Source organism: Notamacropus eugenii, chromosome 1 (genome assembly GCF_028372415.1).
Source record: "Notamacropus eugenii isolate mMacEug1 chromosome 1, mMacEug1.pri_v2, whole genome shotgun sequence".
Classification (NCBI taxonomy): domain Eukaryota; kingdom Metazoa; phylum Chordata; class Mammalia; order Diprotodontia; family Macropodidae; genus Notamacropus; species Notamacropus eugenii.
The window spans coordinates 198027884-198099972 of NC_092872.1; the positions used below are offsets into that span (position 1 = coordinate 198027884).

Genomic DNA, 72089 nt, shown 5'->3' on the forward strand with positions numbered 1-72089 from the left:
GAGCATAAGTCATATGACTATCTCTTTTGGTCAAGGACCTTTTCAAATCTAAGTCTGAACCTGTGAAAAAGGGGATATCTCAACAGTAGAAATTAAGGGAATGAGGAAAATTTGTGGTAAGCTTCCCTGTATATCCCTTAGGGTCACAGATCTAGAGCTGAAAGAGACCTCAGAGGTTTTTTGTTGCAAACTCCTCATTTTATAGATGAGTAACCTGGAGCCCAAGGAAGATGACTGTATTTGGCCAAGGTCACACTGGTAATAACTCTCAGGGGCAGGATTTGAACCCAAATCCTCTGACTCTAGAAGGAATAACTGTATCTAGGTACATATGTTCACTTATTTTTGAGTCTCTGTTACTCTATTAGGGTATCTGCTTGGCAGAGATACTAGACTGTTTGCCATTTCCTTCTCCAGCTCATTTTATAAACAAGGAACTGAGGCAAACAGGGTTAAGTAACTTGCCCAGGGTCACACAACTAATAAGTGTCTGAGGCAGTATTTGAACTCAGGTTCTCCTGACTTCAGGCCCAGAACTCTAACCACTGTATCACACACTGCCTCAGATCACCTACACAGGCAACTGCCTTGTTACCATAAGTCTTTTCATCTGTAAAATGAAGAGTATGAACGAAACTATTTCCAAAAGCCCTTCCAATTTTAAGCATCTGCAGTTCTGTGATTTTAAGTTGGACCTTTAGCATGCCATTACAATAAGAAGTCAACAGAATGTAATATATACTTTTTTTTGAAAGCCTGGGGAAAAAAAGTCTGAAATTAAACTGTGTTAAATGGACGAGAAGTGACTACTCTGGAAACAGAATTCTGTTTATCTTTTTGCTTGTTTTTCTGTAAATACTTATTTCTGTACACACCGTATCTTTCCCCTTCTCCCCCTTCCCCCCCACAAGAAAATGAGCACTTTGAGGTAAGGATTACTTTTTGGTTGTCCTAGTAGCTCCAGGGGCCTAGCAGCATCCCTTAAACATAAGTGAGGAATAAACGCTTGTTGGATTATTATTGTTATTGTTATAAAGATTGAACAGGCTCCCAGGTCTGTACTGAAGCAGAGCGATTATGTCTAAATTAAATCTACAGAGGAATATCCCTGTAGCAGAAGTGTTGCAGCTCTTGCCTTTATTCTGCTGACCAAGATTTCTGAAAGTGACTGTTCCATACCAATGGGCTGATGGCCCTGGAGGAAATTGCAGCGGACATTTCCAGTGGTTGTCTTTTGCTCCTGATTGCAGACCACCAGGACAAAAAAGACACAATTTAGGAAGGAGTGATTCCTTTCAAAAAAATTAGACAAAATCTTGAAGATGTTTTATCTTTAGACCTAACGCATACTCTGAAACAATGGCTGCTGCTTTTCAGGGAGCTTGCTGAAAGGACTGAAGCTTCAATGGCATGTCCTGAAAAGATATGAACAGAACACAGGATTTTTTTTTTTTTAAAAATTACATTCTCAGGGAACCAGTTACTGCTGAATGCTGCTTGATAAAATTTCAAGATAAAACCCTCATGGATTCTACTCAACCATAAAGAGCCACTTAACAGACAATTTGCATAGTTCATGGACTGCTAAATTTCTTTTTTGACTGTTGTAAACTATCTCATCCAGCACCTATCTTTTCAACGAGGTGGTATTTTAAATGACAAATTTGTTGGGGGCTTTTTTGTTTTCTTGTTCTTGTGGTTGTTAGTGTTGCCAATGTTGTTCTTAATAGAGAGCTCGTGCTGGACTAGGGAGGTGACTGTCTCTCCCACAAATTCTGAAGCTTGGACTTTTTCTATAAAGTCTGATCTAGCTTCTCCAACCTTTTTGTTGAAGAGCCTGGCTACCAGGCTAGCCAAGGAATGCCTACATTGACTAACCAGTCACCTCTTTAAATGACTTAAACTACAGTATAAACTAAGACGTAAAACAGGATTTGACATTCTAGCTGCCTGAGTATGTCACTGTTGCTTGAACAAAGATTTGCTGCTTCAAAGAAAATTGTTTTTCTATAAAATTTGTTGCTTGAAAGATCACCTTCAACATTATTCCAGGGGAACCATAACTATAATTTTCAAACAAGCTGAATACAAACAGCTTCATGAGACAGGCTGGTTTTTAAGTAATCTCCTTTCCTCCCTCTTTCCCCTTTCACTTTGTCATACAATTTCTTGAATAACTGGGTCATCTCCCTTGCTTTTTCTTTACCTAAAATTAACCGGAAATTTCCTTACCTAAAATTAATGGAGCTGATTCTTAGTTTTAAGATCATAACTAGTCATTTAAAAAATGACAGAAACCATTCACCTTTTATCTGAAGTAGTTGGTTGCAAAGAGAAAACGCATAGCTTTGGGGGCTTTATCCAAAATAATGACTGAAAAGATAAAAAAGCATAACTTTGAGAGTTGAGGGATAGAATTTCGATACTCCTAGATCTTGAATAATGTTAGAGCTTGAAAGAAAGGACCTTTGGAATAATCTAGTCCTTAAATATCAAACCAAGGGAAACTCTCATGAGTATAGTCGGAACAAGATTAAAATATAATTGGGAAATATTCAACAAAATACATAAAAATATAATAGGACATAGATAATGTTAATGTATGGTTTTCAGTCAATGTGTAGCCCTCAGATTATGATTATTTACAATTGATTTATGATTTTTTAAAAATTTACAATTTAGTGGCCCTATATTTCTATTTTACACCACTGATCTAGTCCAATGGTCTTATTTTATAAATAAGGAAACTCAAGTCCAGAGAGGCTTGCAAAGGTCACACAGGTGTCAGGATTTAAACCAGATCACAGTATCATAGATTCAGAGATGAAAGGGACCTTCAGGATCATATTTTCTAGTTCATCCACCTTTATTTTATACTTGAGGAAACTGATGCTTAAGGAGACTAAATAATTTGCCCAAAGTTACAGAGGGAGTGAGTATCAGAGATAAGATTTGAACCCAGTTCCTATGACTCGGCTCTCTTTCTACTAAATCTCCATGCTGCTTGTCACCTTGTACACTGCCTACATCACTCTACCTCCTTCTATACGGTTTTAAGCTAGAATACTATTAAAAATTGCATTCACAAAATGGATTCTTCAAAAACTATTGCTTCAAGGATTTGATTTGATTTTGGTTCAGATTCAAGGCAGTAGCCCTTCTATAACTTGTGCTCTTAGGGAGTGGCCTGGGGCACTGAGAAGTGAGTAATTTGCCCATGGCGTCATACCAAGCCTTCCTAATTCTATCCACTGTTACCTTTCTTCCAGAAACACTTCATTGACATATTTGGGGAATAAATGGGGGACACTGAAGAATCTTTAGTTGAACATATCTTTAATTGTGATTAGCTTTTTTTTTTTTCCAGTTTTGAGTTTTATGGCAACATCCAAGGCAAATAATGCCATTAATATAAAGTGCTTGATATTTCCAGGGGTCAAATAAATTGAGACAGATTCAGCGATGGAAGAGACCATCAAAAATTACCTAGTCCAAAGCCTTTATTTTACACTTGAGGAAAATGAGATCCAACCAAGATTTACCTAAAGTTACACAGGTAGAGAAAACAGAGCTAAGGTTTGAATCCAGATCCTCTGTAAGTTAATTTCCCAGAAAGTGAATTTCAAAATTTGTCCAGAGACACATTGATTGATGATATGTTTATACTGGTGAATACCCAGTATGATATGGCATAAGTTAATTTATTTTCCAATGACATATTTTTTTATGTGGGATGTTCCAGCATTTTACTGACATGACTAAAATTGCTGCTAAAATTCAATTCTGATTATTTGGCTCCTAAGTTGTTTTTTTTTTACCTAAATTATTGGCTTCATTCAGAAAACTTCATTACACAATCCAACATCTTTCTATGAGATTTACCCCAAATTGTTCCAATCCAAATTCTGCTACTTACAGCCTATGTGACTTTAGGCAAGTCAGTTCCCCTTTTCTGAGGCTCCATTTTCTCATGTGCCAAATTAAATTTAACTAGATTACCTTTAGCCATGACCTGTCCAATCACCCTTTATTATAAAGAGGACTCTTCCCTTCTTCAAATTCTACCCCCTCCCCCGTAATTATGGGAAACCATGTATAACTGCAAAGTCATAGGGTTTTTAGATCCATTTGAATATAGGTTATGAACTGAATTCTTTTGTAAACCAAGGAATAAAACTACAGCAACCTAACAGGGAAGGTCTCTTGGGAGAGCTTAATTCAAATGTGGACCCCAAGTTCGGGTTACCTTCAAGCAAGGAGCACTAATGGTTGCCAACCGCCATCTAGTGGCTACAAATGAAACTCCCTGGAAAAGGGACTGGAAGCTCTTCTCCAGATTCGAATTTTAGAGGCTCGCCCCAAGGCGCTGCACATTTGGACATCCAGCCTTGCTGTCGGGCTAAGTGCGTGCGGCGGGATGCGTCAAAGAGCCCGCGCCCAAGCTAAGAAGCCTCCAAGACCGAGAGAGACAGCAGGCGGGTTTAGCTCGGGGTACAGACAGGTAGGATGAGGGAGAAATCCTTGCCTGCGCGCAGCATTTGTGGTCTAAAAGGGTAAGTAAGTAGCAGGCTGCGGGTTGCTCGCTTTCCCATCGGATCGTTCCCTGTGTGCGTCTAGACCGGCCCGACCCGCCCCTCCAGGCTCTGTCTTAACGGGGGACAGAAGGAACAGGGATCGCCGGGTCTTGGCTGCATTTGCGCCAGGGGAGTAGGCTGTCCTTGGAGGGGACCCACGTTTAGCCCACCTTTGTCGGGGAGGGAAATACACACAACCCCCATCCATCGGTGCGAGATATCTCAGTAAGGAACCCTTTGGGGTTAGGGGTGTGGGGAGAGGAAGGATTGATGGTATTTTACGCTTAGGACTGACTGATTTTTAACTTCCTCCTTTCTCGGTTGTCCGTCTTAATAAAAAGAAAATGAACAACAAATAAAAATGGAATGAAGTCATTCAAAGCCAGTAAGGAAAGTTACTTTCTTCCTTAAAAAAAATTCACAAGGAATTAAGTATTTTAGCTGGCCTGCATATACACAGTATAGCTTTTAACACTGTCAGGACAATTTGAAGGGAGGGAAATCATTTATTAGGGGACAAACTTTTTTTTAAAAATGTGCTTTATTTCTGTTTAAAATAATGGCCCGGTACAGTAGAACAAGTCATTAAATGCTCAACAGTTGAACAAAGTAAAATGAATCCAAATCAATTGCTTAGGAATGTAACAAACAGGAAAAATTAATTTCTCTGTCAGTTTCTTTCTGTCTCATTTCCTTTTTTCCTCATAATTTTATGTATTGTTGAAAATCATTGCTTTCATGGTTATTTTAAGACAATTCAAGACACTGCGTTAGGTTAGCATGTTAATAAATGACACAAAGGGTCTATTTCTCCTCTTACATAGACTTTAAAAAAAATTAAATCTGAGCTTTTGTCCCCAGAAAATGGCAAAGCTAAAAAGGCTTTTCCTGTTTTCCTTTGAACTAGTGTCAATCTGTCAACTGAGAGGCAGAAAGAATATTAGATCGAGTTCAAACACTTTCACTCCTATGGCCTTATCCTACAGTTGATTGCTTTCAGTGAAACCTTTACCAATTTAATGTGTTTCTAGAGTTGATTTCCTTTTTTTTTTTTTTTTTAAGAAGAGACTCTCAACAAGTATTGTCATAAAAACCCCAATTATTGTATATGTGAAATCACTTATTGGGGAAAACAACACAAACTTACAGCTGTAGTCACTGGAGCCTTCTCAATGGGTGCCCAAGGAGGCACATTGTCCAGAACCCAGGAACATAAACAGGCCAGCTGCTCTGTAACAAAGGAACCTGTTCTGTGAACATTTGGCATTGATGGTTGCCTAAGTATTTTAGTGTCTGCAGAAAGTCATCTTTCCAACCTTTCTGTTTTCCCTGATAAATAGTATTTTCAAAGTGGGTACACACTCCAAAATATTTACCTATTCAATGACAGTGCAGTTGAACCAGAAACCAGCTGAAGGTTTTGGAGGCAATGCGTGTTAGACCAAATACTCCCTGCCATGAAAACTGAAATAGGGAGGAATTTAAACTTTGCAGGTCTCATGCCTGAAACCTTTCACATGTATTTACTACCAATGAATGGTATTTGATAGCTGACTGGACTCTTGTCCCAGGTGGACAGAGGCACATCTCTTAAAACTTGGTGGGTAAATGTCACAGCTTGGATAAAGATTAGGACCCCCTAGCTATATTGCTGCTGTTGCCACATCTTTAGTTATACTGTGTGTATCTCTCTCTCTTTCTGTCCATATATATATGGGTGCATATATATATATGTGTGTATATATATATATATGTATATACATATACACACACATACATACACTCACACATACACATATATACACACATACATATGTGTGTATAGAGAGAATATATATCCTCTATATATAGCTACATATATATGATGTAATATATATGTGTATACATACATATACAGTGTGCACTATGCATGTGTATATATGTTGTACTTAGAGTCAAATTGAAGTTATATGACTGCTCAGTGGTTGCCATATAATTCTGATAAGCCACTAAACTTGGTGTTCCAGGCATCTCTTTAAGTTACAGATAAGTTGTTGATCTGGGTTCTACAAAGGAAGTTGTCCATACCATTGAAACTATAGGTCCAGATCACCCTCTTCCCCACCTCCTAAAAAATTAATAATATATATAATGTACCTATATATGTAGAAGCTAGTATATAGTAAAATTAAATTAAATATACTAATATCTCAGATTTTATCACATTTCACAGTTTACCAAGGTAATTCCTCACAAAAACCTTTATAGAATGCATTAGAAAAATTTTATCCACCATTTTATAGGTGGGGAAACAAGGTTAAAGAGATTAGGCAATGTTTCCAAGGCCACACAACCAGGAAACAGAATTAGGAATCCATCTTTTGAGTGTTCTTTCCTATGTACATGCACTTTCTCTTTTACTGTAACGTTGCTTGGTTCCTAGTAACTGAGAACTACAGTGTCTACACAATGTAGAATCACCACAATTCTCCATACACTAGCCAAATTTTATGATTGACATTCCTCACAGCTGCCTTTGCCTTACTCTGAATCTCATGTGCAGTTGGAGAGTCTGCTTAAAAATAGACTTTGTTGCCAAACTGAGAAAGTGAGGTACAGATTTTTCAGAGCCTTAACTAAAAATTCTGGTACTTGAGGCAAGCATCACAAAGTGAACCTGCAGCAAACAGCATGAAAAGTGTCTTCAAATCAACTATTTTAAGATAAATCCAGTTGGGGTAGAGGGTGAGAGAGACCTCAAACCTTGGAATCCAAAGTTCTATATTCAAAGACACCCCGGAACCTGTCCTGTGAAAAGGAGACAGAGGCCACAGGATGCTTGGGGAGGAGGGAAGGGACAGAAGAGGAAGGGGAAGAGGGGAAGTAGGTGTGACCAGGTCTACTCAAAGTTCATTTGGGCTGGGAGGGGGAGGAGGAAGGAAATGAAGGAAAATCATCTGAAAGTTTTCTGCCTTAGCTAACTATTCTTTTTAACTAAATGCTAAGTTCAATGATTCTGTCTACAGAAGGAATTCCAGTACTGTCAACATTCTTCATTTTTGTACTCTGGGATAAAGCCCCATTCTTCCCACCCTAGTTATAGCTCTGAAGAGTTTAAGAGCAATGTCAGTTACACATATTTTGATTACTTAGGTACCTGTTGAGTTATCTTCCATTTGAGCTTTTTTTTGGTTCATTTTCTCAAATAAGTCTTTAAATGCAATTTTTTTAAAAAATGTGTTTGATGACTTAGAGCTTTTTCTTTTCCACTGAACTGTTTCAGGAAGACTGCCTTGAATACTCTGGCCCCCGATGATCATTCCTATAGCATATATTGTCCAGACTGTACTATACTGGATAATTTTTCATGCATTTAGGTTGTGTGCTTCGCATCTTGTCCCTCCTACTAGATTGTAAGCTTCTGCAAGGCAGATTCCATGTATATATGTTTCTTTCCCAGTGTCCATCACCATTGCAGGGCTTTGAGTGTTAGATCTGAAAGGGATCTTTGGAGGTCATTTGATCCAACCAAGAATCCGAAGTCTAGGGAAAAGAAGTAACATATACAGGGCAATGAAGCTAATTGATTAGTGGTCAAGAAGATTAGCACACTCACCCCTCCCCCCATCTTCTGAATGTTAGTTGGGGAAGGGAATGAGCATTTATATAATGCATACTATGTGCCAAGAACTGGGCTTAGTGCTTTACAAATACCTCATTTGATCCCACATAACAATCCTGTGAGGTAGGTGCTGTTATTATCCCCGTTTTGCAGTTAAAGAAGCCAAGGCAGACAAAGGTTAAGTGACTTGTGCAGGGTCACGCAGCTACTAATGGACTGAGACTAGATTTGAATTCAGGTCTTCCCGACCCCACTCCCAAGACTTTATCCATTGCACTACCTAGCTGCCCTAACTAGTTCAGTTTATTTCAACTATACTACAAAAATATTTGATTAACTGGCTATGTATAGAGCCTGGAGTCAGGGAGACCTGAGTTCAAATTCAGTCTCAGATACTTGCTAGCTGTGTGATCCTGCACAAGTCACCTAACCCTTTTTGCTTCAGTTTCCTCATCTGTTAAATGAACTGGTGAAGGAAATGACAAACTGCCCCAGTATCTTTGCCAAGAAAACCCCAAATGGGATCAGGGACAGTTAGATAGGACTGAAACAACTGAACAATAACAATAACTTTCTAATAGTCTGGAGCCCTAGACTTAGAGTCAGGAAAATCTAAGTTCAAATCATGCTTCACACACTTACTAGCGGTGTAACACTGGGCAAGTCACTTACCTCTCTGAGCCTCAGTTTCTCCATCTATAAAATGGGGATCCCAATAGCATCCAACATAGATATGTTGTGAACATGAAATGAGATGTGTTGAGCTCTTTGCAATATTAAAAACATTGCATAGGTTTAATTTTAGTGTTGCTTTCAATTAGTATTGTATGTCAGCATTAGCTAACATGCAGGTTAGCTAAACCTACAACACTAAATAATATTATTGGGCATTTTTTAAAAAATGATTTGAAAAATAAAACATTCTCCATGACCAGTTTAAATCTATAAAATCTCTGGAATTCATTGGCAGAAGGCTCAGAAGAACATGCTTGTAAAAGCATTGATAGACATTGGTCACTTGAATAAATAGGAAATGCTACCCACAATGGGCAGCCTAGAGATTGCTGCTGACTGAACAGTCAGCATTGACTGCTGACCAGTCCAGAATATACTAGCTCATGCTGGATGGACTCAACCAGGAGGCATGCAGCATGTGAGTTCTATTTGTTAAGATCAGCTGTGTAGGATTTTTGTATGATAACAATCCTATGTTAAGAGAGCCCATGGGCGCCTTGCTGTTTGTCTTACAATCAGACAGTCTCACACTTCATTTTTGTTTTGTTTTGTTACCTGGGTGTTTGCCTCTCCCCTCTGGTAGAACATAGTTTCCTCACGTCATATTTGAGACTTAGTTAAGGGATAGTCAGTCCCCCTCTCCCTAATTTTAATGGAAGTTGAGTGTAGGGACCTTATCTTATTATGGCTTTGCACTCCACAACCTGTGCTTGGCATCATACTTAGCACAAGGTCAATGTCCTGTAATCAATAATGGTTAGTCATTTGTTCCTTCTGGCAAAGGAGAGAGAAGTTTCTGTCCTTCCACAGAAATCCAAACATAAATTGGAGAGATTTTGAGCATTCTCCTAGAGAGGGAAGTCAGACACACAGGTAGTAATGAATCAGGTGGAGATTTCCAACACCACGTTGTTATTTAGAACCTAACAACAAGATGCCCTGGAAAGCTTCCCTCCCCTCATTTGTCTCACATTCCGAGCAGTCTTGTGGTTTGGTGTCTATATTTGGGATATTTAAAGGGTTTGGAGTCTATAAATGGCACGTTAAATAGTACCTCATCGGCTGCAAATCAAGTGCTAATTAAAACTGCATTAACTCTAATGGATTGGAGAGAGGGACTCTAATTGGCCCAAGTTCTGTTGCCACCAGGCTGCCCAGAATAACCCAGGGCACCGGGCTCGCAGACACCCAGCCAAAGGTGACAGTTACAAGCTCAGCCCCATCGCCGGCTTCCAGCTCTCTCTGCACGGCTAAGGAAGCCCTTCTGAAGGGGAGGCTGGGCAGGAAGGAAAGAAGTTATGTAACTTCAAAATGTGTTTATTGTTGCGGCCAGCTTAATAATAAGAAAGCGCCAAAACGTGCTTGTACCAATCAGAGTCACAGGTGCTGATAATGGCTCACCTAATTGCTTCATTATTATTTGCCACTCGGCAGAGAGGGTTTGTATTTACAGTACTGTATATGGGGCTGTGGCTGCCGCTCATTGTGAAGATCGCAGTTATTCCGCACAGTCTCTGTGGGCCTGGACAAGTAGAATCTTGTTTTTCTTGATTTCCCTGGGGGAGGGGGCAATAGAGAAGAGGCATCCATCCAGAATGTAATGGCAGTCGCTCATCCGGGATGAGTGATAAATGATCAGTTATTTTTGAAAAGCAAAATTTTTCTTGGAAAAAAAAAATTAATTTCTTTCTCTTTAGCCACAGTCCAGGTTAGCAACGATGCGAATGGAGGGAGGCTGCTTCTGAGCTTGGGCGTCCCAGCGACTGCACCCACCTAGAAGCATCAGTGGACCACAGGCCGTCATGACTATGATGGGAGCGAAGTTGTAAGTAGCCCCCTGAGGCTTGTTGTCCTAATGAATACCAGACCACAAATTAATGAAGTGGGTTTGGAAAAACATTGTGATTTTTAGTCACTCAAGCGTCAGTAAATCTGCTAGGAGTCAGGATGGGCTGTTTATAGCTTGTTAAGATGTTGATTGTTTACAAACTAGATTTTTTTTTCCCCTTTGAAAAACTGTGCACCTATCTGCCGGCTGTTGTCATTCATCATAAGCTCAGGGTGCCATCCTCTGAAGGAGAGAGGCATCCTATTGTTAGGTGGTCTAATTGTCACAACATGCCAGTTTCTGGCTCCCTTCTTTGCCTCTCCCCCACCCCTCCACATACACTTTTAAAATAGATTTTCCACAACATTCCCTTTTGAATTAAAGGCACCCTGGATTCTCAGTAACTGCCACTTTCTATTTCTTGTCATCTGAAAGTAATGCAAAGAAGTAAACAGGGGCTAAAGGCCTTGTCTCTCTCCTTTCTTCGCCTCACCCCAAAAGAGGTAATAAGCCCCTGACTTTCAAGTTCATCTGTTCCAAGACAATTTACAAGATGAGGTGCTAAAGAGGAATCAAGAGCCCCGAAAAAATCCCTCCTCCAGAGGATGGCAAAATAGTTACTTTCATCATCCTGGACAGTGAAGAAAAGTGGCCAGCTCCAATTAGAAGGTACTTCCCTGAGTCTTACATTCCTGGTTTATGACAGTGATTCTGTAATGTTTCACAGCATCAGAGAGAACCACAGGTTACCTTTAAAACAATTCAGACACAATTCAGACACTAATGATTCTTTCCTGTATCCTGTATCCTTATATTTTAAGCTGTGACTCATTCATTCAGATATTTTTTTTTTCTCATTTAACATTTACTTAGTATCTATTAGGTACAAGGCACTGTTGCATGTGTGTGAGAGACACAAAGAAAAAGAATCATGGTCTCTGCCCTCAGGAAGCTTATGATCTAGTATGAGAGATGACATATACATATATATGTGTGTGTGTATACATATATACAGATATATCTATATATCTTAAATCACAAGGTATGATGGGAGACTGTAATGAGAGGTATAAACTGCTATCCAAGTTTAGACAAACAAGAGGGTATTTTCAGTCATGGGAAGGCATAAGAAAGCTTAACAGGAGAGTTAACATTTGAGTTGGTTTTGTAATAATTGGCTACACTTATGTTGGGAGCTGGGGAGAGGTGGGAGGAGGGTGGTCACTCTAGCCACAATAACAAATCAGCAAAAATAGACCTAGGAAGTCACTCTCTGGCCTCAGGACAGTGAGTGCTCTAGTTTAACTGGAACACAGAATTCCTGATTGGGAGTAATAGGAGCTAAAGGTAATTCTGGATCCAAATCATGGTCTTAAGTGGCAGGCGTTGAAGTTTAAACTTTAATCAGTGGGCAAGTGGGAGTCATTAAAGGTTTATGAGCAGGAGATGACATGAGCAAAATTCTGCCATAAGATTAATCAGCCTCTGTCCCCAGTTAGTTGGCGCCTCCGTGGGCAACATCAATTAAATCATGCTCCTTCAGAAATTCTGATATTCTCACTGGACATTCACATGTTGAATAACTTCATTATACCCATGCAGACTTGCCACTGAATGGAGAGTGCTGATTTTTGTCCTCTGTGCAGCATTGCTTCACTTTGTTCCTCTGAAGTATTTTATGATATTAAAAAATGTGGGCCTTTTCCACAAAGTTCAAGATAAGAGAAGAAGCTTTGTACTGAGAAGAAAGAAGACACTGCCCCACCTTCCATTTACTCCTCTCAAGCCCTGGTCTCATCTTCTTTAGAGTGAAGTGTGGGAAGTGTTTCCATAGAGTATGGTGGTGGTAATAGTGGCTAGAAATCCCACTCCTAGATTAGGATTTACCACTGTCCTGAGAAGTCACACATGATGGTATCATTAACCATATCCACAAGATTGCTTGTTATCCCACTTCTGTAAAACTCTCTTTAATGGAGTTAAAGAGACAATGCCCAAGTCAATGGAATTTGTTTGAACTTTAGTTCAAACAATGGGACACATGGCAGGTAGCTCACCTTAAACTACCTTCTTTAACATTTCATTACCATTTTCTGTGGACCTCAGATGTCTTTACCCATTCTTGATTCTAAAGGCATAGGAAGACTCTATAAAGCCCTACTTAACTGATGATTCTTAAGCAGAAACCACATCAGAAGTAAAGCTCACCAACTCAGCAGAAATTCAACTGGAAACACCATGGTCTGTTGAAGAGGCTTTTCACTTCCCTTTGGGGGACCAACAGATGCTCTCCATAGCTCTGTCTGTGAAGAAGATAGAGAGCAACCTTTGGCAAATTGGCTTTTCATACCCCTCTTGAGGCAAGAAATGAAACAGGGTCAAGTAGTTCTCCTGTTCTCTTACCATTCATCCAGAGATCAGACTGGTTCTTATGTAAGGAATATAGGGAATACATTTAAATATACCTCCACTAAGTATTTGGGGAAGACTGTTCTGAGACTGAGTGGTTTAAAAAAGTGTGATAAAAAGGATTGAGATCTATTTGAATTATTAGAACTGCAGAGGAATTTGGAAATTGTCTTGTCCAGTCTCAAATTACAGGTAAGAAAACCTAGACCCAGAAAGACAACTTGCCTACCAACATCACCAAGTTAATCAGAGGCAGAGTAGGTACTAATCTTAGAGGTGTCCTAACTACTATAGCGCTACCATGTTGTGATGGTAGAATTCAGGTAGTTTTGAGCCAGGAAAAATAATGCTCTGTTGCCTTCCTAAACCCATGGTCATACCATTGGTCCCAAGTAGAGATCAGGCAGGGGAATTCATTGTAGCTTGATGCAAACCTATTCTTACTACTAGACAAACAGCAAAGAGTATGCACTCCAGATAACATTCAGAGCATCATATTACTTAAATCATCCTTAGTTCATTTTGAGAACTTGTCCATCTATTGCTCCCGTACTAAATATGCCTGGTTAGCAGCCAAGGACTTTAGAAATCTGTTGCCACAGGTCCACATTATTAACTTAAAGTGGGAAGGTGAAAACTTGTCAGGGATAATTAAACAGACTGATGTCCAGCTTAGTGAGAACTGCCAAGTTGCTTCCAAGCAAACTCCTAGACAGGCCTTTGCTGAGATGAAAGTTGGGAGGAAGAAAGGTTTTTCCAAAGATTTGTCTTTTTGAGAAAACCTAGAAAAGAGGGATAAGTCAGCTTGGAAGTTAAGCAGTGACAGGAAAGGCTTTATAATTGAAATTATTTCTCAAAATGAGTTTTTTGCCCTTTTGAATATTCACATAGCTTTTTTTTCTTTCAAGGCATGTATTTTTCCTCTCTTTCAAAATTATTTAAAAAGCCAAGAGATGTATTTATTCCCTGAAGTTTCCTTGACCTTGATAGAGTTCCTATATAAATTTCTTTGTCTTCATTCTATCTTAGGAGACCATAAAAACATATATACTGTTAGATTTAGTGGGCAAAAGGTGTCACGCACAGCCTTAGCTATACAATGCCCATTAAAAACCATAAAAATCTCACATTAAGTGTTTACTGACTCCAGCTAAAACAGTCCTCTGTTTGCTAGAAGGCCTCTGGGCAGCCAAAGCACTTGGGTGTGCCTTCTGGGAAAGGAGGAGTTAATTAAATTACCTTATATTTAGTATTAATTTTTTCCTGGGCTTGTCAGGTAACCGACAACAAGTCGAGACTTGACTAGGAACTTCAGCTCTGCATCAACATTGTCTGGGGGGTAGTCATATCGTAATATTAATTGAGTTGACATCTCCGTTGAGATTAGTTACAAATGTGGTTCCAATGTTATTTCAACAGGTGTCAATTTGGGGGGCTGTGGTCAGAATCAAATCATCTGCTGCATTAAGATGACAGGCTCTCAGTTCAGCTGCTTCCGGAACTGATGTTCCTGTGTATTGTCAACTGTGCCTGACTGAGGACGTTAGGGCAATCCGTCTGGACACTTAGGAAGTGCAGAAGAAGATAGAACTTCAATCAGGAAAACCACTAAACTGTGACTCTTTTTTTCCCCTAAGAGCAGGAAATGGACTGAGAAAGACTGTAATTCTAGTGGCTTTTGTTTGTTTGTTTGCCCTCTTGTTCCAGGTTTTGGTTTTGGGTGGATGAATTTTCATTCACTGAAATTTCATCTTTTGGTTATTGGTTAAAAATTTCAGGTATCTCACTCATTACTAATGCAAAACAAAAGTGTTTCTTTTGGTGGGGGAGGGGGAGAGAAATGGGTTCTGATTTTCATTTAATTAAAATTCCCCCAAATGAGTGCTATGGACCAGGTCAACTAAACTGTGAATTCCTGAGTAAGGAAAATTCATGAATTCACCAAACATCTGTCATACTGCAGTCTTGGACTAAAATATTCTTATTTTGCCCTTTTCCCCCAAAGGCCCCACTTCCGTTAACCATTTTCCACCTCTGTACTTAGATGACTGTTTTTCAAAGTGGTTGGGGCTTCGGTGGGGGTGGGACTGGCAGAGGTGAAACTGTGCAGGAGCTAATGAGAGTCTTTATTAAATTAGGTGCTTGTTTGTGACTCTTGTGCTCATTCAGAGCTTTGCCTATTAAAACAGATCCTTTATCATCATGACAGACCAGGCAGCAAATATCCAGAGGGTCATCCAAGCCTCAGAAAGAATGTATGTTATTTAAAAGCATCCGTGAACCACGCGACATAATCCTTTTACTCTCCAAAGAAGAGAGAGAAGTGTATTCTCAAGGGCATCCATCCAAAAATCGCTTCTTGAGTTGGGCATAGAAAGGGGCTGGTCTGGTTTATGGTTGTCAGGTAGCAGTGTTTTGCCCAAACTAGGTTCTCAGAAAATGATGCTGTCTGTGGAATGACTGAAAAAATGAAGCCCACCAAGTCCATGTTCCAGGAAGACACAGAGGGAAGACCCTGCGCTTTCTGAATAAGGTTTGGGCCTGGCTTTCTCAGATGACCAGTTCACAGAGGGTTCAGTGCAGTCTCCCAAAAGTCCATTAACAAATCAAGAGCACACGCTGAGCAGCCCAGTCTGGCTGGCCTCAGGAATCAGCAGGACTCAGCTTCCACAAGTCCAGAGCAGCTGGCAGCAGGGGGTGGTTTGGGGCAGAGCGGGTGGAGGGGAGGGCAAGGAAGCCCCAAGAGTAAATCACTGTCAAATCGTAACAACGGATGTTTCAGCAATCAGGCCTGCCAATAAGCAAATAATTATGGTTGCACACCTGGTTTTTGTACCACTTTACATACCTGCCACAGGCACTCTGGACAAGCAGCCTCCCCAGAAACAACAGGGTGGAGAACCAGGCACAAAGTCATCTCTTCATTATAGAAGGACTGGGGGAAGGAGAGAGAAACTAAGTCCAGAACAATTGGAAACGCTAACTAGATCAAAATCTTCAGAAACAAAATGCTATTATGGAGGAGAGGCAGGGACGGTGGCAGGTGGCCCCATTAGGAAAGAATTCACAAAGCTTCATTTCTGATAATTACTTGGAGACTGAAATATAATGATCCCATTTATTCCATCAACTAGAGTTGTCACGGGTCTTACTGCATGAAATATAAGCCTCCGCCCTCTGGAAATTCAATGTGAACTTATCATTTTCACATACTGTATAGTATGGTTTCCACATGTTAATTATCCAAAAAGCAACTTCCTGAAAGTGCATTTTGTCATTTTTTCCCCCACGCACCCAGAAGCTGACAGTAGTCTCTGGACACATGTAAATAAAAGCTTACAGATTTGTACAAATCAAATAAATGTTATAATGCTAAACACTGACACCACAGAAAGCCTTGTTAAAGAAAAGTCTTGAAGCAATAATCTCTGTTTTTCTCTGAGCAACAAATATGGCAGACATTGTCGCAGACATTATTGCAAATATATTTCCCATCTCCCCTCCCCCTCCCTTTTGAAATTGTACCCATTTTTCAAGGACCAGTTCCAATGCAACATCCTTGATGAAGTTTGCTCTGATCCCACTAAATAAGATCTCTTCCTTCTTAGATCTCTCAGCACATGGCTTAAAGCATACACATACACACACACACACACACACACATACACACACACACGCACACACACCCATATACTTCTCATATTATATTCTGTAGTAATATTTGTGCATGTCAACAAAATATATTGGGGGGATACTGTGCTAAGAGAGTGGATGTCAGAGTTAAATCGCCAGCTTTTCCATTCATTTTCTAATTGACTGGGTAAGTAACTTCATCTTTTCTAGGCCTCAGTTTCTTCAGCTGTAAATAAAGGTAGAACTAAGTTCCCTTCTAGCTAAGATATTATTATGATATTCTATAATAAATGCCTTATAGACAAATACTTTATTTCATTCTGTTTCATATCCCACATTACTTTGCACATAATAAAAACAATCCAGGCTGAAAACTCTGCCTTACCTTGCATGTCCAATTGATTGCCTGGTCTTGTCAGTTTTACCCCTTACTAGTACAGAAGAGTGCTAATTACTTTTCCCCTAAAATTCACCCCTCTTTCAAACTTCTCTTTATGTCGAGTACCACCATCCTTCTGGGTACCCATAGCCTTGAAGTCATCTATGACTCTTCACTCTCTCTCACCCTGCCTGTCCAATCAAAAAGCCTCACCAATTCTACCTCCCAACATCTTTCACATTTGTTCCCTTATCTCCACTCATGTAGACACCAATATAGGTTCATTTGTTCACTGCCTCTTGCCTGAACCTATTATGAGAGTTCCTCCTCTCCCTTTAAGGAGGGCACCCAGTCCAGTATCTCTTCATTTCCCAACCCACTGCACTCCATCATACCCCAGAGCTGGACACCTTCCCCTTCCTTCCCATCTTTCAGTTTCCTATTAGATTGTAAGTTCCTTGAGATCAGGGACTATCTTCTTCATACTTGCATCTCCAAGCATTTAGAATTATGCCCAGCACGTAGTAGACACTTAAGAAATGTTTACTGACTGATTGGCTAATAACTTTTTAATTGCCTGCCATCCTCCACAGAACGACTAAAGTGATTTTCCTAAAGCACAGGTGTGAACATGTAAGCCCCTGATGACTTCCTGTTGCTACTAGAAGAAAGTACCAAGTCTGCCGTAATGAAAAGCTCTTCTCAATCTGGCTTTCACCTATCTTCCTAGAATTAGTATATGTTACTTCCCTTCTTATAGTACAGCCAAATTGGCCGTTTTAATGTTCCACACATGCAGCATTTGATCTTCTCTCTCTGAATCTTTATTAAAGACCATTCTCTCTACCTGAAATGTACTCTCTCCTCACCTCTATTTCCTAGGATCTCTAGCTGAATTCAAGTGCTCTCTGCCATGTGAAGTCTTTCTGGATTCCTCCAGCTGCTAGGACCTTTCAAAAAGGCACAGAATGGCTTTCTTGATGAAAAGTAAACTCTGTGCTCTGCCTCACAGACTGGACCCATGATTTCAGTGGAGAGGTATCTAGCTCTCAGTGAGGTACTCCCTCTACCACTGTACACTGGTACTTTCTCTGCAGTTTAGTCTAAAAGTGTTGCCTAAAGGAATGAGAGGTTAAACTTGCCCAGAGTCACACACCAAGTATATCTCAGAGGTAGGGCTTGAAGGCTTCCTGGCTCCAAGACCAGTTCTCTATCCACTGGGCATCAACACTTCTGCCTGGCTCATCATAGATGCCTTTTGATCGGTTGATTTTATTGAATTATAAACATGACATGCAAATAAGTTTAAAAAATACATTCCCTTCCTTTACATTTGAAGTTAGTCCCCCACCCCACCCCATAACTAGCAAGGAAAGCAAGAAACATGTTAGAAAATGGGGCTCAGGGTCAAGAAATAAAGGAAGCTTACAGAAGACCCAGATCTTTCACACTTATATGTCATGAATAATTCAAGAAAAAGAGAAGGCACTGGACATCACATTGCATAACAATATCACAAAAAGGGAATGATTATAGCTTAATGAACAGTTACACCATTAACTTGTTAGAGCAAAGAACAAGATCCATGACAAATTAAAGAAAGAATAAGGGTAAGAAAGAGAGAGATCATGTAATGGGTGCATAATAAATGCTTGTTGACTGAATTGAGCTTAATGAATTGAGCACACAACAGATGAACAAATGAAGAAGCACAAATTCTCTTCCTGTAAATTATGCAGTTAGATTTCTAAAATAACTTCCCACCTACACACACACACACACACACACACACACACACACATGTGTGTGTGTGTGTGTGTATGTGTGTTGGAAATGTCTCCTAGTCTGACGACTAGGAGCAGTGAGACACAATTAAAATAACTCCTACCCGACTCATATAAATGAGGTAATGGTGTTAAAAATGGGAAATTATCATCGTTTCCTATAGATTAACTAATGTAAAGCAATCAACATAGCAAGGAGGCCACTAGATTCTAGAATCACTTAAGCCAACAAACATTTGACTTCTTTGCCAAACAGAGAGGTATGGTGGACGAGGGCAACATTAGTGTAAAATAAAAACACTTTTGTAAAATCTTACAAAGGAGGATGATGGGACATAGTGAGCAATATCAGTTCACAAAGTAGCAAAAACTGGTGGAGAAAAGAGACTTTGAAAAAAAATTTACTGTGAGATTCATGCATGAAGAAACCAAAAAAAAAAAAATAGAAATCTATCAAGATTTCTCTCCATCAATAACATTTCTCTAACTAAATTTGAATTCTAACATCACAGTCCCCAGTGTGTGTCATAAGGAAGGATGAATAGTATCAAATAAAAAAGACACAATTTGCATCTGAAAGAAAAGGTGATGCCACACAATTAGAAAAAATAACAGAATTTCTGCCCCCAAAAGACAATGAAAAGGATATTTATAATTATTGATCCATATGTTTACTTTAGCATCTCTACCAAATCTTGAAAATAATCTATGTATAGGTCATCTTTTATGGATATCTGATAAAGTAATAGGCAAATTTTCACAGGTGAATATTCTGTTGTAGATTGCACATTTACACTCACACAAATGAAGGCTAGAAAAGGAAATGGAAGCCAATTTGTGAATGCCCTTATCTCCCAGACTGAGAAATTGGTACATAATTTCTAGAAGCAATAAGAAGGAACTTAAGATTTTTTTTTCATAAAGAATAACATGGTCAGCCTGTTACCCTAGAAATTATTTAGGCATCTATGTGACATATACGTTGATGAAGGAAGAGGCTAGGAACAGGAAGATCAAATCAGTAAACTGTTAGAATAGTTCAGGTGATAAATATCTGAGCTAATATAGGGTCTGTTTGAGAGGAAAGAAGACAATGGGTTCAAGAAATGTTGTTAAGACAATAATAACAACTGATACTCCTTTAACACCTTAAGATTTTCGGAGCATTTGACATATATTATTTCAATTGAATCTTCCAACAACTCTGGAAAGGAAATGCTTCAAGAATTATCATTCCCATTTTACAGATGAAAAAACTGGAACTTGGGGAAATGAATGCCCAGGGTCCAATGGCAAATAGTGTCTGATGCAGAGATTTAAACCCAAGTTTTCCTGACTTCCTGACTCCTGATGATCTACTATGCCACTTTGCCTTTAATGGATTTGGCAACTAATTGGATGTGATAACTGTGAGAGATAGCGGAATCAGGATGACTTATTCCTTTGGGTAAGTTAATTTCTCTAGAGTAAAATCTTTGCTTACCATCATACCATCTAGAACAAAGTCTACTATACATTCTCCACAGATGTGTAAAGCATCCTTTGCCATGTACATTTGTGATAAGTGGGTGTGTAATATTTATCCAAGAACAGGCTATGGCCCAGAGAAAACACTATTTGAAAAGAATTTAAATTTTATTCCCTGATGCTACTTGGCCAAATACTCTTAAAACTTTATAATACACAAAGGAAACCCAATTACTTATTCATTTGATATTTATTAGTTTGGCATATTTGTGGAGTCTGGTGTAAAGTACCTGGTGTACAATAAAGAGCTAATATTTGTTTTATTATGATACCTGTTTTATTGTACAATGGGGATATTTTTCTGGGGTTTTTTAAAGGGTCTTGTGGCTCTCTGGTTCATGTGAATTCTTAATGGAGCATTTCTCTGTGTTTTATGGTACAGTTACTATTTATTGGGTAATTTACTTCAACACTGATTTGAAATGATTTATTTAAATAATTTTTTGGCACTTTGGAAGCTCTCAGTGCAACTGACTATTTCTTAAAGATTTCTTCCTTCCCCTGCCACAGCCCTATGTTGTGGTGAGAGAAACCAGAGGAGTTAAGGGATGGATAGTGGAACATCTGTTGTAGCCTCAAACTATAAACAGGGAGTGCTGACTCAAGGAAGCCTTCCCTTCCCTTCCCTAATGATCCAGAATCAGAAAGTACTAATATGTACATGCACATGTACAGAATGTTATTGTGGTGGCTGACTGAGTGGTATAAGTATAGTAAGTCCTCCATGTAATAGCTGACACTTGTGTTGCCCTTTCCAGTTACAAAGCATTTTGTATGTTACCTTATTTGATCTCATAACAACAAGAACAGTCCTGGACTTAGAAGTTCAAGTATTATGGCTTTGACTCAGAACTGAGTTCCAGTCTCAATTTCACCACTTCATACTCAGTTTGACCTTAGTCAAATCATTTTATCTCTATGAATCTTGGCTTCCCCATGGGCAAGATGGGATACTTGCTTTAAAGTAGTATTTCATGCATGCACCAAAGTATGTACTGCAGAAGATAACTATGAAGAAAGTACTTTGTAGAGAACAAGGTACTATACTGATAACTGTGATCATATAGTACTCTCTCAGTTTTAGAGATGAGAACACAAACATGACAAGAGTCACTGAGTGATTTGTCCAAGATTGAATTGATTGATAAGTAATAGAAATAGAGCTTAGACCCAGATCTTTGGGACTGCTTTCCTTAAATATCAACCATACCACCCATTATTTCACTCTTGTGTCTTGAATTTAAGGATCATAGATCGTTTGACCACTAGCTACTATCCTGATCCAGTTTAAGAGGAAGGAACCTAGCTGAGCAGACCCACACTAACACTGCTAATTATTTTTATCTGCTGCACTGGTTGGAAATGCTGAAGAAGTCCCAAGCTCTCTATGGTTCTCAGAGAGTTAGTTATTCTTTCCAGCACTTTCACCTCTCTCTATAGGATAGCAAGTTATTATCTAGGGCTATGTGGATTATTAAAGTTGCCTAATCAATACAGCTGAATTCCCTACCAGTTGGCAGAGCCAGATTCCTCCTTCACTTGTATAAATTTGAGTCCTGATCAAATTATTTTGGCATAATGTATTCAATTCTCCATAGTAGCAAGTAGACATACTTAATAAGCAAATTAAACAGTCCATTTTAACAAGAAAACAATGGGAGAAAACAAAATGTCTACCTAGTAGCTGCATGTCAGCCACTCTCCTGAGTCCCCTGAGAAGTACCAAAGTTGGGAAGTCTCCTGAGAGTATAGAAGATGAATCAAACACAACAGTTCTAGAAAATGCACAGTATATTCCCCCTTTTGAGTATGCAAAGGAGTGTCAACAATACAACACAGTTCAAAACTGGAGATATATCTCACACGTCAAGTAGGGCAGGTCATCAAATGAGGACAGTCTATAGGAACTCTGATTATAGGACTTACGGCACAAAGAATGATTTTAGATTTAGAAGAAGACAGAACCTCCCATGACTAGCGCTTTTCTCAGTCTTAACCATCCTATTGTTGGCAGGAATCTCCAACGTCTGCTGGACAAAGCTAGCTTTGCTTGTGGAACAGGATGGTGGACCCAAAAGTCAGTCCTGGCCAGAAGTGTGATACTACTAGGCTGCCTTGGAGTTCCTTGTCTTTTAACCTTGACTGTAGCCTCTTATAACTTCTTGTTGGCACTTTCTACCATGTTAAAAAGATCAAAAGTTGTTAGGGATGGAAGACAGCCAAATGATGGCCTAATACATAACCTTGTTCAGTTCTCAGATTGAGAACTGAGGCCCAAAGAGGTAAAGTGATTTGATCATGGTAACACAACTAGCGTTTTGATCTCTGGTATTCCTTTTTTGAAAACCAAATCCCTCTGGGAAGAGTTAGACCACAAACTGTTATCAGCTGGTAACACCTTAACTGAGATTAGCTAACAGCCACTTGAGATCAAGAATGCAACACAGAATCCTGTTTAGGAGAGGAACTATAACCCTGGAGTCAAGCAATGAACACAGAACATGGGAGGAGCAAATGGATGATTTCCTGATGTCACAGTCTTATATGGACATCCTTACTTTGTCCCTCACATGAAAGACTAGAGAATGAGATAAAACTGTCAGAGAGCTACCAGAAGTTCCTGTCGCATCCTAGCACTTTCTCTTTGGATCTTCCCCTTTTCCTGCCTTGCCTTCCCCTGGTTATATCACAGGAAGTAGACACTAACTACAAATCTTTACCTGTTCATTATGCAAACGATAGAAAGGGTTGGTAGACTGGCAGTTCTACGATCTCTGACTTGTCAATATACTAATCTTATGGTCTTCTGTTTCCTCCAGATCTCCCCTCTTTTAGGAATTCCTTTTTCAATTCAATTCACCAAATATGTATTCAAGGCCAGCTATATGACAAGCACAAGGGATAGAGATAAGAAAAAATAGTTCTTGCCTTTTAGAAACTTACATTCTACTAGAAGGATAAAATATATAGACAAATAAATATAATACAAGGTGAACTGAAGCAAGAGTGAAGAGAATAGGGAAGGCTTCCTGGAGAATGTTTTGCCTGAGCTGAGCCTTGAAGATAAAGATTCTGAGGAGAGAACAGTCCTGACATTTCCTAAGTTATTACAAACCTGCTTGAGCTAATTATCTTCTGGTACCTCCAAACAACACAGGGGAATTGGCACAGACTCTCAAGCTTAATGTTGCCACTGGAACAAAAGAGAAAAAGTTTTGGTGGAAAGAGTGCTAGAATCAGTAAATCTGGGTTCAAAACGTAAACCTGCTGTATTCTCAGAGTTACTATAGAGAAGTCATTTAACCTTATAAAAGAGACAAGAATCGAATGGGACATCTCAACATGTTCAATGAAAACTCAGTTCCGTTTTCCTATGTTCCCTATAACTTGGGAACAGTCTTGAAAATCTATTTTCCCAAAGGCAGTTTCTAACCCAGGTGAAGAAGAGCCATTTCCACACATTTTCTGGGAAGGTCTGAGTAAAGTAACATGGAGTAAGTAACCCCTAAAGTCTTGAGACCAAATTAGGGCAGCTCATAACTTATCTCTTATCTCACTAAATGCTATCTGAGACAGACTGAAGTCATTAGCTGGCCTGGCCAAGATGGGAGTAACCTGCCATGTACCTGGCACAGGGGTGTAAGGAGGAGCAGACACCAGCAGGAGTTGGATACTAAATCTCTAAAATAAAATGACAAGGTCAGAAAAATTCCCCAGGCTCAGTGCTTTGCCTTCTTTCCCCCTCGACAGCAACATGTGCCCTTCTGAAGTAAAAAAAAAAAAATGGCCCAGATGAAGATCACATTCATTTAATGCCATGTTCTTTTCCATAGTTGTGAAAAGAAAAGGCTTTTATCAGACCCTATTAGATCTGTGATATATTTTTTGAATGACGTGTATAATAATTAGACTGTAAAGATGTGCAGTTAATCCATTTAAAGGTGTAAAGAAGTCCATTTAATGAACATTATAGTCACATTAGACTTGGAAACATCTAACTCTTTTGTTGAATAAAAAGAAGTTCAATGAGATTAACTTCTCTTAGTTGGTTTTAAAGAATAATCAAACATGCTCTACTCTGATAGTGTACCATTCCTTCATGCATGGATCCTGCATACCAATGTCTTCTTGCATAGAAGGGGAAGAATCAGACTGGAAGACCTACTATTTCAGTAAAATAATTACAAATTAAAGAGGATCACTTCGACTTTCTAGACTTACTCTACGATGATAAGAAGCTGTACCCCTTGAACTTGTAATTATATAACAGAAATGTTAATCTCCTGGTTTGCTATTCTCTTTGGCTGCATGAAATGTATTCTCACAATTATCAAGTTTACTTCATGACACTCAGACGTTTCTACTGGGAGACCCAATATTTGATCATATCAGATTTTGACCATAAATACTATAATGGAATTCTGTTTTCATATCTCATGCTATTTCCCATTCACCAATGAGGGTACCCCTCTATGCTGTGCAATTATACAAAGTTGAAAATCATTTGTATCTTATTGTGTGTGTATGTGTATTTTTAAAATGTCAACCATAATCCTGGCTTCCTATTTATTTTCATGTGCTCTTTTTAAAAAGGGAAGATGCTAAAAAAATGAATGATTTTTTTCTAAAGGAAATCAGCTTAGCCTAATGGTTAAAGGATTAGCCTTGCGGTGCTAAAGATTTGGATTCAAATCTTGACTCTGTCTCATACTAGGCAGATATTTAATGTCTCAGTGTTTCAGGGAACTAATTTTCTAGGGCTATAAGTCACAGATGCAGATGAGTTACCAAACTGAATTGGAGGTTGGCTTGTCCCCATCCCCATCTCCACCCCCACAGCAGGTGTTCCCCAAACAAAAGAAACCATAGAATTTGACCACAAGAATTGAGGAATTTATTTAAAAGAAGGAATTAACAAATATGGTGCAATCTAGTTTTAGAAAAAGTAAATTTTAATTCCAAATGCAGTTGCAATGAATCTCACCCTTTCTGTTGAGAGAGAGTTCAAGTGAATCAAGAGTTTCCATTGGGCTCAACAAAAATTTCCCTTTTCTAATCTGTTGGTCATAGGTAAAACTTTAGCAACAATAGTCATGGACCCTCCGTGAAATACTCTTCTAAATCATTTCTTTTAACACACAAGAGTATATGCTTCACAAAGTACTTGGTAATAAAATTATTCCTGTGGTCAGTGGGTAAAAATACAATGCTATTATCTGTAGTAATGAAATTAAAATAAACCCAACCCTCAGATTGTGTCATCTGCTCTTTGGTTTCAGGGACAGATGTTTACACCACAAAGAAACTTCCACTGACAATAAGGTCAGTTATGACATAAGCTTATTTGTGAAGATAAAATGAGGAGAGTATTCAGAAACAGCCCGTTGGTTGTGTGTGCACTTAGCTTGCTAACCCTATGCCTCACTCAGTGTGTAACTGCTAACTGGATGACTGTGATGGATGATGGGGTGGAGGTGGTTGGGAAGGGAGGTTTGCCTAAGCCAAATAAACAGCCTGTTTTAGATCCTTTCTGTAGTTTAGGAACAAGGCAGATAAGATCAAGAGACAACATAATCCTGGCTAATGTAGTGTGATTGTCTTGTAGAGTGTAATTGAGCATTATGTAGTATTGCCATATTAGTGGACATGGATAAGAACAATTAACTCAGTTGAAAAATGCATTTGTAAATAAAGGTGGTTATGCCCTCTGGAGGGGAAAGTTTTGTATCAAAGCTGGTCTTTGTCTGGTTCATGTACCTACAAGCTAAACCCAGAAATGAGGAGCGTGGGTTTAGACTGGACAGAGTCATACGCTGAGTCACATCTCTCTGAGCCACTTGAAAAAAAAATCACAAATTATCAAGACTAATGTGAAAATATGTTTAATATGAATGCATAAGTACTGCCTATATCAGATTGCACACCTTCTTGGGTGGGGATGGGGGAGAAAATTTGAAACTCAAAATCTTATGGAAGTGAATGTTGAAAACTAAAAATAAATAAATAAATAAATATATAATTTTTTCTTTTTTTTTCTTTTTTTTTTTACAAAATCACAGATTCCTTCTACAGATGCAGTTGTGGACCCCAGGAGGAGTAAGACAAAGAAAACCAATTCCAAAACTCCATTATTTGATCATTTTCCTTAGTCCCACATATGAAATAGAAAGCACAGTAAAGATGCTGCTCTCTTAGAGCTTTTGGGGTATTTTTAGAAAAGAATGGCTTGGCTTCAGACATACTAACTGTCACTAGCATGAGCCCAGCCCAAATGCCATCTCTTCCACAAAGCCTTCCCAAGTCAGACTTCTAATAATTTGTGTTATAACTCTTAAAAGCATTTGCCAAATAATATTATGCATGGTTGTTTCGGTTGTGTCGGACTCTTCCTGATCCATTTGGGGTTTTCTTGGCAAAGATACTGGAGTGATTTGCCATTTCCTTCTCCAGCTCATTTACAGATGAGGGAACTGAGGCAAACTGGTTGAAGTGACTTGCCCAGGGTCATATAGCTAGTAAGTGTCTGAGGCTGGATTTGAACACAGGTCTTCCTGACCCCATACCCAATGCTCTAGCTGCCCTGAATATTATGTATAAGAGTTATCTTTGTTGGTGTCTTGTCTCTCCTACTAGGTCAGAAGCTCCTTGAGAGGAAGATTGTGTTGTCTTATTTTAACTTTGCCCTTTCCTCAACACATGCAGTAGGTATTTAACAAATGTTAGTTAATATTCATTTTCTTTTTCTTTCAGGTTTTCTATTCTACATCAAATGCTACCTTCCTAATGAGGACTTCCCAGGTTTTCTGTACCTCCTCCCCAAGAAGGAACCTTCGAAATATTCCTTGGTCATTTTGTACCATTACTCCTACCTCTACAACACTGGCATTTCATTGGGATAGGGAACTCTCTGTGTGGAAACTCTTCTACTAATGCAGATGGAGAGATGGGTCTGTAACCTATAATCTTTGAGGATTCCCTCCCTTTGGAGGTTAAATTATTTACCCATGGTCATAGACCCATATGGGACAGCTAGGTGGTACAGTGGATAGAGTGCTGAGTTGGAGTCATGAAGACCTGAGTTAAAATTTGACTTCAGACACTAAATTAGTAATGTGACCTTGGGCAAGTCACTTACCCTTGTTTGTCTCAGTTTCCTCATCTGTAAAATGAGCTAGATAAGGAAATTGCAAACTACTCCAGTATTTTTTACAAGAAAACCCCCAAAAGGAGTCATGAAGAATTGGACATGATTGAAAACAACTAAACAAATACAGCCATATATTAGAGGAAGGTCTTTCTGACTGCAGAGGAGGTCCTCCATCTGTTATATCTCATAGCCCCTCCTACCTATCTTATAGCCCTTATAGCCATTAATATTTCTATCTTTTCTCCCCTACTAAACTCTAAGCTCCATGAGACCAGGGTGGTATAGTGAACAGAGGGCTGGGTTTAAAGTCAGGAAACCTGAGTTCCAATCTAGACTCTCATTCGTACTTAGCCATATGACCATAGGCAAGTCCCTTAACTTTGGAGCATCTTTTGCCTCATCTTTTGTTTTTGTGTCATAGCTATGATTTCATTTGTGTTGGGAATTCTGAGTGAGGAAACATCAATACAGATTGGCCCTCATACTTTAATTTATAGTCTTAGAGAGTTGTCTAGTAAGAAGAGAAGTGATTTTCCTAGAGTCACACAGCCAACACATTTCAGAGATGGGACTTGAACCATCTTCCCAAGTAAATATGAGCCCAGGTCTTTATCCACTCTCCACTCCACCTTTCTAGTTCTCTTTCTTATCTATAAAATAAGGGTAATAATGATTGTACTACCTACCTGCCTCACATGTTATTGTGAGGAAAGCAGTTTTTAAACTACATCTTGTACCATCACCCCCAAAGGACAGTGCAGGACCATCCCATATTAACTTGTCAATAAATATTTGTTGAATTGATTTGAAAAGTAATCGTTAACTAGCCCATGAGGCACAGAGATGCTGGGAGGAAGAAAAGGCTTCCTGGAGGCAGCATTTGGGCTGAACCTTGAAGGTGGAGATGGGGGGAAGAGGGGTTTGCATTTTAAGTGGAGAGAAAAGCCTGAGCAGAAACACATAGTTGGGAAGCAGAGAACCTGTTTGGGGAATGGAGAATGAGGTGGGGAACCTGCAGCCTCGAGGCCACATGCGGTCCTCTAGGTCTTCAAGTACAACCTTTGGACTGAATCCAAACTTCTAAGGGCCACACTTGGGGACCCAGAGAGCCACATGTGGCCTTGAGGTCTCAGATTCCTCACCCCTGAGCTAAATCGTGAAGGCCCTCAAATACCAAACTAAGGAGCTGGGGCTTTCTGTGATAAGAACATAGAGAAAGGATACAATCCAATCTGTATATTAGGAAAATGAATACAGCAATCTAGGCAAGCTTGCATGAAGAAGTGTGATACTGAAAGCAGGAAGTCCAGCTACAGTCCGACAGTACCAAGTTCGGCTTAGGTAGAGATAAGTGACAGAGACAGACAGAGTCAGTCATAGGGATGGGTCTCATAGTGTGCACCATATGGTGGTGGTGGTAGTTGTCCTTTGTTCTCGAAGAGGACCAAAATGACATCACCATGATAAACTCAAGTTTCAATGTGTCCAACTGTGGCTAGTCAGACCAATATGAGCTCAGAATGCTCTGTCACAGGTTGGGTACAGATGTTGTGAACATTTGAGGTAGATGCTCCAAATTTGCACATCCTATATTTCCTTTGTGCTGTCTCAATTCTGCTTTGTTCATAGAGCGCAGCACCTTTTCTGATGTGGGCACGCCATTCTGAGTGGTCCTGTGCCAGTGTGTCCCATGTCCCACAATCAAATCCAAAGTTCTTGAGAGAGATCTTGGGAGTGTCCTTGTATCACTTCTTCTGATCACCATGTGATTGCCTGCCCCATGTGAATTCTCCATAAAAATAGTCTTGTTGGCAAGAGTACATTTTGTGTACATGGTCAGCCCATTGGAGATGCACTCTCTGAAGCATAGTTTGAGTGCTCGGCAGTTTAGTTCAAGCAAGGACCTCAGTGTTTGGTACTTTATCCAGGTGATCCTCAGAATCTTCTTAAGACAGTTCAAATGGAAGCGATTCAGTTTCCTGGCATGGTGCTGGAAGACTGTCCATGTTTCACAGGCATACCATGAGGTCAGCACAACAGCTCTGTAGACCTTCAGTTTGGTAGTAAGTCTAATACCTCTTCTCTCCCAGATTTTTCTTTGGAGCCTCTCAAATACTGAGCCACCTCTGGCAATGTGTGCATCAACCTCATTGTCAATGTGTATATCCCTGGAAAGTACACTACCAAGGTAAGTGAACTTATCCACAACATTCAAAACTTCTCCATTTGTTGTAACTGATGGATCCATGTATGGATGATGTGGAGATGGCTGATGGAGCATCTGTGGTTTTTTGGTGTTAATTATTAGGGCAAAATTACCACAGGCAGCAGAAAATTGATCCATGCTTTGTTGCATCTCAGTTTCAGAGGCTGCATTGAGTGCACAATTATCTGCAAACACCAAGGATAAGATGGGCAAAGCCAAAATGCACATACATAGTCAGTCCTCTGGCCTTGAGTTCCAAAGTCAGATAACATGACTAAGTCAGAAGGAAGCTTTGAACATCAGTCCTCTCCCTGGTTAGAGGAAGGTCAGAAGCTATACATAGTCTTCTCTTTGCCTCTTAATTATATGAACAGAATCTAATTGTGGGTGACAAGGTAGCCCTGGAGAGCCTGTCATCTCCTGCAACAGTTGGCCATGTCAACCAGTGTACCAACCTATTCAGGAAGCTTTAAAATGATTTCAAATTTAAAATTATGCTTCAGTAAAAAATGTTCTTTTTTTAAAAAAAAGTTATAAGCAGTATCTATTCATATGCAGAAAATGTGTCAAAATGGCTTTATCTCAGATAGTTCCTAAGAAATGTGTCCTTTTTCCCTCTACCTGAAAGGATTATTTGCATGAAAATACATTTTTAGATTAGGTTATTAGATTCTGTTTCGATTGCACAAATAATTACAATAACCAGGACACCGTAAAGGGGTGGATTAGAAAGCTGTTCTAGATGTTACTTTACTGGATAAACTAGTAAGAAAATTGAATAAAAGCAGAGGAAGGGGAAAATATTTTGTCAATATCCCTCCCCCAGCTCCCCTCTAAGGTGATTGCTATACCCTCCAAATACATACTTCCAGGACCCTAGGTATAGGGGTGAGGGGAAGTTATTTGCATGAAACAAAAGCAGCTGTGCCTGGAAATCACTATCATGCCCTGTAGTAAAGCTAAGCACTCCATCCTCATCCTCGAACACATTTATCCACCTCCTAATTCTTCACCTAATTAGAGAGAAATTCAGAGGATCTGGACTGGTCAGGGGGGTAGGGATTAGGGTTAAGAAAACACTCGTTTTTGAAACCCCTACCTCCCCTGGTCAGTGTGAAAGATTCTTAAAGAATCTCCCACCCTAGCTAATCCATGACCCTCAGCAGGGAGGAGTGTTAACAATTTAGTTTAAAACTCACACTCTCAGACAAATGCATCAAAAACGGCTTTTCTTCTTTGATTTATAGGTATTAGTTGTTTTTCCAGGCCCCATTAAGGACTCTTCATCCTGTACTGCAAGGGGCATTAAGAACTAGCAAGTTAACGTTGTTCCCAGCTCTGTATTATTCAAAGGCAATTTACACTAATTATTCGAGGCCATGGTGTTGCCCATATTAGTGGAATGAACCATCTCAGCAGGTTAAAGTACTTTTGAAATGGTAATTTATTACTGAGGTATAAAAATGTCCTTGAATTAAAATAAAGTATGATTTTTTAATGGCAATTTTTAAAGACCAGGGACCGAGACATTCTGTGCCCCCTTTTTTATTTGCACCGACACCAGCATAATTACGTGTCTTTTAGAAACCCAGGTTGTCAGACCGGTGGCAGTGCATTCAGACGCTGACATTACAATTATTACAAAGATCTTTCCTTGTTTGGGGCATTTTTCTACCCAGTTTACCAAGTGAAGCATGACCAAATAACACTGTGCCTGCTGAGCTCCAAAGTTCAAATGAACCTTCAGATTCACAAACAATTCTTATCAAGGTTTTATGGCAGAAAAAAAAAGGGAACGAGAGAGAGAAAGAAAGAAAGAAAGAAAGAAAGAAAGAAAGAAAGAAAGAAAGAAAGAAAGAAAGAAAGAAAGAAAGAAAGAAAGAAAGAAAGAAAGAAAGAAAGAAAGAAAGAAAGAAAGAAAGAAAGAAAGAAAGAAAGAAAGAAAGAAAGAAAGAAAGAAAGAAAGAAAGAAAGAAAGAAAGAAAGAAAGAAAGAAAGAAAGAAAGAAAGAAAGAAAGAAAGAAAAACCTTGGGTAGTGCGGGTTGCCTGCTGCCTCTCAATCATCTTTGATAGGAAAAATTCCTTTAGGTTTCAGGGTTTGTACCAGGGCAGAAACTGAGTCTGGAAGAGACATTATAGACATAAGTGGCAGCATTTTATTCCCTAACACTGGAGAACAAATTAGCTCATGGGGTCCATTGATTTGTACTTGGGCCTGGGACTTTCTGTTCTTTGCTTTTGAGGATTCAACCTACAAAAGGTTTCAAGATGACATCAGTCATAGATCTCCGTCCTATCTCCTCTTGTGGGGAGGGGGTTTGGAGGTCATTCTTATCTCTTCTCTTGATTTATTTCAAGCATTTTATGAAACAATAACTATGTGCTAGATTCTAAGGATACAAAGACAAAATGATGAATGGTCCCTGCCCTCAAAGATCTTACCTTCTACTGGGGGGGCGGGGCAGTTAACAACATGTAAATTAATGTAAAAAACATTATATATATATATATATATATATATATATATATATATATATATATATATATATATATATACACACATATATATGGAGATACAAAATGTGAACAAAATAAGTACAAGGGTTTGTTTTTTTTTACTTGGGGGAGAGCACCAAACACTGAGGATAGGAGGTGGTAAGGACAGCACCTGAGCTGAGCCTTGAAGGATTCAAGACATTCCATAAGGCAAAGGTGAGGAGGGAGAGTATTACAGGCATGAGGGAACAACCAGTGGGAAGGTGTGCAGCCCAGAAATGGAATGTCAAATTCAAGGATCAGCTTGTAAATCAGTTTGTCTAGAATGGAAAAGAAATGAAGGAGGACATTGTCAGGGATGGGGGGGCGGGGAGTATGGAAAGGGAAGGCACTAACAAAGGAAAAAAAGTGTTCTAAATCACAAATAATAGGAAAGTGGTGATTATCGTAAGGGTTATGGAAGGATAGGCACAGTAATTTACTGTTGGTGGAGCTGTGCATTTGTATAATCATTCCGGAAAGCAGAGACCCTCCCATCACTAAAATATCTACATACCCAGAAACACTACTCCTAGACTGTAAATTTATAGAGAATGAATATTCTCTATAAATGAGATGAATTTTCATCATGTTGCACAATACTTGGAACATTCAATGTGCTTAATAAATGTTAATTGACTGACATACAGGTATATGCCCCCAAAGAAGTAAAAGACAGAAAGATCCACATGCATAAAAGATTTGTAATAGTGCTCCTTTTTGTAACAGAGAACTGGAAACAGAGTGTCCATCAATTAGAGAATGGGTTGATAAATTGTAGTATATGAAAATAAAGGACCTTATTTGGATGCAAGAAATGATTAATGTGACAAATTCAGAAAAATGAGAAAAGCAAGAGAACCAGGAGAATGATTTCTAAAATGACTATTACGGTTTAAAGGAAAACAACTATGAAAAAACTTCAGAACTCTAAGAGCTGTGGTGACTGATCACAGCTTCAGAAAAAGTGTAAAGTTTGCCTTTTACTTCTTGGCATAGAGATGATGGACCAGAGGTACAGAATGGAACATGCTCCGACACGTAGCCAATGAGTTTGTTTTCTTTGACTATACTTATTTGTTACAAAGGAGGATTCGTATTGGGGTGGAGGGTGGGGGGAGCAATAAAGATGCAAAAGAAGAAAAAGTATATAAATCCATCAATGAAACATTTTAGAAATACTCAGCAAACAAGAAGGAAGTTCAGGAAGGGAAAGAGATAAGCAGAGAAGTTTTTTACTGCCATGTTGAATTTAATATGCACTTAAAAAAACACAAGTAACAGAAATTTTCAGCCGCGTGTAATTATTTTTGTTCTCCTTTAAATACCAAAATGTTCCAGGAGGATGAATTGAAGGAAGGAAGGGACTGGAGGCCAGGAATCCAAAGAGACCATTGCTTCATTGCAGGCAGTAGATAATATGTCTGGAGGAGGAAGATGGTCATTCAAGTAGAGAGGACACAATTGCAAGATGTTGCAATTAGAATGGACAAAACGGGCAATCAGATTTTTGTTGTGAGAGTGAAGAGTTAAGGATGACTCCAAGTTCAGAGGCAACCAAAATTAGGCACATCCTGCTTCAGAGATCCTGTTGGCATTCAACTGGATTCAATTCAACCAACATTTGTTAAATACCCACTATTGCCTAGCACTGTGCTAGGTGCTAGTGATGCAAACAAAAAAAAACAACTGAAGTATTCCTGACCTACAAACAGTTTCTGTGTTATTGGGGAGGAGGGAAAAGGGGGATACATCTTCTACAGAGATAAGTAAACACAGTGCAGACAATGCCATTTTAAGGGGTAGGGAGCAATTATAACTTGGAGGGAGGTAGAGATGTCAAGAAAGGTTTTATGTAGAAGGCAGAGTCTGAGCACAGTTTTTTGAAAGAAGTTAGATGTTTTAAACTGTAGGGAGGGAGTGCAATCCTTACATGGAAGACAACTTGTACAAATATACAGGTGTTGGAGATGGGATGTTAAATATGGAAACAGCTCGTAGTCCAGTTTGGTTGGAATGAAGAAGGTATAAAGGCAAGAAGTGTGAAATAAAATTCAAAGGCAGCTGAACCCAGAATTTGGAGGGCTGGGAGGCAGTGGGAGCCACTGAAGATGTTTGAGGAGAATGAATTGGAAAAGGAAAAGGCAAAGTTGGCACCTCCAAAACAGGGTTTCAGTCACCTGCTTCAGATGTGTTATTGGTCAATGGGGGTGGTTTTTGTTTTATGATTCAAAAAAAAATGTTTCATCCCATCAAGAAGGCAAAGATTAACTATAGATAAGCATGGAACTTTCAGTAAAACAGGAATGGTCTTGAAACCAAAATATACTGAAACCAAATAAAGATGTTTTCCTCTGCCCTGATTACCTCAGTAGGGATAAGGAATTACTGGATGAAGGAACTTTCTAGAAATGCAAGCTATCGTCTTAGAAAATTCTTAGAACACAGAAATTAACTGACTTACCTAGGATGACACAGCTAGAGGTGTCAGAGGGGAGCCTTGAACTCTGGCCTTCTTGACTCTGAGGCCATCACCTCATCCATTATGGATGTCTTCCTGATCATCATACATATATCAGAGCTCAGGGCCTGGAGTCAGGAAGGCTCATCTCCCAAAGGTCAAATCCAGCCTCAGACACTTTACTAGCTGTATAACCCTGGGCAAGTCACTTAACCCTGTTTGCCTCAATTTCCTCATCTGTAAAATGAGCTGGAGAAGGAAATGGCAAACACCCCAGTAACTTCACCAAGAAAATCCTACATGAATCACAAAGACTCAAACACAACTAAAAGAAAGACTGAACAATGACAAAAATGGTACCTTATACATCTATCACACTTCACAAGTTATCAGCTGCTTTCATGTGTGATTTTCACAACAAACCTAAAAGATAAGCATTAGCTCCATTTTAAAAATAAGGAAACTGAGGAGGGAAGTTTGAAGTATTGTTGTTCTTGAAAAGATATCCAGGTGATCTCTTATCCAGAAACCAGAAGCTTCTCTTTGGAGGAAGGCATTTTTTTAAATTGAGTTATTCCTTATAGGTATTGACCTAGCGTTTTCCTATGGCCAGTCTTGTAGATTTTTTCTCCTCTTCCCCAGTTGCAGGCAGACCCTTCTTTGCTCCCAAATAATTGGATCCACCAATTTACCTTCTCTGCAGCAATCACAAATATTCTCATTCTCTTACAGAACTTCATTCTCTTTATTTATCTGCCCAGTTAGTCACCATGTCTCACAACATATGGTTTCCTTTCATAGCTTAAATGGAATGTTTTTATTTCCCATAAACCAGTGCATGCCAGAGCATGAATTCTAGAGCAAAGCAGAAGCACAGTGAATACTCTAATCAGGCAAGGGCAATGATATAAAGGAAAAATAAAGAATGGTCTGTGGCTTCAATTAAAGATAGGTCCCCATAGGGTTGAAAGTCAATTTCGACTTTCCAGGCTGCCTTTAAGACAGTAGGAAAGAGGGAACATGCCCCAAATAATTCCACAATATAGTCTTACATGTACTACCCAGAAATATAGTTGAGAAGAAAATGACAGAAGCATGTAGACCATAGGTACTCAGTAAATGCATAGTGAATTGATGTTCTATCTGTTCCTTTAGGAAGAATAGTAAAAACCTTATTAATTTAGACTCAACTTCTTTTAAAATTGTGATAATTTTGAATTTTGTAGCATTGGTTTTACTTTACTTAGAAAATCCTTTCTTTATACAATGTTAGCTTTGGACAGTTCTAGCACCTAGCATCATGCTTCTTATCCAGAGCTGGATAAGCATTTATTAAATTAAATTGAATTTGAAGCCACCTTGTCCAATTCTAATTTAAAATGAGGAGAGAGAGGCCCAGAGAGTTGAAATAACCTGATGATATTTACTTGAATGACTTACAGATCAGTGCATCCATGTGAGTATTTTCTCCTCTCATACAGAGCTCAGTTCCTTTCTACCTTAGTAAATAGTTCCATTCTAGGTAATATAAATTAGTAGAATAAATAAGATCATGGAGAATGATGAAAATGCTTCAAGAATAATTGTTTTTATTTTAAGCACTATTGGAACACTCATTTACAAATTATAAAACATGTTTAGCTATTCATTTAAATGGGTACCCTAAGCACCTCTACTAAACAGTACAGCCTAATTTATTTATTGAATGAACTGGAAACTAATAAAACTGGTTTCTTTTTAAAAAATCATTTTTCATTGCTCTAGATTGACTTCCTCTCCCCTTACCACTCAATTCGAATCAGTGGGATTGATCTCATTAATGGAAACCATTTAAGGTACACCAAGAGCTGGAAGGGACATTAGACTAGAAGTGTCAAACACATAGTCCCCAACACGCCCAAGTGGGTCTGAACCAGATTAAAATGTAATTGGGAAATTTTAAACAAAATAAATAGAATGCAATAATACATAGATAATGTTAATATGTGCTTTTCTAAGTCAATATGCAGCCTACAAGTATCCTTATATACAGTTTAGTGACCCTGTTTCTATTTAACATCACTTCCTTAGAGATCATATAATGAATTTCCCTCCTTTATTTTTTAGATAAGGAAAGTGAGGTTCAGAGAATAAGTGACAATAAGTGGCCAGATGGAGTCCTGAAACTATATCTTCTGAATTCTAGTTCAATGTGCTTTCTTAATTTCCTTTCCTTTCCTTTCCTTTCCTTTCCTTTCCTTTCCTTTCCTTTCCTTTCCTTTCCTTTCCTTTCCTTTCCTTTCCTTTCCTTTCCTCTCCTCTCCTCTCCTCTCCTCTCCTCTCCTCTCCTCTCCTCTCCTCTCCTCTCCTCTCCTTTCCTTTCCTCTCCTTTCCCTTTCCTCTCCTCTCCTTTCCTGTCCTCTCTCTCTTCTCCTCTCCTTTCCTTTCCTTTCCTTCTTTGTAGGCAATTGGGGTTAAGTGACTTGCCCAGGGTCACACAGCTAATAAGTGTCTGAGGGTAGATTTGAACTCAGGTCCTCCTGACTTCAGCACCATCCATGTGCTCTATCCATTGCATAGCCTAACTGCTCCTCAGTGATCTTTCCATCACACCATGCTCCATTTGTTTCCTTCATCTTGACTGGAAGGCCTATTCTAGAGTTGATGTGTTAAAATAATTCCCAGTGTGTCTACTGTGTTGAAAAATGTTAAAGTACTAACTGGCTCAATATTAGTGGTTGACAATATGTGATAGTTAGAATTTAGGACTTGAAAATATATGTCTTTATAAATTTCTACAAATGGGAAGAATTATCTTTAAAAATGTACCTAGATCTCTGAGTTTTGATCTTCATTAAGAATTCTTTTATTTTTGGATTGAAACAAAAAAAGAATGTATGCTAGTTAATACATAAGTATGCCCTACAATGGCATATACATCAACAGTAATAATCAGTGTTGTGCATTATACACATAATCTCATCAGAACTTTGTAACAACCCTACGAGGAAGGTGCTGCAGATATTATTATGTCTATTTTATAGATGAGGAAATTCAGACTTAGCAAGTTGTCATTTGTCCATGGTCACACGAATAGAAAGCATCAAAGGCTGGATTTGAACCCACACTGGGCACTCTACCCATATGTATGGTGTCTAGCAATATAACTGTACGATATAGCTTCAACACCTATACCTCTGAAATGACCAGTGGGCTGCAAAGATATGCAGATTCACCATGCATCTGTGAGACAGAAATGTTCATTCCTATGGCCAAATAGCTTGAAAATTGATTAGTGTAGAGAGTCAGCATGGTTTAGTGAATGGCAACCCAACTTGGTCATTTTGTGTCACTTTGGGAGACATACTTGTGCGCCTCAGCAGCCTCTTTTTTAAAATGAGATAATTGAAATAAATGATCTCTAAGCTCCCCTCCGGTTCTAAACAGCCTGTTACTAATTCTAAAAGAAAAAATACTGGATGGTAGTGAGAATCTACAAAAATAAATAAGCTAGAGTGTTGTCACTTTAAAACAAGTCAGCATTGGAAAGGAGGGCAAATGCTTTTGTCTTAAAAAAAAACCCACCCACAAAAAAAAAAAAATCTTCATAAGGTCTGTGAAATGTATGTTTAGCAAGATGCCCAGCAGAACACAGCATTACTTTACTGCTATTCTGATAACACAGCATTCTGTATGCAAGGCTGTTGGCTCCAGTCAGCCCTTGTTCTAATTAATACAAGTCAGACCAAATCAGTGGGTGGAGGAAGAAAGCCTCGAAATAAAAAGAAAATGAGACGTTAGCACAAATGCCTATCACATTGTGAATATCTACTCATCTGCATAATATTAATGATACCAAATATGCAAACAGATGTTTCTCTCATTAAATTGTATATGCAAATACTACTGGTAGGAGTGGTAATGTTGTCTCAGGGTTGAGAGATCATTGAGGGTAATTAAAGGTTAATCTAGTTTTCAGTTCACAGACTGTAGGACATGAGTGGTTGTAAAGAAAAATTGTCACTTAACCTTCAATTCATTACTAATGGCACATGGATTTTCTACTAAAATAACATAAACATATACGCATTAATCATTATCTCCTGCCTCAGCAGTGGGTATATCACTAGCAAAAGACCAGAAATTACTTGTTGTGAGTCAAGCAAAGGAAGAGCTTGTGTAATGCATTAATAAGGAAAATAGAATTTCATCAAAAATCGTTAAGGCTCCAATCTAGTGTTCTAATCTCATTAAATGCATTTCAATTGCTGAGATATTGTCAAATGTTAATAGAAACGTGTCTGAAGTACTTGTGGGACAATTCTAGTAATATAATTAAAAGTAATGTTTTCGATGCTGAGTGTGTGAAGGTTGGAGACTGTAGTAACTTCACCAGGATTCAACAATCTCTTTAAATCTCAGTATCCTGCTGGGTGGATTGAACACAGTAAATCATTTAGCACATTTTTTTTAAAGAAGTAGTTTAACCCACCAGATGGGGGCATTTTAATTCTTTGTCCCAAACTGAAAATTAAGTGATGGAGGCAGGAAGGTTCAGAATTAGCCCAATCCTGTAAAAGAGGATATAAAGGTAAGGAGGCAAATATAAGTGAAAGGGGGTTTAATAGCTTTCGATAATTAAAGCACTTTTATTTACTATCCAACTATTACAAAAAGCATACATTTGGCTTAGTGGTAGTAAGCAAGGTTGCCATGCAGAAGCAAAGCTAATCTCTTGTCGCTCTTTTACTTTGGTGGTGAATGATTGCACCAAAATGAAAAATCAATGTAATTGCCCCCAAACCCATGGAAAAATAAAAAACTGAGCATCTGAAGTCTCCATATTTACAGAACTGAAAAGTTTATCTTTCTTCCCAAAGTGCTCTGAGATGTCAATCAAAACAAAAGCACTCCTTTTATGGGGACAGATCCCTAATCTTTAATCTTTATTAAACAATAAGAGGGTTTTGTTGTTGTTGGATTGGATTATACTTTTGTGGGGTTTCCAATTAAGCCTAGAATTTAATTCCATGAATTCTGAAAACTCAAATTCCTTTCAAAGTTGAAAGAAGCCTAAAACTCTGAAAGAAACAAGAAAAGTTATTGATCATCTTACTCTGATGGGCCAATGTCCAATCTGTAACTAGACTGTGAGATCCTCAAGAAATTATGTAATTTTTAGGCATCTGCCACAGGTACCTTTCTTAGGACTTTCTTAGGATCATGGAATCAAGAGCTGAGCTGTTCCAGGGAGATTAATTACTTGCCTAAGGTCACATAATAGTAAGTGACAGTAATAGGATTTGAACACAGGTCCCTGAACACCAAATTTAGTGTTCTTTCCATTATGTCATTTACATACTTGTTTACAGATCCAAAAATAGTAGTAGACAGCCTATTGTTTGAAAACAACCAACTGAAGAGTGAAAACATGGAATCAAATTTTAGCCTGTACATCTACATAATTTAATTACCTGGTTGGTTTGTATTTCCCATTGAATTTCTGGCTTCCTTTCACATCTTTTTGGGCAATTTTGTTTAGCCTATTATTTGTCCTCTGAGGAGAAATGGAGGTGCAGAACAAGCCCTAAGGGCAGCTAGTTGGCACTGCGCATACAGTGGAGTCAGGAAGACTTGAGCTTAAATCCAACCGCAGACACTTACTAGCTGTGTGACCCTGGGCAAGTCACTTAACCCCGTTTGCTGAGGTTACCTCATCTGCTGGAGAAGGAAATGGCAAACCACTCTAGTATCTTTGGACCAAGAAAACCCCAAATGGGGCGAGATTAAGAGTCAGACAAGACTGAAGAACACTAACATGTGTAATCTCAAATACATCCAATGACAGCCCAGGGCACATTACAATATTATAATTTTGAGTTGGAAAGGACCTTAGGTAAATGTTTAACAATCAGCTGTCCAGAAAGCACAACACATTTTCCAGTTTAAGTGACTTGCCCAGGGTTACACAGTCAATCAGAGACTAGGGCCAGATTTGAACTCAGGAAGAAGAGTCTTCCTGATTTCAGAACCAGTGCTCTGTCCACTACGCCACCTAGCAAGCCCCATTGTCAGAGATCTGACAGTTATTAACCATGTGTCTGTAGGTAAGTCACCATCTCAGAAGGAGCTTCCATTTCTGCATTTATGCTATGAAATGGGGGAGGGAATATACCTGCTGTCATGCATGCCCAGTGACAGGTCTGCCCCCAAGCTTCCACTTAACTGGCTGGAATGTTGACTGAGCGCATGCTCAGTCATAAGGTGAATGAGTGGGAAAAAAAAGATTGTACTACCTACGACTCTATAAATAATCTCTTCTGGTTGACTTCCACTTTACCAGTTCAAACCTTGGGTACCCACCATGACAAAGACTTCTGTTTGGCAAACATGTTATGTTTCTGGTCAGGTGAAAACCAGCATCTTTGTCCCCGTGGAACATATTCTGCATTAGACTAGTCTGTTGCTAAAAAGAACTCTCTGTGACCTCTTCAGATTGTTAAATCACGGACATTTTCTTCTGTCCATGATAGACAGTAGACAGACTAGGCACATTTCCAATTACTTTCTAAAATACTCTAGCCTTTCTCCTATTTTTTAAAATGCCTTGTTTCTGTAGGGAAATCTTGGTTTCTCCCTAAATGGCATCTATAATGCTTCTCCCTTGTTTCCCTTTTTTTGTTTCCTTTTAAAAGTCAGGTTGTTAAGCAATAAAAAGAGACCCAAGTCACTGACCAGAAAAATAGAGGTTCTTCTAACTCTGACATGAACCAGGGCCTCCAGTGATTAGTCAGGCGGTTGAAATCTAATAAGGCCCATCTGGCACAAAGGAAATACAGGTTAGTGATCAGATAGAATCCCTGTCTTCAAGTTTATAATCCCTTAGGACTTGTTCTGTGTCTTCATCAAAACATGACTTTAGTCAGTAAATCTTGACTCTTGCATTTATTGACTTTCTTTTGTGTCTTTGTACTTGTCTCAGTTTTATATAACCTAACTAAAGAATAATTGCTCTAAAAATATCTCAAAATAAGGGCAGCTAGGTGGCTCAGTGGATAGAGCACTGGTCTTGTAGTCAGGAGGACATAAATTCACATCTGGCCTCAGACAGTTGTGTGACTTTGGGCAAGTACTTACCCCTGTTTATCTCAGTTTCCTCATCTGTATGTGTTCATCCTTCATTGCTGAGGAAGACCATGCCATCAGAGAAATAATGACATGACTTGCACTTTGACTTTGTTTTGAGTGAGGGAGAGCTGTGCAGGTCACCAGCCTCACTTCTCCTCCAGAGCCATCTGAATCCAGTGACCAGATATTCATCAGGATGACTGGAGATGACCCAGGATGAAGCAATTGGGGTTAAATGACTTGCCCAAGGTCACACAGATAGTGAGTGTCAAGTGTCTGAGGTGAGATTTGAACTCAGGTCCTCCTGACTCCTGCACTGGTGCTCTATCCACTGCACCACCCACTCCTTCTGACACCTCATCTGTAGAATAAGCTAGAGAAGGAAATTGCAAAACACTCTAGTAACTTTGTGAAGAAAAAGCAAATGGCATCACAAAAAGTCAGACATGACTGGATAACAACAAAACTCTAAAGGAAGAGATTATTAGCGTGAGTCAAGTCAATTTACTGAAGGTCACAAAGAGAGATAATGGCGGAGCTGGGACTCAAACTCATATTTCCTGCCTCCAAACCAGCATTTTTTCCCACTTCATAAGGAATATGTAACAATTTTGTCCTGTCCATGAACCTAAGACAAGTGACAAACAGAAGATTCCTTCATGTGGGATATCTTAGCAATTTAATCTGATCAGGCAGGAAAAATGAAGTTAATAATTGTTTGTAGAGATGAATCAATTTGATGACAGTGAGGCACCTCAGTGATATAGTTCAGACATGGAGGACCCAAGATTCCTTGTGCATGAGGGAAAATATGGACCTCTTGATGGGGATTAATGGGGGCAGTGACAAGTCAGGGAGAGGTGTCCTTGCATTGGGCTGGGTTAAGCAGACCAGATCAGAGTAGGATGCTCCATGGCTGAAATCTACAGTCTCAGCTGCACATCTAGCCGTTACATTTTATGGATCAGTTATGGACTCCTTTTTCTTGACCTGTATGTACAGATTTGCACTGCTACACATTTCTGAGACATGGTGGCAGTGGTAGGGCAGGGGGTGGAGAGGTTTAAGGAACAGTAAAAGAAAATGCTCTTATTTTTATAGTAATATTTCTATAAGATCATTTCCTTAGGGAAGAATTCTTCAATGGAGGGAACAAGCATTTATTATGCACCAACTATGTGCTGGGCTTTAAGTGCTTCTCAAATCTTATCTCATTTGGTCCCCACAACAACCCTGTGACATTAAATATTGTGCTCTTATTAGTGTTTTTTACGGTAGAGAAAACAGACCATCAGATGTTGTGACTTTCCCAGGGTCACAAAACTAGGGTTTGAGGCTGTATTTGGACTCAGATCTTCCAGATTCCAGGCTTAGCACTCTATCCACTACACTCTCGAGCTACCTCAACAGAGTACATGGAGTACATGTATTCTGATTATTTCTGGATAAGTTTTACAATGTGTCACATATGAAGAAATTCAAAGTCATTCATTTAATAAACTTCATTAAGCATTTTATCCACTAAAATCGAATTTCTCTTTCTCCACAGGGCATGGAGGTGACCTCCTGTTCTTGAAATGGAGCATAAACTCTGGCCAAGGCTTATTGACCTCAGTGGAATCATCACCTACTTACTGTGTGCAGAGTTCTTTGCTTCATAAAGTTAGATGATAAGAATATCAGTGTCTTTTCAGTTTTATAAAATATGTATTTCTTTTCAGAACTATTCCCTTGAAATCTCATTTTCTCATAGAGGAAGAAATTTATCGCCCAATTCTTTCCTAAAAATGAAAGTTTTGCACATCTAATTGCAGGAGTTGGTAAAACAAAACAGAACAGATCTTTCTTGCCTTGAGTCATATCCAAGGGGATTAATTTGTCACTCTTCAAAAAACAACTCATTGGAGGGATACCCTCTTTGATTCTCTAGTCTCACATTAATTAGAAGTAGTAAGAACACTAGATACACTTGGTATTTGAAAAATTAGAAGAAAAAATTTTGCTACACCTCTCAAGAGGAGAAAAAACAAAGATATCCAACTGACAACAAAACCCTAAAGGCAGGAAGCATGAAGGAACATTAGATCGCATTTCTACTCTTGTCTATAGCAAACTTCACTTAATAAAGGATGGCTTATTTGTGCAGAGAAATGCTATGCAATGAATTTAATAATTTTTAAAACATGTATTTTATTAGGGAAAAAAGTAATGCCATATATTTGTTCATATTGTATAAAATGTTCCTGTAGAAAAGCAATAAATTAGAACAAAATCTAAGACCAAGTCAGATTTTGAAATTTGATGAAGCAAGGAATTTAAGCCTTATTTGTATTTTTGATTGAAAATTGATGTATAACTTGAAAACAACAAAATAGAAGCATAGCCTATCCAACATTTCTTGGCTCTGTGAAACTACATTAGGTGAAGCAATGTTTCAGGGGTCAGTTAATTCTAAAGAACAATGTTAAAGTGGAATCACAAGCAAATTGACATTGGAGGGAATTAATGTACTCCTGTGCTTAAGTGTTAGCTTGTCACAAACTATATTTATATCTCAGGCAATAGAATGTCTTAGCAGGATTTCACATGAGGGTGGAATTTTGCAGCTATTAAGTTTCACTGGAAGAATACTTGTGTTGAGAAGATGGGATTTTGTTTCTAGAAGTTTGGGGTCATTAAACATATTGTAAAATTTCCTAATTTTAATCCAGCCAGTTTTCTTCCTCCAGTACATTTTGAGGTCCAGTTCATTTTTCTTTTTCAGTGTTCTTTCTGGAATACTGATGGGACCAGGTCTATGCACAGTTCCTCTAACATTTCATGATCTGGGCAATAGGTACCTCATCAATCAATCAATCAATCAACAAGCTTTTATTAAGTTCCTACTGTGTGCCAGATACGGGGTTAGGCACTGGAGAACCAAATACAAGAAATGAAACAATTTTCAACTCTAAAGAAGCTTGTCATCTAATGTATGTACACCTACATAGCTGTAAAGCCTGTAATAAAAGCACAGTCTCTGAATAAAGTCTCAGGTTCCCCAAAAGGCAATGGAGAGTGTAATGGCAGGTATGGTTTGGCTGCAGTGTGTTATCAAAGTACACCTGGTATAAAAGATACTCTCAAAGTAATAAATGACAAAGGCCAATCTTGTAGGGAGGGATGACAGATAAAGAGCCCGAGTCCACAACTGGCACCAAAGCAAAGTCAGGAAATCCTAAGAAAGCCCCTTCAGTATATTGGATGGAGCCTTTGGAGAGGAATTATGAGAAAACATAGACACCAGCCCTACTGGCTGAGAAGAGGTGGGTGGGTTGTGATCAGCGCTTCTGAAAGCAATACCCTTATCAGTGAGATCAGAACTCTATTAAAATATCACAAAGAGTATTGAGGTTTGGTTTGGTTATAACAGCAATAGTATTATAAAACAGCATCAATCAATTGCACAGGGAAAAGATTTCTGGTTTGGGGGTCCAAGGATCTGTTTTCAAGCTTAGTCTGTGATGGTTATGACCTGAGTGACCTTGGGCCACTTGATCTCTCAGAACCTCAGCTTCCCCATTTGTAAAATAAGGGGGGCATACTCTATCAGGGAGTTCTTAACCTTTTTGTGGGTCGCGGATCTCTTTTGGGAGTCAATCTGGCAAAGCCTATGAACCCCTTCTGAGAATGTTTTTAAATGTATAAAACAAAAATTACATATCTATATACATATATAAACATACACATACGTGTATATATATAATATACATATTATACATATTTCTAGGATTTCAAGAGAAACCAATTATACTGAAATGTAGTTATCAAAATATTTTAAAACAACTTCCAGGAACCCCTGGACTAAAGGGGTCTCTGAGGTTCCCTCATGCTAATGATACATCCATGATTCTATGAACATTACGCAGAGTACACCTCTATGTGCTATATGTATTTGGAACAGAATTTCAGTGTCAAAAGAGACATGGGAGTAGAATATTGGGTTTAGAGTTAGAAAGACCCAGGTTAAACTACTCCTTTGACAGCTGATGAGCCATGTGACCCTGCACAGGCCATTCAACCTCTCTCTCTCTGTCTCATCTCCTTTCTGTTTCTGTCTCTCCCTCTCTCTGTTGTCTCTCTGTTTCTGTATATCTCTAGCAATTCTCTAGGACTCTATAAGCATTTCATCATAGGTCAGGCACCTCTCTAGGAATATCCACTAAATCTTGGGTTGATTGTATCTGCTAAGAGAGCAACATCTCAAACTGAGGGACTCACAGACCTTTTGCTAGTCAATGTCTGGTACTACCAGTGTAGCCATGTGTGGAAATGATGTGAGAATTTCCTTCCATAAATACAGGGATAGGAACTGGACCTATGATTTCCGTTGGTATAGGGAGCTGTCCTCTACAAGGCAAGTTGGCGTCTTCTCTGTGCCTTCTGCCCTTAGAAAGTTGCCTAGACCACTGAGCTGTTAAGCGATTTAGGGTCACACAGCTAGTATGTGTCCGAAGTGGAACTTTGAACCCAAACCTTCATAAATTCAGTAAGTTCTTTTTTAATTGGATATTTCATTTAGATTAGATCTTATATTAGTGTTCTAGTCACTGGGTGCTAGTAGTTATAAAGTTTTGCATTTCAAAACTTGAAATATTCCTGTAATTCCTAATCTTCAAGAAACAAAAACCAAAGACTCACCCCATCAAGGGAGAATAATCACCTAACGCTTCATCAGGAGCGATGAGATTTTGGATGCTGACTTAGCATCCTCTAATTTAGAAAACCACAGACTTTGCCTATCCCCAAAGCCAGCCTTCTCCTCCGTTACTGGCATGCGCATAGCTAGACTATGAAGCAGGATTTCCAAAGTCATGAGTGCCATAGAACTCAGGGCTATGTCTCCTTCCCACCTTTCATCATGTCCTCAAACATGCAGCTTGAGAAGCAATCTTCATTGCCTGCTTGTTTAAGGTAATTACAACATGTATTTCTTCCCTGCTGGCTCTGTTGGAGCAGAAAACACTTCATCATTTACTTCAGACACAAGAAGAAAGAAAAAAAATCACGAATATAAACACTGTGGGTATTTTTCCCCCCTTTTTTCTTTACATTGAAAGACAGGGCTCAGGGTGAGTTTTTCAATAATCAACCCAAGTTGGCAATCATGCTAATAGCTCTGAAGTTGCCTGGAGAGCTCTCCTCCGGGGTAGCTGGAGCCAAAGGGGGGTGCTGAGGGCTTTTGTTCTCTTGTTGGTAAATAACTGGCCTCTATTTACATACAGCTGTTTCCTTTTTCAAAAGATATTCAAAAGCCTGGGTAGTTTCTGGGAGTTGCTTTCCAAGGGGAGGGGTGGGGGGGAATATATCTGAATTTTTAAAGAGATTTAGGCCTAATTAAATCTATGCTGCCGGAGAGAGTTGTAGAAATCCCAGTGTTTCAAGGTTTCTAGGAGGAGGGGGAGTGGGGGGAAATAAGGTGCATATGATTAGCAGGCCAGCTCAGGATTGTCAACATTGGCTCTTTCTTTCCAAAGTCAGAAATACCCCCAAGTGCATCTCGGAGAGCAGCCTGTGGGAGGGAGGTGGGGAAGAGGGGGAGGGTGGTCAGAGAAATCCAAGGGCATGATGCCATTTGTTTTCAGTAGGAAACCAAACTCAACTTTCTCAAAATGAACTTTTCTTCCAAGGTTAAAGGAAAAGCACCAGACATGGAACCCAGGACCTCCCACCTCCCTCCCCACGCTCTTCAAACACTGCAGTCTTTAAGTTTTTCCCTGGTAGTACAAGCTTCATAATGATTTCTCTGCCTCCCGTAAAAGCCCTGCAGCCAATTTGTATACTGTCCCCACGAAACAGTAGTAACAAGTCTTAAAGTCTAGGAATAAGGTAAAAGCCATGTTCAATAGAAGAAATGAAGTACTATTACGGAAATCTTTATTTCTGTGAAAAGAGAGGGTTGAAACATTACCTTAGAATTCCAGACTACAACATCAGTGAGTGAGGGAGCAAATTCATTCTGGTGGTGGGACTTCAGAAACCATAATCCTTTCTCAAAGCCCTTTTGTTATTTTAATGTATGACAAATTATGCCTTTAAAAAAAAAGAAGAAAAACACTTAGATTTAAGAGGTTTCTTTTGCTTTGGCTAAAAGTAGTTTTACTAGTTAAAGAAAAACTTTTAATTTTCTGTAACCCATCATCTCTACTTTGCTGGCTAAGCATTTGCACAAGAGAAGGTTATTTTAGCTTCCAGAGATTAGAATGCAAAGGGACCAAGGAGGACCTGCATCAGGTTGCTGTGGTAACAGTAGTACTGAAGTTTGGTGGAAGGTTTCTCACTGTTAACTTGAAACTGCAACCACCCCCCCCACCCCCCTTCCTTTGTAGTTTTGTGCTATGGGGCTTGTAGTGAGGCTGCTGAGAACGTCCAAGTAAATGTAAAAGTATATACTTATTGTATGTCATTTCCCCCTCTCTGAATTATGGGGGTTCCATTCTAGGCTTACTAACTAATTATCCTCCAAATGACTGCTTTTCATCAGGATTCAGTGAAATATGTAGCTAAGACAATGAGACACACACACACAAAGAACTAGACAAGGTATGTGTATATATGTATATAGATACACACAGATAAATGTGTGTCCATATACATAGACACACATATATAGATACACACATGCATATATGTATATTATGTATGTATGTGTGTATATTATATGTATATATGCATGTATGTGTATATACATATATGTATACACACACATGTGTGTATATGTTCTTTCTTCCCTGAAAAGCCATCAAGAGAGGAGACCTAGAGAAAGGATGGTCAGGATTTATGTCTTCTTTGCTCTTTCTGAGATCCAGCCCAGAATAGACAATAGTATATTGGGAAGGTGGTAGAGACAGTATCAGCAGATGGTTGTTTGTAATGCTTCTTAGATGGTGCCATACATGGTTATGGGAAGCAATGTTTCATGAACCCATGACCTCTGCAAAGGAGTATAGTAGGAAAGTCTTTTCGTCTTTCTTCTTTGGGGACATGCTGGTTCCATGGAACTTTGTGACATTAACTTTCAATGGTTTCCTGGTTGTAATTTCCATTTTTTTTTTCATCATTTGGTATATTATTTTCTTGAATAAGCTTACTTTGTTCTTTGTTGGTTCATATATGGCTTCCCATGTTTCTTTATATCAGTCATTGTTTCTTATAGCACAGTAATATTATATTTTGTTTACAGGACCATAATTCATTTAGTCATTCCCCCTAATCAATTGAGCATCCACTTTGGTTCACATTCTTTGCTACCATAGAAATTGCTATTATAATTATTTTGGTGCATATTGAGGTCTTTTTATTTTTCCATCAACCATCTCCTTGGGGTAGAAGCCTAGTAGTGAAATCTCTAGGTTAAAAGATATAGACATTTTAGTCACTTTATCATTCAATTTTATTCTTGTCTTCATAATCCCAGCATCTAGCATAGTTTTTTGTTTGTTTGAAGAAAATGGGTGTTTAATAAATGCTTGTTGAATTGAACTGAGGACAAAGCAATGGGTTCCAGCCAGAAAACCAGTCAGGCAAGCTAACAGGAGGCACAAAGCTACAGAAAACAAGGCTTGTTCCAGCCAAGAGGCCTTTTATACTTTGTCTTGTTGCAGCAGTGTGTTCAGATGTACACAGTTACTACTGTATAGGAGGTAGTGTCTTGAAACACTGAACTCATGCCCTGAAAGTCACATAGGCTATATCCACAATGATTACAATAAAAACATTTTTTTCACATTTTCTTAGGTTGTCAACTAGACTTGGAAGCTTTCATCCTTACCCTTGATCCTCCTCCTGTTCTCATGCCTTTGCCCTGGATATTCCCCATGCCTGGAGGATGATTCTTCCACCCTTGCTTTCCTCTGCCTTGTAGAGTTCCTTTCTTGATGAAACCACTCAAACATCATCTTTTTTAAAATAGTATTTTATTATTTTCCCCAATTCCATGTCAAGATAATTTTTAGCATTCATTTTTATAAGATTTTGAGTCCCAAAATTTTCTCCCTCTCTCCTTCCCTTCTTCCTAAAATAGTAGGTAATTTGATATAGGTTATATGTGTGCTATCACATAAAACATTTCCATATTAGTTGGGAAAGAAGAAACAGATCAAAAAGGGAAAAAAACATGAAAAGGAATAATATGAAAAAAGTATGCTTCAATCTGCATTCAGAGCCCATCAGTTCTTTATCTAGATGTGGATAACATTTTTCTTCATGAGTCTTTTGTATTTGTATTGGATCATTGTGTTGCTGAGAAGAGCTGAGGCATTCATAGTTGATCATCACACTGTTTGGTGATACTGTGTTCACTGTTTTCCTAGTTCTGCTCATTTCACTTTGCATCAATTTGGAAAGTCTTCCCAGGTTTTTCTGAAATCTGCCTGTTCATTCATTATTTCTTATTGCACAGTAGAATTCTATTCCATTTATAAGCCACAGTTTGTTCAGCCATTCCCCAATTGATGGACATTCCTTCATTTTCCAGTATTTTGCCACCATGCAGAGAGCTGCTATAAATATTTTTGCAGATACAGGTCCTTTTCCCTTTTTTATGATCTCTTTGGAATACAGACCTAGTAGTGGTATTGTTGCATCAAAAGGTATGCACACTTTGATATCCCTTTGGACATAGTTCCAAATTGTTCTCCAGAATGTTTGCATCAGTTCACAACTCCTCCAACATAGTGTCCCAATTTTCCCACATCCTCTCCAACATTTGTAATTTTCCTTTTTTGTCACATTAGCCAATCTGATAGGTGTGAGGTGGGGTGAAGTTGTTTTAATTTGCATTTCTCTAATAAGTGATGATTTAGAGCAGTTCTTCATATGCCTATAGATAGCTTTGATTTCTTTATCTGAAAACTGCCTCTTTATATCCTTTGACTATTTATCAATTGGGGAATGGCTTGTATTCTTATAGATTTCACTCAGTTCTCTATATATTTGAGAAATTAAACCTTTATCAGAAACACTGTAAAGATTATTTCCCAGTTTCCTGCTTTCCTTCTAATCTTGTTTTCATTGGTTTTTGTCCACATGCTTTTTAATTTGATATTATCAAAATTATCTAATTATATTTCATAATGCTCTCTCTTGTTTAGTTATGATTCTGTAACTCATTTAACTCCTCCTTTAAGAATTTGGTTTCTATACCACTTGATGCATTTATGTTTAGTATTGATATTACTTCATTGTCTATGGTACATTTTAGCAAAATGTGGCTTCCTTTCTTATCTCTTTTAATTAGTTCTATATTTGCTTTTGCTTTGTCTGAGATCAGGATTACTACTCCTGCTTTTTTTTTTTTTTTTACTTCAGCTGAAGCATAATAGATTCTGCTCTGGCCCCTTACCTTTACTCTATGTGTATACCTCTCTGCTTTAGGTATGTTCCTTGTAAACAACATATGGTAGGATTCTGGTTTTTGAGCCATTCTGCTATCCACTTCTGTTTTATGGTAGAGTTCATCCCATTCACATTTACAGTTATGTTCACTAACTGTGTATTTGCCTCCATCCTATTTTTCCTCATTTGTCCTCTCTCTCCTTTCACCCTCTCCTTCCAGTGTTTTACTTCTATTGCCTCCCCCAATCTATCCTCCCTTTTGTTAGTTCCCCTTTCCCCTTTACTTAATCTCCTCCTCTCCTATTTTCTTGTCAGGTATGATAGATTTCTATATTCAACTGATTGTGTATATTATTTTTCCTTTGAGTCAATACTGATGAGAGTAAGGTTCAAGTGATATCTATTGCCCATGCTCCCATCTTTCCCTCCACTGTACTAGGGTTCTCGGGCCTCTTCATGTGAGATAATTTATCCCATCTACCTCTCCTTTCCTTCTGTACCCAGAGTATTCCTCTTCCTCATCCCTTAATTATTTTTAATCTCATTCCCTCAAATTCACCTTATACACTAACCTTTGTCTGTGTATAAGCCTTCTAGCTGAGCTATTAGTGGTGCAATTTTCAAGAATTCTAAAATATCTTCTTCACATGTAGGGATGTAAATAGTGCAGGAGTACCTTATGTTTTCTGTCCACCTTTTCCCTTTTAAGGTTTCTCTTGGGTCTTGCTATTGGAGATCATTTTTTTTGTTCAGTTCTGATCCTTATGAAAGTTTGAAATCCTTCTATGACCATTTTTTCCCTTGAAGTATTTTGCTTAATTTCTCTAGATAAATTATTCTTGGTTGCAGTCCTAACTCCTTTGCCTTCCAAAAATATCATGTTCCACGACCTCTTATCCTCTAATTTTGCAGCTGCTAAGTCCAGTATAATCCTGATTGTGGCTCCCTGATATTTGAATTGTCTCTTCCTGAACACTTATAGTATTTTTTCTTTGACTTGGTAGTTCTATAATCCAGCTATATTGTTCCTTGGGGTTATTTTGGAACCTCTTTTCTGAGGTGATTAGTGGATTCTTTCAATGCCTATTTTGCCCTCTGGTTCCAGGACATAGGGGCAGTTTACTTTGGTAATTTCTTGAAAGATGCTGTCCAGGTTCTCCTTTTGATTATGATTCTGACATCATCTTTCCTGGATCTGTTTTCTAGGTCAGCTGTTTTTCCAATGACATATTTTATACTTTCTTTTATTTTTCATTCTTCTAAATTTACTTGATTGATTCTTGATGTCTCATAGAATCATTAGCTTCCACTTGCACAATTCTACCTTTTAAGGAGTAGTTCTCTTTAGTCAGTTTTAGTATTTCCTTTTCTATTTGACCAATCATACTTTTTCCCCATTGTGCTTTTTTAAGAGTTGTTTTCTTCAGTGGATTTTTGTGTGTCCTTTTTCATTTGACCAATTCTACTTTTTAAGCAGTAGTTTTCTTTCCCCAAGCTGTTGGCTCTTTTTCCATAATTCTCTTACATCACTCTCATTTCTTTTCCCACTTTTTCCTCTACCTCTCTTATATGATTTTTAAGCTCCTTTTTGAGCTCTTCTATGAGTTCATTCAAGAGCTTACAGAGCCGTTGTGCTGACCTCATTGTTACATGCTTGTGAAACATGGACACTCTACCAAGCGCCATGCCAGGAAACTGAATTGCTTCCATTTGAACTGCCTTAGGAAGATTCTGAGGATCACCTGACAGGATAAGGTACCAGACACTGAAGTCTTTGCTCAAGCTGAACTGCCAAGTATTCAAAGTATGCTTCAGAGAGTGCAACTCCGATGGGCTGGCCACATTGTTCGAATGCAAAATATGCATTTGCCAAAAAGACTATTTTATGAAGAACTCACATGGGGCAGGCAATCACATGGTGGCCAGAAGAAGTGATACAAGGACACTCTCAAGGACTTTCTCAAGAACTTTGTATTTGACTGTGTGACATGGGAGACACTGGCACAGGACCACTCAGCATGGAGTGCCCATATCAGAAAGAGTGCTGTGCTCTTTGAACAAAGCAGAATTGAGACAGCACAAAGTAAATACAGGATGCACAAATTTAGAATATCCAACACAAATATTTACATGGACTATCTGTGCCCAACCTGTTGTAGAGCATTCAGAGCTCATATTGGTCTGATCAGCCATAGTTGGACATACTGAAATTTCACTTTACAATGGTGATGTCATTTTGGTCCTCTTCAAAGACAAAGGACAACAACCATGAGTTCATTCTGGGCTCAAGACCACTTCCTGTTTTTCTTTGGGGTTTTGCCTATAGGTGTTTTGTTATCTTCTTCTGAGTTTGTTTTTTGATCTTCCCTGTCACCATAACTTTCTATGGTCAGATTCTTTTATTTTCCTATTTTTTGCTAATTTTTTTTGTCCTTTTTCCTCTTTTAAATTTGAGCTTTGCACCCTGGGTAAAAGGAGCACTGTCTCAGGCTTCTCGGGCCAGGGGCTTCAGGCTCTGACTGTTTACCTGGTGCTGCACTGATGTTGTCCTGAGGCCCACAGAGGATCCTCATGTCTCCTGCTATAACTGAGGGATTGGGGTAGGGGGTGGCTGGTGCTGTTGAGAGCCTTAGGGGTCTGGCAACTCAGACAACATCTTCTGAATGAAAGCATTCTTGATCCCCACCATCTCTCTCCAAAAGTAGCTTGTAATAACTCTGTGTGTGTGTGTGCATGTACACACACATATATATGCATATATATTTATTAACTATGCTTATACACTCTATATATTTTGTACGTACTTACCTTCCACATTAGAACATAAGCCTTTTGCAAGTAGCCATTGTTTCTTTTTTTTGTATTTGTATCAGCACCTTAGGCACAGTGTCTGGAAAATAATAGACACTTAAGAAATACCTGTTGATTGCTTAATTGCTTTATTTATTTTGTTTCTTGTCATCTTCTCTAGTTCTCAAAGAACTGATAGATGGTTCACAAAAAACATTATGCCAGGTAGCAGTCACTAAGTCCAGATCATTTATATCTGCTGCTGGGTGGTATATCAGTAAACAGGCAAGAGGCAAGAAGACTTTCCAAACAATTAAAATATATTGCTTCTAAAACTACTCTAGAAAACGATCATATCACACTTCTATGGGAGATTAGAAGGCATAAAACATGAACAGAACTTCAACAGGAATAAAAATCAATAATTTGCACTTCAAGCATCCCTTGGCATGCACATGTAAGATGGAGACAACTATATTTTCCTGTCTATAAGCAGTTCTTATCTTTCTTTTGACCCAGAAAAATTAATAAAAGTTTTCTCTCAGCAAGAATTTATCAAGTAGCTACTCTATGCTAAGAAGTATTCTCTCCTACCTTGGCATCCAACGATGAATGAATGAATAAAAAATTTTTAAATGAATGAAAAGTAGTTATTAAGAACTTACCAAGTGCTAAGCACCAGAGAAGCAAAAGCAAGCATCCATTCTAATGGAAGAAGAGAGCGCAGAGGGCAGTAATGGCAAGGCAAGAGTATTTTGAAAAGTGACATCAAAGATAATGTCAGTTGGGAGTGATGGGACAATTGATAGAGCTCTTTTGTCATGAATGATAGAACTGATTAATTATTGTTTTCAGTAGGGGGCAGGGAGAGTATGGATTGGTATGAAGATCAATGGGCAGCAACCATGCAGGATGACAGGATGGCATCTTTAGTTCCAGACAGAATTAGAAGCTGGAGAGCAGACCACCTCCAAAGCATTTGATCAGCAGCTATCATGTATTGAGTTACGACCGGACTGTGCTAGGTCTTTCGCCCTTCTTTTATATTATGCTGGGGGCTACAGAATTGAAAAGGATAAGCGTATGTGTGATCATATGAAGAGAAAGAAGAAAAAAGTACTGCCTTAAAGAAGTATAGGGATGATTAGAGGCTTAGAGGAGGCCAGGTATAGCAAGGACAGGGGGCAAGACAGCCAGTACAAAGTCAATCAGGCAGGAAGTAAAGTGCCAAAGTTATAGAACGGCAAGTAGGCAGATTTGCCTGGGACAAAGTGAATGTTGGAGGTATCAAGTTTCTGTGGTTGGCAAAACTCCCTAGAGTGGGCACTACCCAGATTAAAATGTAATTGGAAAAGTTTAACAAAAATAAATAAAAATAAAATGTAACATAGATAATATTAATTTGTAATTTTCTAAGGCAATGTTCAGCCTGCAGGGAGGTATTTCTATTTGAGTTTGCCATGAACTGTGTATAAGACTGGAAGCAATGTCCATTAAGCATGGAAAGGTAAGTTGGGGATTTAAATGCCAAACTGAGGGACTGTATTTTAGTCTAGAGGAAATAGGGAGCCAGAGAAGTCTTTAGTAGTAGAGTAATGGAGACCAATTTGTGCTTTAGGAAGATTATTTTGGCAGGTATGTCAAGAAAATATTAATGCCAGAGGAATTGGGCTAGTGCAATATTTCAGAAAGGGAAAAATGGTTTAATTTCAATTTTATGTCTCTTGGCAAAAACTTCAGAAAAGAATCATAAAATTTCAGAAATGGAAGTGACCTTAGAGATCAAGTCTAACCCCCCTCATTTTACAGATGAAGAAACTGAGGTGAGAGGAGAAACAGAGTTCATTTTTATCTTTAATTACAAAACTCACTGATGTTTAGCAAAGTCCTTTTAATGCCCACAGAAATTGGAAAGCCAAGAGCCCAAGTGATTCTGATTCTACCTGTGCCTATCAAAGAAGACTAACCTTTTATTTTCTATGGTTCATACAGGAGCTCTCAGCACTCAACGGGCTGGCTCCTTTCTGCATCTAAAATTCTGTGGTTTCTATGATCCTGTTGCAGAGAATAAAGAGTAGTGACCTTCAGCTTGGCTTTGGGGAACAGAGAAAAGAGTAGTGTTACAGGAACAAGTTATTCGTCGAAAGCTCACATGAAATAAAATATTTGACCCAAGTGAATTTTCCAGATAACTAAAGCCTACTCTTTCAAGCACTGAAACTTTTTTTTTAATTAAGTATTTCCAATGGAAGTCTATTTCAAAGGTTACAAATCCCTGCTTTTATAGACTACATTGAGGCTAATTGAAACTTACTACTGGTTCAAGTTATTATCATCCATGAATGAATGATCACCCATGATAGTAAAATGCATAGAACAAAGCATTGCTTTCTAGAGACACAGCACACCTAGATTTCAGCCAAGCACTTGATTAAGTGTCTTATGCTTGCTTGTCCTTTGGACAAGATGTAAAGATGTGACTGCTTGCTTTGCAGCACAAATGCTAAAGTTGGAACACATAGAGACAAGGCATGCTTGTAAAATTTGCAAATGACATGAAGCTAGGAAACGGAAGAGTTGGTATCTCAATGGCCTTGACAGCACTTGGCATAGTGCTTGGCCCATAGTAGGAACTTGATAAATGCTTATTGGTTGATTAACAGTGTAGAATGATGGGCTAATTGAATAAGGAGAAATTAAATGGGGATAAGTATGAAGTTGGTTCAAAAATTTAACTTCACATGTACACGATGAGGCTAGGCTATGAAAAAGCTCTAGGGTTTTTTTAGTGGACTACAAGTTCAATATGTCAACATAATAAAAACATAGATTTGAGAATGAAGGCAACTGACAGCAACTCTGTACTCTGCCCTGATCAGACTCTAGCTGCAATATGGTGTTTAGTTCTAGGCACCATATTTCAGAGAGGTCACTGACAAGCTGGATTGCTCCCAGAAAAAAAAGGATGATGGAGATAGTGGAATGCCTATACTCCATGCCACAGATTGATCAGATAAAGGAACTGGGGGACAGGGCTTTGCCTGGCCGAGAGAAAATTGGGAGGACTAAGTTACTTGAAGGGATGTCCTATATAAGATATATTCAACTCATTCCGCCTGGCCCTCGATTCAGAGAAGTTATGGGATCCTTTCTAACTCTGAGATTCTGTGAATATGCAACAATACAGAGATCGTCCCATAGATATTAAAGTATGTAGGATCTGTATGATCCTAGATTAAATGGTCTCAGACCTTTGTTTTTCTTTAATAAAATTCTTTTACCAGAATTGTTTTATTCAGCCTATTCCCTTGCTATTAAGTGTCATATCTTGCTGCTTTCAATGTGCCTGCCCCTATTTTTAATTTACATTTCTGATTTGCTTTGGGACAGGAAATAAAAATTATTAGAATTCTTATTAGAAATATACATACAAAAAGCAAACCACTACTGAGTTTGGACGCTCAGAGATGATTCTGTTCGTTCTCTTACTGGTCTTCAACAATTGCCAAGTAAGTGATTTTGTGCTTTTCTAATTCATTTCTCCCCCCTCCCACAAAGGACTTTTATATCTGTCATATAATTTAATCATTACAACCCCAGGAGGTGTATGGGGAGGTACATATCCACATTTTGTAAATAGGGAGACTGAGGTACAGTAGAGCTAATTAGTTCAAAACATGAGTCTTAGCACAAATTTAGAAGAACTCTTAAGCAGCCACCTCCTGGTTGTAAACTCTAGGCTCCTTCCTTTCTCTATAACATATGACTTATTGGAAGGAGCAAGCAGAGGAAAAGTAACAAAGGAAAGGTATCTGAGCTGGTAGGATGAGATGTATAGATGGGGCAAGAATTGGAGCAGAAAAAAAAATCTGAGTTTGAATCATGACTCAGACACTTACTTATTAGCTGTGTGACCCTAAACAAGTCCTTTAGCCTCTATGTACCTCAGCCTCCTCATCTGTAAAATGGAAATAATGAAACTACCTACCTCACAGGGTTGTTGTGAGGATCAGATGAGTTCACAGATGGAAAGTGCTTTGAACACTTCAAAGTGCTATATAAATGCTCATTTTGAGGATGATGACTATTAGAAACCCTGAGCAGAAGGGCAAACTTAAATGGAGGGTGGGGCACAGGAGTCAATTAGATGAAAAAGTAGCCTTAAAAGTGCCTTTTGAAGGAACACTCAAGCTTTTGACAGCATGCAGGCCCTTGTTTGTGTTTTGGGAGATTTTTGTCATGGAAGCGTTTTTCATGGTTCCTCCACCTCTCCCTATCTTTCTGCCTTATTCTCTCCTCATTCTCTGTTTCAAAGTGAAACCTTCAGTAAATAGAAGGGGACAATTCCAGATGGCCCCCATCTTCTGTCTACTCACTATGCAAGTAAAGGGCGCCCAGGTGTTACCTGTCTTCTGGTCATTTCACTAAGATCTCTGTAAATGCCAGCTGGTTGCCACATGTTTAATATTCCTGCAAAGCCCTGCACACCTCCCCCAAACTAAAATAAAAATGGCACACAACCAGAGATGGTCAAAATGGCAAAGATTCCATTATATTTTCCACAGCCTCCTCCTATGCTGGACATTTGCTATATTACCCTGGGCCCCTGTTCCAAGTCTCACACTATATTTCTTTCTGACAAATCTGGCTAGCTGTCTTCCCCAAGTCTTTCTTATTGCCTAGGGAAGCAGCATCTGAAATCTTAGGGATGATCTCAAAGAAGCCATCATTATACATACACACATACATACACACACATACATGCATGCATGCATATATATATATATATATATATATATATATATATATATATATATATATATATATATATATATATATATATATATATATATCCTTTCCCTTCTCAGCTGCACAACCTGAGATGTTTATACTCATGACTTCTTTTACTTCTAACCCTTCTGTAATTTTACACCTGCCCTCAACTGAAACTTCTCTCCCCAAAGTAACCGATGAACACCTAATTGCCCATTCTGTTGGCCTTTTCTCAAATCCTAATGTCTCTTGATTTTTCTGCAACCTTCAAAACTGTCAATCACCCTCTCCTACTGGATGCTACGATTGCTCTCCTATCTGCATAACTGATCCTTTTCAGGCTCCTTCCCTAGACCTTCATCCAGCTTATGCCCAATAACTATGGCCTTCAATGGTCTATCCTGAGCCCTATTCTCTTTTTCTTTCTATACTATCTTACCTGTTGATCTCTCCAGCTCATATAGGTAAAATTATTATCTCTGTGCATCTATATATGTGGCTCCAGTCCTATATAACGAAATGCCTTTTGGACATCTCAAACTGAATGTCCACTTCGCACCTCAAACTCAATGTCTGAACTCACTATCTTTCTGCCCAAATCTTCTCCTCTTTTGAACTTCCCTGTCACCCAGGCTCACAGTCATATTTCCATCCTTGACTCCTAACCTGCACTCACCCTACATATTCACTAGGAGTCTGGAAGTGCAGGTTCTAATTTGATCTCTGTATCAAGGGCCCAATTTCCTTCTCAGTAAAACTGGAGGACTGAATTTTAAAGGTCCCTTCCAGTTCTGAGATTCTATAAGTATGACTGCCAAACTCAAAGGTGAGTGGAATGAAGGTGTAGGTGTAACTGTGTGGCCCAGGAGCATGAGCAACATTCCTATGATCTGCTAGAGTCTAATGTCCCATTTATAACTAGTGGTAATACAGTAACTTTCCATGCTCTGAATATTATATTGCCACCCAATAGCTCATTAGTTTTTTGGTTGTCTCTCCATATTGCTGATTCCCCTCCTCCCAACACCGTTTAACATGAATTGCTTTCTAGCCATGTCTTCCTTAGTCTAAATTTATGTGTTTTTTTTTTAACCTAAGTATCAGACTCTATATTTGTTCTTATTGAATGTAGTTTTGTTATTTTTAGCCCAACATTCTAGCCTGTTGAGATCTTTTTGAAACTTATTCTGTTGTTTAAAATATTAGTTATCCCTTCATGCTTTTTCCATTAATAAATCTGATAAACATAATATACATTGTTTTCATTCCAAGACTTGATTTTTTAAAAAATCAATGAAAGATGCAAGTAAAAGACAGAACTCTACTCTAAGACTGAAATAAAAATAGAAGCCACTAAATCAAACCTAAGGATCCTTGAGGGCCACATATTGATTTAGGTTTAAAACGTAATGTTATCTGTTTTATTGTATTTTTATTTATTTTGTTAATATTTTCTAATTACATTTCAATCTGGTATAGGCCACACATGGAGTGTAGCCACATGTGGCTTGTAAGGTTCCCTCTCTCCCCTCACCTGATAGATCTATTCTAAGCACCTCTAAATTGACAGTGATCTATTAACCAGAATGCTTTGCATCTGGTCAGTCAACATATTCCAAAACTACTTGTAACTATATATGCCTTTCCATCTTGTCCATTAAGATCTTATAAAAGACTTTATCAACTTTTCTATCTGAAAAACCAGATTTACTATGACCATAGCATTCCCCTGATCTACTAGTCTAATAACAGAGTGAAAAAAGATGAGCTTAGTCTGGTATGACTTGTTATTAATGGGCCCATGCTGGCTCTTAGTGGTTACTTTCTTCCTTTTGAAATTATCATAAATCAAGACCTTGGCCTAAAGGGCCCAAGGTCTCCCAGTGCATCCTGGGTCATCTGCAGTCATCCTGAGGAATATCAAGTCACTGGATTCAAATGGCTCTGGAGGAGAAGTGAGGCTGGTGACCTGCACAGCCCTCCCTCACTCAAAACAAAGTCAAGTGCGGGTCATGTCATTATTTCTCTGATGACATGGTCTTCTTTGGCAAAGAAGGGTAAACACAACACAAGACCATAAATCATCTGTTTTAGAAGTTAACATCAAGCTTATCAGCCACAAGTTTGAAATATTCATCTGCTTTCTCTTTTGCAGAAATGCAAATTAGAATACTTTTGAGATTCTACCATATACCCCATCAGAGTAGCAAAGTGGACAAAAAAAAAAAGGAAAATTATAAATGTTGGAGGGACTGTAGGAAAACACATATTTGAGGTACTGTTGGTAGACCATTGAATAGGTATAGCCATTCTGGAAAGCAATTTGGAATTATTCACAAAAGGGTATAAAAATGAGACGGTTAGATAGTGTAATGAACATGAGCTTGAACAGACTTCAGGACATGGTGGAGTATAGAAGGGCCTGGCATGCTACAGTCCTTAGGGTCACAAAGAATTTGAGATGACTGAATGAACAACAAAATGTTTTAACTCAGTTGTACCATTGCAAGGCCTATAGCCAAGAGATCAAAAAAAAGGAAAAGGTACTGTATGTATAAAAATATATGTAGCAGCTCTTTTTGTGCTGGCAAAAAACCCAAAAAAAACAAAACTGGAAACTAAGGGGATGTCCATCAACTGATAAATGACTCAATAAGTTATATAAATGTGATGCAGTATTATTGTGCTATAAGAAATAAGGAAATAGTTGATTTTGGAAACATATAGAAAGACTTAGATGAACTGATGCAAGGTGAAATGAACAGAACCAGAAGAACAATTTATATTATAACATCAATATTATAAAAATGAACAATTTTGCAAACTTTTATAAACTGATGAAGAATGAAATGAGACAAAACCAAGAGAACAATTTACATAATAACATTCATAACAAACTCTAAGCTCTAAGAACTTTGATCAGCACAATGACCAACTATGATTCCAGAGGACCAACCATGAAACGTGCTATCCATGATAGGGAGGTGATGGGTTTTAGGGTATAAAATGAGACACATATTTACATATAGAGCCACTGAAGGAATGTGTTTTGTTTGTCTCTCTCTCTCTCTCTCTCTCTCTCTCTCTCTCTCTCTCTCTCTCTCTCTCTCTCTCTATATATATATATATATATATATATATATATGTATATATATATATATATATATATGTATATATATATATACATATATATATATATATACACATATATACACACATTTGATATTTAAAAATTTGTTTTTCTTACTTTTCTCCAATGGGATGTAGGGGTAAGAAGATGATAAAATAGAGACTTTTTTTTTAAGTTGAGAAGTGGTAGAGAATTCTATAGATGTGATATGTTGCATACTGTTTCAGATGAGAGCCCTATATTATTTGTTTTAGTTAACCACTTTACTATGCTACAAGAGACCTCTCATAAAGTGAGAGTAACTTGTAAAGGTTGGCAATGTAAAAACAAAACACATCAATAAAACTTTTGAAAAATTAGGATATCATTTTCCTACCACTAGGCTAGAAGTACCTCAAATAACACTGTTCAATAATCAAACCCTCAGATTCTTTTAGTATCCTGGGATATAATTTTGTTCCTGTCTTCTTCAATCCCTTTCATCCTTCAAAGCTCAGTTCAAAGACCAGCTCCTTTAAGACAAGACTTATTTGTGTCTAATAGTAGCCATCTCTTGGGGAGAGGGGGAGAGGAAGAAAAAGAAATTTACATGATAATTTTGATATATATTTGAATGGATGGTAAGTTGTGTATAGTAGATTTGCAGTTTCATGTACAATCTATTTTTTTTGTACTATGTTTTATTCCATAAATTCAAAACAAAACTTAAAAAAAGACAAGACTTCTCTGGTATCTTCCCCATTCTCCAATTTGGTAATGACAATACCCTTCAGGCTTCACATAGTTTTGGAAATCCCTAATGCATTTATCACATAAAATTGTATATTACCGATAACTACACTGATATCTTCTCCTCTTACTCCCCATATATCCCCTAAAAGACTCTCCTTGGGAAAGTCCTTGAAAGTTGTGACTGTGTTTTTATCTAAATGTTATATCTCCCCAAATATCTGGTGAATCATTCCACATTTACTGTTGTAGTCACTTAATCCACATTTGTTATTTGTTGTTCTTATAGTCTGTGTTTGGGCAAGATTCTCCACAAGTGTCAATATATACTTTGATATTCAGTGACTTCATTGTGAAGGTGGGTGCAGGGGAGGATAGCCAAAAATATCTATTAGAAAATATGACTCAGGTTTGAAAAACAAAAGAGGTCTAAGCCTCGTAGATTATTCATAAACTTCATGCCTATAGATCATTTTCCTTTAAAATTGTTATTATTATCTTTGGCTTTTACATCACTTTATTTTCAAATATATCCTTCTCCTTCCTATCCATAAAGCAATCCCTTTTATTAAAGAAAAAAGAAAGAGAAAAAGAAACAGTTCAGCAGAACTAACCAATACATCAACCCGAGTTTAATGGCATACATCATCCATACCCACAGTCCGTCTACTTTGCAAAAAAGGGGAGGAAGGTACATTTTCTCATCTCTTTTCAGGTGGCCAAGCCTAGGTTATTATGGTTATGGTGTTTAGATTTATTATTCTTTCCATTTACATTTTTGTATACATTGCATATTATATAATGGATGTATTGTGTACATTATTTTTCTTGGTTCTATTTCACTTTTTATCAGTTCATATGGATCTCCCATGTTTACATGTATATCTTTGATATTTATCATTTCTTGCAACACAGTTAGATTCCATTATATTCATATATATAATACACACACACAGACACATACACACACACACACACACACACTTATCTGTATATCCCACATAATGGATCCCTTCTTCCAGAAGAATCAGAAGCAATTGGACGTCATGAATGCCAAACCTTGTGACACAAAACTGACTATGTCATGACAATTCAGTGATGCAACAAGCATTTATTAAATGCCTAGTATAGGCAAGGCACTTGCTTAACAGATAGGAATTGATATGGAGGTCATATCCGTATCTTATGTCATTAGGTCATTGACTAGCTAGAGAGTAAGGTCAAAGTCAACATCAAAAACAGTTTAAAATGTCAAAAAAAAAAAAAAAAGACAGTTCAAAGTAAAAAAAAAAAAGTTTAAGGTCCAAAAAGATAATTTTTGAAAAGTGAAAATAATCTCAACTACAAAATAAAAAAAAATGGAAAAAGCAAATATACTGAACTTGAGTTATCATTATTTCCTGCAAAAAAAATTAAACATTGTAAAGCAGTTGCCAACAAAGAGGCCAAAATAGACCAGAAATCATCTTAGCTAGCAAAAACATGGTCTCCTTGCTGAGAGAGAAGAAATGACATGAGTAATAGTTTGGAATACAAACTAATTTGGAAAATAGAATACAATGGTGGAAGATTATAAGTACTATCACTTAATTTGAAGAAAGTAGCAGAAGAAAAAATAAATCTATAGAAACTTTGGCATGAGATACAAATGGAGCAGAAAATGGAACAAATTTGACAATAATTCTGTAATCATTTGGTTGTACCTGGAGCATCTTTCTCCTATATGTGAAGCCCCTAGAATATTCTAGAACAGGTTCAAGGTGCTCTTTGGATCCACATCTTCCTTGGCCTCTGGGGGCATCTATTACGAGCTATCTTCCAGCCATATCTACTTCAGTCTGTTGGGACATAGTGGGTAGAACCTCTCCCCCAAAAAGACAGGATGATCCTCACTTATAACCAACAAAAACAGCTAAGAAAAGGTAGATTTTTGTACCTTCAGGCTAATATTCAATCTTTTTTTTTTAACTACTATGTCTGAGAGAAGATCAGAATTCTGTTATACCTAACTATCTCACTTCGGGTTACAGATTCCCAAGATGCTTTCTGGCTTAGCATGGGAATGACTGGAGACGGAACAAAAGATGAAATGAAGACAGAAGTTCTTCACCTGTCTGTGCCAATTCCTGTCAGGAGCAAAGACCAATTTCTTTGTTGCTATAGTCCGGCCAGCAGAAAAACTTTGCTGTCTGTCTACAAATCTGTCTTCATCATTATTTATAGTATGATGAAATATAATAAGCACTGTTTTGGAGTTGGAATTTCTCAACTCAAAAACTGGATCTTCTACTAGCTGTGAGATCTTGGGCAATCAGCCTAATCTTTCTAGGTCTCAGTTTTCTTATCTGTAAAGTGAAGGGGTTGAATTAGATAATCATCTAGTACCGTTCCAATTCTAGCCTTGCAGCCTTTCTATGACCTATGATCTTATGACAGAGGAATTATTACATTTCAACCCTAATATCTCAGTCCTCAATGAGGAAGGTGACATGGCAACCAAGAAAATAAAGTTGTAAAACTTCTCTCTATGACAACTTTTCAAACACTCCAAGACAGCTATCACATCTCCCTTCAGTCTTCTTTTATCCAGATTAAACATGCCCTGTTCCTTCAACAGATTCACATATAACATGGATTCAAAGTGCTTTACCATCCTTGTTCTGCTCTGGACACTTTCCAGTTTATCAAAGTCTTTTTTAAATCACATGCTGCCCAGAAGATAACACTCCAGAAGAAACCTGACAAGGGCACACAGTACACTGTGATTGCCCTGTTCCTGGAAGTTATGCCCTACTTAATGCAACCCAAGTTGGCATTAGTATTTTTGGCTGCCATGTCACCCTGCTGACTCACATTAAGCTTGGAGTGTCCAGGTCTTTTTCAGTATTGCCACCTTTCATGCCTCCCTGACTCCAGGTCCAGTACTCTATCCATTCTATCTAGCTGCCCCTAATTAATATATTGGCTATGTCTAAAAATGTATTTTTTTAAACTCTGTATCTCTAGTCTATTACCTCTCTGACATATGAAAGGAAGCCTGCTTTGTTATCATTCTTCTGAAGTCATTATTATTCAGTATATGGGTCAGAACTCTGAAATTTTTCCAACTTCTTTTCCTTCACATTATCATAATCATTGTATAAATTGTTCTCCTACTTCTGCTAAATTCATTCTGCATAATGTTTCATTATACTTATTCTGGGCTGGGTCTACCTGAGCCTAGTCCAGTGATTCAAGCTCAGGATTAAAATACATTAGATAATAATAATAAAATACATTGTGGTCCATTAAATGAAATTTAAAAAGTTTACTTGTGATAAGATTAAAAAAAATTAACAATTACTAGATAAATTAAAACCCAACTTCCAACTTCACCACAGCAATTGGTGATATCAGATCAGGAAGATACCTCCAACAGACAATAGGAATTAAGTCAAAACTTCTGGCTTACTGATTTCCTATAGGCTGGGCATTTTATGAATCAAAGGGCAAGGAAGTCAAACCAAGTCCCTAGGTTCTTCCCTTTTCCCTCTCCCAACCAACTCCCCAGAACAGCTTCCCTGCCCCTTTAAAGGGCAGTCTGCCCAATCATTATAAAACAAATACTGTTCCTTCTGCATTTGATGAGCACCTACTTTTTACCTAGTGCTTAATAAACACTTGTTGATTGAAGGTTACACAGCTAATCAGTGGCAGAAACACGACCAGAACCAGAGGAGTCTCCATGGGAGATAATAAACATGCCAATGATACTGTTGCTGCTTAAAAATACCGTGAGCATCTATTTCTTCAGGAGATGCCATCAGGGCCACATTGCAAGCCTTACATACCCATGTATTGTCACACCAATGTGATACCCATAGCAGTCGCTATGTATGTGCATGCATATTTCCAGGGTAAATTCACAAAATATAACAAACTCTCTTCCTCATAGGTAAAATCAAAATATTTGGGACATCATTAGAATACCAGGAGGTAAGATTTAACAAGGTGCTTATCACTAATCTAGGAAACAGCCGACATCTTAAACCTTCTGTCAGGCCTCCCCACAAAAATACAAACTCCTCCCTCTACCCACTCATATCTTGCTTTTCTCTCTCTGCTCTGCCCCTGCTCTCACTCTCTACTCATGGGCTCTCTGTCTGTCTGTCTGTCTGTCTGTCTGTCTGTCTGTCTCTCTCTCTCTCTCTCTCTCTCTCTCTCTCTCTCTCTCTCTCTCCTCAGGCAATTTCCTCCCAGTCTGAGCTCCATGGAGCCCAGACTCCATGGGACCGCAGGCTCTATGTGATCACAGGCTCCATGTGTCAGACCTATTAATGGGCGAGGAATATCTTCCTATTCTATTAACATTACATTTATACAACATTAAATTGGAAAATCAGTTGATGACCTAAGTTTCTCAACATTTTCCTACTTTTAGCCATTATAGTTAGCTATTTGGGTGGCTATGCTTAATCTAGTTTATAGGGTTAATGAGCAGGTTAGAGGAGAGAAAGGTCACCACTAGTATACTACAGGCAAAGGTAGTACAAAACCCCCAGCTCCATTCCACTGTATGGCAGGCAGGGTAGCACGATAAGACAAGCAAAACAGCATGAGAAAATTGAATCTTCCTCATTTGCAAAGATGCTACTGCTCACTCACCATTTGGTGGTGCCTTTTGAATGTGTTTGTCTACCAGTAGGGAGGAGTTTGCACTCATCTACACACACACACACACACACACACACACACACACACACACATATATATCCCCAATTATATGATAAAATAATTTTTAACATTTTTTTAACGTTTTGAGTTCCAAATTCCATCCCTCCCTCCACTCTTCCCTCCCTGACATGGTATGCAATCAGATATAAGTTATATATGTTATATATATATATATATACACACACCATTTCCATACTAGTCTTTTTGTACAAGAATGATTAAAAAATGAAAAATGAAGAAAAGAAAGAGAAAAAGAAAAAATGAAAGTGAAAAATAGCATGCTTTTGTCCGTATTCAAACAATATCAGTTCTTTCGCTGGTGGTGCATAGTCCTTTAGGATTGTCTTGGATCATTATATTGCTGAGATTAGCTAAGTCATTCACAGTGCTTCATCGAACAATATTGCAGTTACTGTGTATGACTCCTGGTTCTGTTCACTTCACTTGGCATTAATCCATGTAAGACTTTCCAGGTTTTTCTGAAATACTGCTGCTTATCATTTCTTTTGGCACAACAATATTCCATTACAATTACATACCCCAGTTTTTTTAGCCATTCCCCAACTGATGGTCATCCCTTTGATTTCTAATTGTTAGCCACCACAAAAAGAGCTGCTATAAATATTTTTGTACAAATAGGTCCCTTTTTTTTCCATCTTATCTTTTCTATCTATCTAGCAGTAGTATTGCTGGATCAAAGGGTATGCACAGTTTTACAGCCCTTTGGGGCATAGTGCCAAATTGCTGTCCAGAATGGTTGGATCAGTTCACAGTTCCACCAACAATGCATTAGTCCCCTCCAACATCCATCATTTTCCTTTTTTGTCGTATTAGTCAATCTAATAGGTGTGAATACCTCACCCTTTCTCACCCATTCTCCCTTATAGCCAAAGATAGGCATTCAAAGACAGCTGGTCGGTTTGGAGATGGCACAACTGGTGACTGTGGAACATATCCAAATTAACTACATCTACATCATTAGCACTCTGTCTAACAAAGTGAGTTAACCTGAGGGAAAATAGCGTCCACCTACAAATATGTAACAACTTGTTCTTTATTTTCTACAGCCTCTGGGCACTGATGTGCTACTGACTTTGAGGTCAACATCACCCAACACTCTTAGATTAGAAGTATAAATAGCACCATAAAAACAGATGGAGAGCAGCCTAGAGTTGGGATATGATCCCCAAAATGTCTTTTCAATCTGGAGATTCTACTCTGACTCTTTGGCCCTCAAGCGTCCTTAGCAGGTATTGTTGTGTTAGGTGCAAAGATGAGTCAGGACGTTGTTTGAATAAATCTTGATTTTTATAGAATATTACCCTTGAACACCCACAGAAACCAGCAGCAATACAGCAATCCCCAAAAATGTAAATAAGCAGAAACCAGGACATCCTATAGCAAAGATGGTGGTTCTACCAGGAGCAGAATAAAAATAAGATACACAAGTACTGAAGTAACTAACCTAGCATGGGAGCAAAGAAAAAAAAAGACAGAACAAATGTCACAAATTTTTAAAAAAACTGAAAAGGTGCTAATTAAAAAAATACAAAACCCCAAACTGAAGGTCTCCGGTCATTGTGAGACAACTGAAAGAACTGTTCTTTGAGACATCTTTGTTTGTTAAACATAGGGATTGGAATTCTCCAATTTGATCATACTCTCCATAGGTCTCTTCTTTAAATTAGACTTTGAGCCTTTGTTGCCAATGTGTCTAGCACTCCGACTATGAGCACTAATTCTTTTGGTGTTCACGCATTGTTGTGGGAAATACTATCTCCCAAGATAAAATCTTTACCCTTTATTTTGGCTTTGTTTGTGCATTCTGTTTTGATTTGTGTCTTTTGGTATGAAAATCAGCTTGCCCCATATTCAGAAAATGAATATGTTTGACTACATCAATGTGCAGTTTCTGGGCATTCATAACGGTTTCTGTAATGAGAAATGGGGAGATGCTTGGTTCTTGCAGCTTAAGAAGCACTACAGTTTCTGGCCTAGATTCTCCCTTGAAACCATGACCACATTGAATGGACCTCCTAGTGTAGCAGGTCCTTCAGGTGGGATTATCTTCTCACAATGCATCAGAGGACTAAAGTCAGAAAATAAGAGTGCTAGACCTAGAAAACATAGTAGAAGTCATGTTAATCTAAGCCCATTGTTTTACACATTGGGACATTGAGGAGTAGGAAGACAAAATGCCTTGACCATGGTCATAGAGTATAATAATAGCTAACATTTATGTAGCTCTTTAAAGTTTGAAAAGTACTTCATATATAGGATCTCATCTGATACAAAGAACCCTGTGAAATAGGCATTATTATGATCCCAAACTAATAGATAAAGAAACTGAGATTGATCCAGATTACGTGACTTGAACAGGGGTATACAGCGAGTTAGTGTCTGAGGCAAGATTAAATCTGATTTCACAGTGCTCTAACCAGAGTCATCCAGCTGCCTTAGTTGAGGGACAATACTGCAACAACATTCCAAGTCCTTAATATCTTTCCACTGTAGCACTTGCCTCCAAGTGAAAGATTTCACTAATTCATTGGAGAAGACAACAAAAAAAGCTAGTCCAAAGTGTACAATTTTACTTTGTATTCAATTTTTAAAAGCCAATATTTCTTATCATGGTATCTTGCAAACAACTGTTTCTCTACAATATTCTGTCTGTCCCCTGTAAATGATGGGTTTTGGCTACATTCCCCTTAAGGTTACATTCAGTTCTAAATCTATGATCTATGAAAAGTATATTTAGGTAAGAATGAATAGGGGCATCCTTTATTGAGCAGAGCCCCAAAGTATCAATGCTTAACTACTCAGGGTAGTGGTTGTTTATAATATTTTACTTGCCCATGGTGTATTCAATTCTTTGTCACTTGGAAGGCAAAAGGACAAGTACCAAAGCTATTGTACCCAAAATGTCCAAATCTATGATCCTTGGAGAATCTAGACAAGATAACTGCGAGACCACAATGCCCTACTTGCCCAGTTGCAAATCATTTAACAAGTATATGCATTAGGAAGTTCCCAGCCTAAAATATAGCAATCAAGGCACCGAGGATTGTGTCTAGTTGGTTGAGGGAGTTACTAAACTAGGAGTGCCCTATATTGACAAAATGACAAATCCTTCACAAACTCAACCACTTGGGACTCAACTTTTCTGCTTTCTAGGAAAGTTCAAGCAATCATAATATCATGGAAAGAACAGAGTGTTAGAAGATTTGGGGTTTAAATTTCAGTTCTCTGAATCTCATTTCCTTCAGGTAAATTGATATAGATGCCTTTGAGTTCTAAGACTCTGGGGGTATATTAAAATATTAACATCTCATATCTATTTAGAGCTTTAAGATCTACAAAGTATTTTACATAAATGATCTCTTAGGAACCCTGGGAAGAAGGTGTATCATTAACTCTACTTTAAAATGAAGAAAACTGAGTTTCAGAGTTTATGACTTTCTCAGAGTCAAACAACTAACCTGAGGCAAGATCTGAAACTAGGTCATCCTGACTTTAGGTCCCCTGCTCTATTCATTAAGTCATGCTTCCTGTCAAAGATGTCCACATGGAACGAAGACCATGACCTTCTCTCCATGGGAGAGGCAGGGATAGAAGCATCCAATCAGATATCACTATTATAATCTAATCTAGTAATTAATACTCATAGAGATGGCACTAAGACATCAAGAACAACTTTTGTTTAGTATGTACAGTGGACAGAGTCCTGGGCCTGGAGTCAGGAAGACTTGGGTTCGAATCCACCCTCAGACAAGTCATTTAACCCTAGCTGCCTTTATTCTTCATCCGTAAAATGAAGTGGAGAAGGGAATGGCAAACCACTTCAGTATCTTTGCTAAGAAAACCCCAAATGAGGTCACAAAGGGTCAGATACGACTGAAAAACAACTAAACAACAAATATTTAAATTATTTTCTTTGATGGGGATTTGTGAAAGGAAGAGTCAGTGGGTAGAGATGTCAAAAGAAAAAAAGATAGAAGAAAATATTAATAAAATTTTTTAAAACACATAAGATAAAAAATTCAGAGGATATACACATAAATAGGACTATTTTATTAATATCAGGTTTATCCAAAGAAGAGATAGGAAAGAACACACCCATCCCACCTCTTCAGAGGTGGGAAGTCCAAGGAGCTTGCCCATCACATATATTTTTTGCACTCTTTAAATGTTTTGATCTGATGTGTTAATTTTTTTCTTTTCTTTTGTTGAAAAGAAAAACAACCTTTTGTTATAAGGTATGGCTCTCTGGGAGGGGAAAAGGATCCTGGGGGAAACTATGTTGACGTAAAAAAAAAGACATCAATAAAAATATTTTGAATAATTAAAATAAAAAACAACAAATATCTCATTAAATTTATTCCTTTACATTCTTTGTATATTAAAATAAATGTTTGAGTTTAGTGATGTTTAAGTTCATAATGAAAAAAACTTTTGAAAAGAGAAGATAGGAGAGTATGTAATACATGACACCAAACTGGGACTAAAGAAGGTAAATTTCAGCATCAGGAAAATCTTCTTATGTAAAATGCCTCAAGACAGAGGGACATATTAGGTCAAAAGTCAGTTACAGAGTCAAGAAGACCTGTGTCCCAGTCCAGTCTCAGACACAGTGGGCATATAATCCTGGGCAA

At 38.3% G+C, this 72089-nt stretch overlaps 1 long non-coding RNA gene across 1 annotated transcript; it reads left to right on the plus strand.

Annotated features, from left to right (window-relative positions):
* The first annotated feature begins 4360 nt into the window (after positions 1-4360).
* LOC140513873 (uncharacterized) lies at positions 4361-44078 on the plus strand. Its single transcript, XR_011970410.1, has 7 exons — positions 4361-4553; positions 10608-10735; positions 11240-11407; positions 20191-20390; positions 25750-25792; positions 27221-29805; positions 43477-44078. It is a non-coding gene; the product is annotated as an uncharacterized lncRNA (long non-coding RNA).
* Positions 44079-72089: the final 28011 nt, after the last annotated feature.